Here is a 72,089-nt window from a genome sequence, read left to right as displayed (position 1 = left end):
TACTGTAAGGAAAGGGTTTACACAAATGTATGATTCTGAGTAAATAGGAATTATTAACTACAACTTCTCATTAGAATATTGGATGTAGAAGAAAACGGCATCAGGGAGCAAGTATCTTCCACTCATTTTTAGTGCTGAGGAAAGTACTTCACAGAAATTAAGTGAATTTCCCAAGGTCACAGAGCTAGGAGAAAAAAAAAAAAAACCACATCCTGTGATATCCAATCTAGACCTCTCAGTATTTGTCTTCTGGCTATTTAAAGATCAGTAATAAATACTAATGGTTATGATAGATTTGAAACCAGGACATTGATGTTTGATTCCCAACTCTGATACTTGCTAGATGTTCACTTAATCTTATCAGACCTTAGTTGCCTCATCTGTTAAAAAAAGAGAGAGAGAAAAGAAAAACAATTGATGATAATGACTGAACTTGAATGTGTCAGGAGAGTTGTGAGCAGGAGATGAGATGGGGTATGTGTAAGTGTATATTGATTTGGGAAGACTAGCTAGGTGGTACACTAAACCTGGAGTTGGGAAGACCCGAGTTGAAATCTAGCTACCAACACTTACTAACTGGCCATAAGCAATTCATTTAACCCTATTTTCCTCAGTTTCCTCCTCTGTAAAATGAGATGGGGAAGGAAATGGCAAACCACCCCAGTATCTTTGACAAGGAAACCCCAAAAGAGGTCCTGAAGAGTCAAACATGACTCAGAAATAACTGAACAATACTTTGGGAACATAATTCAAAGTGTAAGCTGACCCAGCAGATGTCCTTTAGACTTTACATTTCCAAAGGATTTCCCTACTAATGAATGTGTAAGGAAAATCATCATAGTATTTCAGTTGCATTTTGCTGATGAAAAAACTAAAGTTCATGAACACAACTGATTCATTTGCCCAAAGTCACACAGTAAGTGATGACATATGTATTCTTCTGATTATAACTTCAGCAATCTTGACTCTAACAATCCTCTGGTTGGACTTGAAAACTTCTTCATCTGACCCCTTCTGAGATTTCCTGCCTTTTTACATCCTATTTCCCTTTATTATAACAGTGGCACATGGCATGTCATCTCTGACCTCTTCCTCTTCCTTTCTGCCTCTTGGATCCTTGGGTAATATTTGGGTCTTCCCTAAAGTCTTGCCTTCTTCAAAAAGTATATTCTGATCTTCCTTAATGCTAAGGTCATCACATTGACCAATTCCTAACACTCTATACTGTAATGTCTGGGCTAGCTTTTTGGAGGTCCTCCAGACAGGCCTTGGTCTCAGCAGGATAGTCACCACGAGGATGGACAAGAATAGAGTCTAAAGTCTTTATTGTCTCCTTCACAGTCTGTGTCTGTCATGGTCTGACCCAGTCTCCTCCAGCAGTCTGCCAATCTCAACCAGTTTCAGTCTGGATCTGACTTTGTCCTCAGTTCTCTTAGCCCTTAAATACCCTATTACAATTACATCATTACAGTATATGCCACTCTAGAGTGATTATATCATTATAACAAACTAGAGTGATTATATCATTATATCATACTAGATATATGTGAACTAGAGAACCATTATCTCATCAATTCCACTGAGTTAACACCTTGTTTCAAGTATATTTCTCCAAAGTTCCAGCCCTCTACCCTATACCAAGATAAGTTTGAAATGGATTCATAATTTAGACATGAAGAGTGATACTTTAAGCAAATCACAAGAACAAAGGATAGCCTACCTCTCAGATCTGTGAAGAAGGAAGGAATTTATGGTTAAAGAAGAACTAGAGTACATTATGAAATGAAAAATGGGTAATTTTGATTATATTAAATTAAAAGATTTTGGCACCCAGAAAACAATGAAGACAAGATTAGAAGGAAAGCAGAAAACTGAGGAAAAATTTATATCCAAGGGTTCTGATAAAGACCCCATTTCTAAAATATTCCAATTCAAACTATGCATATCCTTTGTTCTAGCAATGGCTCTACTGAATGTATATCCCAAAGAAATCATAAAAAAGGGAAAGGAATCCACATGTGCAAAAATCAGCCCTTTGTGTAGTGGCAAGGAACTAGAAACTGAGTGGATGCCCATCAGTTGGGGAATGGATAAATAAGTTACGGGCTATAATTGTTATGAAATATTATTGTTCTGTAAGAAATTATCAGCAGGATGATTTCAGAGAGGCCTGGAGATACTTACATGAAGTGATGCTAAGTGAAGTGAGTAGAGTCAAGAAAACATTATACACAGCAACAACAAGATTATGTGAAGATCAATTTTGATGGACAGAGCTTTTTTCAATAATAAGCTTTTTCAGGTTGGCAAAGAGGGATCCCAAATATTCTAGACCAGTGCCATGACGTATCTCAAAAGAATTTGCAGGCTTGAACTTAGTCAAAGGACAAAATTTTATTGAAAGTAATGATATGATTGTATTTAACATATACTTTAACATATTTAACATGTATTGGTTTACCTGCCATCTAAGAGAGGAGTGAGGAGAAGGAGAGGAAAAGTTGCAACAGAAGCCTTTGCAAGGGTCAATGCTGAAAAATTACCTATGCTATATCTTGTAAATAAAAAGCTATAATAAAAAAAGAAGAAAGTAATGATATGCCATTGCAAAGCAGGCTGAATTCTAAGGGAATTCAGTAAAGAAACAGAAGCAAAGGAGATACTTTTATCCAGCTTTTACCATAGATATGTTAATTCTATTGCTCAAGAGTAGGGCTAGTGAGTAATCTCCAGATGATTTAAGGGTGGTCTCTAAAATTTGATTATCACTGACCAGATCATCAGTCAGCAATGAACTGAGAAAGAGTCTATTCAGAATCAGACAGACTGGGTTTCCTAAGGCAAACTTCACAACCAAAAATTTTAGGGTTTCATATTACCTCAAGATTATTCAAGCCAATTCTAATAGACTTATGATAGAAAGAGTCATCTGCATCCAGAAAGAGTGATGTGGGGACTGAACGTGGATCACAACATAGTATTTTTACATTTTTTTTGTTTGCTTGATTTTTTTTCTTTCTCATTTTTTCTCCTTTTTGATTTGATTTTTCTTGTGCTGCATGAGAAATGTGGAAATATGCATAAAATAACAGCATATATCGAATTACTTGCTGTCTAGGGTAGAGGGTGAGGTGAAGGGAAGGAGAACCATTTGGAACACAAGATTTTGTGAGGGTGAATGTTGAAAACTATCTTTCTGTATATTTTTAAAATAAAGAGCTATTTTTTTTTTAAATGCCAGTGCCTTCTCTGAGACTAGCCACAACTTATCTTGTTGATAACTTATTTGTATATAGTTGTGTATATGTTGTCTCCTTGTTAAACTATGAGCTCTGATCATCTTTGGTCTTTCTTTGCCAAGGCTTTGTATAATCCTTGACTCATATTGTTGTTTTGTAGTGTCTGACTTTTCATGACCCCGTTTGGAGGTTTCTTGACAGAGATTGGGATGGTTTCAATTTCCTTCTCTAGATTATTTTACAGATGAGGAAACTAGAAAAAAACAAAATTGTTTCTTGCCCAAGGTAATTCAGTTAATAAATATCTGAGGCCAGATTTGAACTCAGAAAGATGAATCTTCCTAACTCCAGACCTGGCACTCTATTCACTATACCACGTAGTTGTTCCATTTCATTAAGATCCACTCACAAAATCTTGGCAAAACAGAGCCATCTTCACAAAAGAACCAATTTTTTTTAAAGCTTAATGTGAGAAAACTGTATTGCATTGTTTGAATTTAGCTATGTATATCTGAGAAAACAGATCTATTACTTAGAGTTCAAATTTGTTTAATGCTTAACTCAGGACCTACATTACAATGATCAGAATCCCAGTCATGTTTAAAGACTGATACTAATGAGGTTCAGTGCAGGGCAGGGAGTTATGGCAACCCCCTTCTAGTCGACACAGGTCCTTTGTAAATGAATTTACAAACCTGAAAAGTTAGACTGGCAAAAAAAGTTTATTAGCCCTTGGCAATGGGAAGTTAGCCTTTGCAAGGAATACTGACTTCCAAGTGGCAAGGTCCCAACAGAGAAATAAAGGTCTAGCAGAAAAAGAAAATTTCTAGCAGAGAAATCCCAAAAGAGATGTAAAGAGGGATAAGGTAGGTAAGGTCCTGTTAGGGAAATGTGTGAGAGACACAAATAGAGGTTAACACTGAGAAGAGAATTTCTTTTCAGGGGGCAGAGAGTCCATTGCAGGCAGCTATGCCAAGGGAGGTCCCTTGTTCTCTCATGATTCCTGCTTTTGCCCTCTCTGCAAGGAATTGAACTTAAGGAAGTTTGCTGTATGAGTAGCTCTTGGTGAGGGCTGGGAGCAGTTTGAGTTGAAATCAGAATAGAGAATCTTTGAATCAAATGAGTGTCCTTGGACTACTCTCCAACTCAATACAGTTGTATAGAAATCTCCATCTGCAGCTTGGGCTAAGTAGGAGTGGTCCTGGACTCAACTAGCCCCACCCAGATAACAGAATGAAACCACTTTATCTTGATTCTCTGGGGTGGGTCTCTCAAGGGAGAGCTTCTCTGAGGGAGTTTCTCAAGTGTTTTCCCCAAAGTCCAAGAGAGAGTAAGAGAGTTTCAGGCTCCCCTCATCAATATAAAAAAAATGAAAGTTTTCTCCCATTTTGCATCTTAAACAAATTATATATCTTATACATATATACCTCTGTGCTGCTCAATCAGTTACTGATCCTTGTCCCTTTGTTTGAATCTTACATAATGTGCAGGTCTCTCCCATCAAGATGTCTACCCAAAGGATATGAAAATATTCCCCATAAGAATGGGTAAATGAGAACCATGTTTTGTGTCAGAGACTACACACTTTTTCTCATGAGAAAAAAATCAGCTGTTTCTTGCATTTGTACTGTTTATCCTGATTGCATGAGTGGTCTCTACTATCCCACACACTACGAGAGTGGCTAAAGCATGTTCTTTAAAATATTAGAAACTGGAGCTTGAAGACACCAGTTCATTCACTGCATTCCCTACCATCCCCAGTAGATGACTTTTGTCTTGCCAGAGGACTTCAATAACTCATGACAAAAATGAAACTGATAACTTTGTGCAACACTCCCTCTCTTTACCCCATCGTGAATGCACAAGTCAAGACATTAATCCCTGATGTCATTGATGCTCTTTGAAAAACAAAGGACAAATAACGATATAATGTGTAACTTACAGACACCACTCTCTTTTCAACTCTCTCCCTCTATTAAAAGACTTAATAGACTTCCTTCTAAATTATTTTAATCTCGAGTCTTGTTTTCCATATAACATTAACTGTAAACATTATTTTATATTTGGCAAAGTAAGAGCAAAAATGATAAAATGTTGTGTCATGAAATATTCACCATGTGTACTTTAGACTTAACTTACCAATCAGAGGGAAGACTTGGTTTACAACTTGCTTCATTTAGTTTTCCATAGCTATTCTTCCTATAAATGAGCAAAGGAATTATTATCCAGAAACTAATTGAAATTGGATTTAGGCCTTCAGTAAAGCAGATGGTTAGATAATGACTTAATGAAATACTACACACTTAGGAAAGAGACAAGAGTTCTTCTATAGATCAGCTGATTTAGGGGAAACAAAATCCACTTTAAAGATATTACTTTGTGTAGAAAGTAAATGCAGTTCCCTAAAGAGAATTGGAACTTGGGAATATCAAGTTATTTATGATCTGGGAGAATGAGGGCATTTGGTACTCCCCTAGCATTTTTGTACATTGGGATGGAGTCCTGATATTTAATCAGAAGGCAGTGCTGCAGGCCAAGAACCTGTTCATAATGAATCAAAAGGACCAGAATTAGAATTTTTGAGCTCACCCTATAAGTCAAATTCTAGGGAAGTACCATAACTGCCACTGGGAATATAGGATAACCATATTCCAGTGCCTCCTTTTGAAAATTACATACAAAAAAAAAAAAAAGAAAAATACTTATGCCATAACCCAGAAATCCAAAACTTATCTTAATACAGAGCAGTTTACTTCTTGACTCAACATATCTCTCCCTCATTCACAAGGTTCTTATGAAGACTAAATTTGATAATAAAGGTAAAGTGGTTTATAAACTCCAACATGCTGTGTAAATATTAATTATTTTAATAGGAAAGAGATTCTTTTTCAAGTGTAGTATAAAATAGATGGAGGGAAACAGAATGAGAGGAGTATTTATTTAACATTATGCACCAAGCATTGTGACAAGTAATTTAGGAGTATTACCTCATTTGATGAGATGATGAGATAGATGACCTCAGAAATCTTATATAGATCTGAATATTCTTTGATCTTTGATTCTATAATTTACATTTCTACTCATACCACTCCAATTAATCCTTTTTGTCACTGCTCAAGAGTCAACCAGGTTATATAGCAAATAGAGCACTGGGTCTGGAGTCAGGAAGATTTATCTTTATGAGTTCATATAAGGTCTCACACACTTATTATTTGCGTGACCTTAGGCAAGTCATCTAACCCTGTTTGTCTTGGTTTCTTCATCTGTAAAATTGGCTGGAGAAGGAATGAAAAATCACTCTAACATCCTTGCAAAGAGAAAAATGCCCAGATGGGGTCACAAAGAGTTAAACACAACTGAAATTATTTCTTGCCCAGAGATCCAGTACATCAGTCATCTTCTGTTCAAAATCCTTCAATGTCTCACTGTTTCCTGTGATGACTGTGTATTTAAAATCAGCCAGAGTCAGGAATTCAGGTTAGGGGAAAATCTTCTATCTTTATTCTCTGTGGAGGGTGAAGGATTGCGATCACAATGTGAGGAGCTGTGACAAGGCACCAGCCAGCAGTCTCTCCCCGCCTCTCTTCCTGCCCTTTTCCCTCCACCCACCAAAATTGTCATTTCCTATACAACACATCAGGACTTGCACAAACAGTAGGCGGGGGCCATTCTTTCTCCAAGCATATATATTAATAAAGTATGGTCCAATTACTATTTAGCCTCGTGTGCTTGGGACCTCAGTGCATCAACTCGAGCTTCAGCCCATTACATCTTCCGCTCTCTTTTGTTTTAGAACACAGGTGGTCATGCCATCCCTGACTACTCAGGGAGGTGAGAGCCCCCAAGGGGAGGTGATCACACCCTCCCTGACTTCTCAGGAAGGGAAGTGAAAGCACTAAAAAGGAGATGATCATGCCCTCCCCGATATCTCAGGAAGGGAGATGAAAAGCACCAAAGGGAAGTGGGGAGTTGCTAGCATGTTTCTGGGCTGAAGGGTCTTATTATGCGCAAACCCATCAACATGGGAGGTATTACACAAGCACATAGCAATAACACAGAGGCTATTAGTGATGACCCTCCCCTCAGTCCGTGCAGGCTTGATGTGGTGTAACAAACATGAATTGTACATGCAAGTAGCAGTATAACAAATAATATAAATCAACATGGTATTGTAAAAGATTGCCAGAAGTCCTAGAAGGAGGGTATGTAAACAACAGTCACACATACGCCTTTTTCAGCCGCCAAGAAATAGTCCAAAACCAATCTATTGTCCATTGCTTCACATGTCAGGGAATCCAATGATCCCCCCAAGTTTTTGAAGTCCTGCAAAAGTCTTTTTATGTGTTGGGGAATCCAATGATTCCAGCAGATTTTGAAGTCCTGTAACAGTCTTATCATTTCTCCGAAAATCCAATGATTCCTGAGGGCTTTCAAGTCTTATATCTCAGAGAATCCAATGATTCCTGAGGGTTTTCAAGTCCTACAACAATCTTATATCTCAGAGAATCCAATGATTCCTGAGGGTTTTCAAGTCCTACAACAATCTTATATCTCAGAGAATCCAATGATTCCTGAGGGTTTTCAAGTCCTACAATAATCTTATCATGTCTCAGAGAATCCAATGATTCCTGTGGGTTTTGAAGTCCAACAATTTTCAATGTCCATGAGTCAAACGCCATAACTTCCACGTTCTTTCAATGGTGAGCACAATCAGCAACAGAACCACCCGATATTTCTTGGGTCTTCTCCTTCATTTCAAGAGTCTGCTCCATCTCTCTGTGATGGACAAGGAGAATATGGCTTGTTGGCACCCATCTGATTTCTTCTCCACCTGTAGAGATACAAGCAAACCCTCTCCCCCAAGCAGTTAGCCTATCTGGTCCTTTCCATTCACCACTTTCTGGGTCTCTCCACATCACCTGGCGATTATCTAAAGATAGTGGAGCTGCTCGCACTGAACACTGCCCTTCCGGTGGGTTATAAAACCTGTCTGCCGGAGCCAGTGCATCTGTCAAAAATCAAGAAGTTAATAGTATAAAGGATTAGATTTAGAAGTTCTTTAGGGTTACCCGTGGCTCCCCCTTTCTTTTGTTTTTGGAGGAGCGTCTTAATGTCTCTGTTTCTCCTCTCTACTATTGCCTGTCCTTGAGGAGTAAAAGGTATGCCAGTGGTGTGTAAAATCTTATACTGTGCACAAAAGTGTGCAAAATGTTTGGAAGTATAAGCAGGACCATTGTCTGTTTTTATTGCTTGTGGCACACCCATAACTGCAAATGCTTGTGTGAGGAATTCAGTGACCACTCGGGCTGCCTCTTTTGCTGCTGGTATTGCAAAAGTGAATCCTGAAAAGGTGTCTACCACAACGTGGATAAAAGACAGATGACCAAAAGATTTATAATGGGTCACATCCTTAGATATCGCCTATCAATTTCAGTGTGGTAAAGTAGGGCATCTGAAAGCTCATTGTTGGTATAGAGACAAAGTGAGAAAAGAGGGTGGGAGAACAAGACCCAATACCCCATGTCCAAAATGCAACAGAGGCTTCCATTGGGCCTCAGAATGTAGACAGCTTCAGGGAAATGGGATGAGGGGCCCAGCCCCAGGGCCCCAGGCAAAGAACACTTGGGGCATGATGGGAGGCAATGGTGCACTCAGAGAGTGCCTAGAAGTCCAATACCCAGACATGACCAATTAGCCAGGAAGCATCCTGATGGGAGAAAGGGATTACAATTAGAGAGAATAGAGTTGTATGCAGCTGGGACAACTAAGATACCCCCTGGAGAGGTGAAATCTGTTCCTCTCCAGCCTATGGATCCCTTGCCTCCAGGCACAGTAGGCTTGACCATTTCACCTCCTTTTTGTACGTACAAAACAGTGTCCATTCATACACTGATGTGGGAAACTGGGGAATGTGTAGATAACATCCCAGTCACTAATACAGGTAGACAATGTGTGACTTATCACCCAGGAGAAGCAGTAGCAGCAGGTTTACTCATACAAAATCCTAATAAGCAGCCTGGTGATAGTCACCCAGATTCTGACTCCAGACCACAAAATCCAGCAATATACTGGACAGCAGCTGTAACAACTGACCGACCTATGCTCACAATCTATATAAATGGCCTACCATTAGAAGGATTGGTAGACACAGGTGCAGATCGTACAGTTATTAGAGGTGCCAATTGGCCCAATCACTGGCCAAAGATTAAAGCAGACACCTACATGTCTGGCATAGGAGGATCAATAGCAGCTGAAGTTAGTGCTGCCCCTATGAGATGGACTTTTGAAGGCAAAACAGGAGTTTTTACTCCTTTTATAGTTGAAAAAATTCCCATCAATCTGTGGGAAAGAGATGTTTTACAGCAATTAGGGTTAAAAATGAGTACTTTGGTTTTTTAAGCAGGGCTGCTGTTGAAGACCTGCCAACACTTTCACCTGTTCCTATCCAATGGAAAACTGATACACCAGTGTGGATAGAACAGTGGCCCTTAAGTAGCGATAAAATTCAGGCCTTCTTAGATATAGTACAGGAGCAACTTTACCAAGGATACTTACAACCTTCTCTAAGTCCTTGGAATTCCCCAGTGTTTGTTGTAAAAAAGAAATCTGGAAAATGGAGGATGTTGACTGATTTAAGAAAGGTGAATGAATAGATGGAAACTATGGAACTCTTCAGCCTGTACTTCCATCTCCTACTCAATTGCCTAGAGAATGGCCTCTTTGGGTCATAAATATTAAGGATTGTTTCTATTCTATCCTTCTGGATAAGGAGGATATGAAAAGATTTGCTTTTTCAGTGTCTAGCGTTAATTTAGCTGAGCCTTATAAAAGATATGCATGTACAGTTTTGCCATAGGGAATGAAAAACAGCCCCATGTTGGGCGCCAAATGTGATGACTATGTATTTAAAATCAGCGGGAGTCAGGAATTCAGGTTAGGGGAAAATCTTCTATCTTTATTCTTTGTGGAGGGTGAAGAAGGATTGCAATGGCAATGTGAGCAGCTGCGACAAGACACCAGCCAGCAGTCTCTCCCCTCCTCTCTTCCTGCCCCTTTGCCTCCACCCACCAAAATTGTCATTTCCTATACAACACATCAGGACTTACACAAAGAGTGGGTGGGGGCCATTCTTTCTCCAAGCATATATATTAATAGAGTATGGTCCAATTACTATTTAGCTTCACTTGCTTGGGACCTCAGTGTATCACCTCGAGCTTCAGCCCATTACAGTTTCCTGTGGAATAAATTTCTATTTTTTCTGCCAGGGTACAAGACCATAAAAATGATCAATCAATAAGTATGTATTGACTACTATGTACAAGACTCTGCCTTATTTAAATTGATTTAGAAGTTGTAGCTCTGGGAATATCAATTAAATACAAATTTAAAAGTTTTTACAGAAACAAAATCAATGCAACTAAAATCAAAAGGAAAGCAGGTAACTGGGGGAAATATTGTCAACAAGTTTCTTTACTAACAATCTCAATCTAACACATGCACACAGTATTTAGAAAAAATATCAAAGCTGCCATCCAGACAGCAGTCAACACATATTTGTAAGCACTTTTTACCAGTCGTGTAAAATTCTAGTCTACAAAGAAAGACAAAAGACAGTCTATTTCAAGGAACTTGTGATTTAATGGAGGAGATGCATTAAAAAAAACACTATGGTCAGATAAGGATATAGGCTAATGCAGGATGAATTGTAAGTAATCAACAGAGGGGTAAAAGAAGTAATAGGAACTCAGAAAGACTTCATGTAGAATGTAGGATTTTATCTGAGACTTGAAGGAATTCAGGGTATCCAGGAAGTAAACATAGAAGACGTTCAATAAAAATGTCTAGAGTTGGAGATAGAGGGTCTTCTCTGAGGAACAGCAAGGCAGCAATTGTCTCTCAAAATAAGGGGAGGTCTACAATATAGAATGATTAGAAAGATAGAAAGTAGTTAGGTCTTTTAATGCCAAACAGAATGGGTTAAGATTGGTGATAGGAAGAGCTAGGTATTTCTCTTTTTCCTTCCCTTCACTCATTTCTCAGAAAAAGAGATCAAAATAAGAGGAATAGGACTCATATGTATAAGAATAGTTATTATGCCAGTGAATGGGACCAGGTAAAGATTTCTCAAAAAGTTTATGAAATGGAGTGGGTCAGACCCTAGGTCTAAGTTTCAGGAAGTCCCATCATCCCTATTCTCAGAAGGCTGTAGGGCAGAAAAGGCCAGACCCTAGGTCTAAGCTTTAGGAAATTACATGTCCCACAGGAAGTAGACAGCATTGCTAACTATTGGTCAATGGTTACTTCCTTTTCAGTCCATCCAATGAACCCAAGTTTTTTGCTATTTAACCAATTCAACATTTCTGGCTCACCACCAGGCACACAATACTGGGGAAGTGAAAAGCTCTGCTTCTGCTCACCTGGTGTGTTTGGACCTCTCCTTACTGTTGAGGATCATGCTTAAGCATGGAAACTGAATGGATGCCCATCAGTTGGGGAATGGATAAATAAGTTATGGGCTATGATTGTTATGGAATATTATTGTTCTATAAGAAATTATCAGCAGGATGATTTCAGAGAGTGTTGGAGAGACTTACATGAAGTGATGCTAAGTGAAGTACGTAGAACCAAGAAAACGTTATACAAAGCAACAATAAGCTTATGTGAAGATCAATTTTGATGGACTGTTGTCCCGGTTCTACTGACTTCATCCATTCATTACTCTTTTCATACTCCTCTATTTTCATCATGTTTATTACTTCTTACAACACATTAATATTCATTATATTCATACGCCACAATTTGTTTAGCCTTTTTCCATTCAACAGCTCTATTCCTTATTCCTAGTGCTTTGCTACCATTAAAGGTGCTGCTGAAAATATTTTGAAGTTTATGCAACCTTTATTTTCTTTAAAATCAATGATCTCCTATGGAAATATGCCTCATGATAGTATCTGTGGGACAAAAGATATAGACATATGTCATTTTTTTGTACAATTCCAAATGGTTTCCAGAATGCTTTCATCTTGATGGCTCCACCAGCAAGTACATTACAGTGCCTATCCTTTCACCACCCCCTATGCATTGAATATTTTATGTGTTTTTTTCTTTTTTCCTCTTGCTTAGTTTGATGGTTGTGAGATGAAACCATAAAGTTGTTTTGATTTTGTTTTTTCATCATCACAGTCTTTTCTATGGTTATTATAGTTTGCAATTCTTCATTAAAAAATGGATTTTTCATATCCTTTGATATCTGCATTTTTTTTTCAACTAAAAAAATTCTATTTTTTTCTTTCCCACATTGGAGGGTGGAGAAGGAACAACAACAAAAAAAGAAAAAAAAAAAAAGAACACCCTACCAAATCTAATGAGCTCTTCTTAGAACTTGTGTCCACCAGCACTGTTTTCATTATGATACAGGCCTTTATCACCTGTGAAAAATTGTTAATTGAACCCCTTTTTTATCCCAATCATTTTGTTGTTCCAATTAGTATTATTATTTATGCCAATTAGTATAGTATGTGGTAATTAGAGTTGTTATAGTAGTCTACTAATAACGTTAACTTCACTCTTTTTCTATATTTCAACAGAATGTTAAGTTTTATGTTCTTTAAACACACACAGACACACACACAGACACACACACACAATATATATATATATATATATATATATATATATATATATATATTTGCTGAAGCAGTTGGGGTTAAGTGACTTGCCCGGAATCCCACAGCTAGGAAGTATTAAGTGTCTGAGGTCAGATTTGAACTCAGGTCCTTCAGGGCTGATGTTCTATCCACTGCACCACCTACCTGCCCATTAAACAGACATATTATAGTTTTATAATCCAACTTGCTAATCATTCCTGTTTTATCAGTGAATTTGTCACATTCACAATTTATATTTCTCATCATTTTAATTTAATTTTTCTTCATCATATTCTCTTACATTTTTCTTATCCAAAGCCTACAATTTCTACTTATTTCAAGCTGTTACTCCTTATTTCTTTCTTGGTCACCTTAGTTTCACTCTTTTTTTTTCCTAAGTTTAGGATTTATTTTGCCCTTTTATATTCTCCTTCTGCTCGCATTGTTTCTATTTGTATCTAGATTGAGTTTAATGTATTCATGCACCAAATTGTTTGTGGAAATGTATGTGTGTGTGTATGTATATATACATACATACATATATATACATATATATATATATACATACATACATATATATATATATATATATATATATATATATACATACATACATACACTACCCTCTTTTGACCATTTTGGGTAAAATTCAAAGTGTGACTTGTCCACTATCACATGGCTAGTGTCTAAGATCAGATTTGAATTCAGGAAAATGAAGCTTTCTCACATAAAGTCTGGCCCTCTATCATGAGTCACCTAGATGACCCATTTTCCTTCTATTTTCCTTAATACAAGAAAAGTGATCAAAATATCTGAACCCAGGAGATAAAGAAACTACATATTAGCTCCAAAACAACAACAATATTGCAATTTTGAAAACCCACAGTTATTAAATTTAACAATCCCATTAACAAACGATAAATTCTACAAGTGACCAAGCAAAAAGATTTTCAAATAGAGGACAGAAATTTTCTTTTTAAAAAATATGTTAAATCCAATATATGTATACATATTTATACAGTTATCTTGCACAAGAAAAATTGGATCAAACAGATAAAATAAAAATGGGAAAGAAAACAAAATGCAAGTAAACAACAGAGAGTGGGGCGGAGCCAAGATGGCGGAGAAGACACACGCGACTTTCTAAGCTCTTCTCTTACCCTCTTTATCAATATTATATCGAGCCTCAAAAATAGTCTTGACTGCTACAATTCGTAAAGATAAGAAGTAGAACAACTCACCGGCTGAAGAAAATCTGCAGTCTCGCCAAAAAAGGTTGGTTCCGGGGCCAGGGGGGAGATCGGCGCAGACGGGGAGAGAAATTAGGGTTCCGAGGAGAGTCTCAAACCGAGGGTGAAGGCACAGATCTCAGCACAAGCGCGCAGCCCCAGCCCGCAGTACAGGGCTTTTCCTTGGGGCAGTTGTGATCCTGCACCGCAGGAGGACGCAGCCCGGGTTAGCCTCCAATCTGCACAGTGGGGAGCTCGGCTTGGGGCCATAAGAGCTTTTCCAGGGCTGATTTGCATTGGGCAGAGACACTGGGGCAGAGTTCCGGGCGGTCTGCGGTCTGTGCTCAGCTGCTAATACTCACAGTCCCACAAGAGGCTCCGGCCTGGGCGGTGACACTTTCACCACTTAGTCTCTAGCCGAGGGCAATCGATAATCCACTCAGCCCTACTAAGCCGTTTGATAGCTCGGCCAGTGCTGAATCCACTTCCTGTTGGGGGAAGGGAAACTCCACTGGAGCACTCCCATACCTTGAGCCGGAAATCGGTTTACATCCTCCCTGCTCTGCAGAGGAAGCTGGTAACCCCTTGCCTAGGAGACACCACCCTAAAGGCTTTAAAACATGAATAAAAAGATGAAAAGAACGATCTGACAGCTTCTATGCAGAAAAAGAGCAGGTCAGCAAACCTGAAGAGACCTCAAACAGCAAAAATGCATCAGACTGTCCTCTTTTACATAATGCTCTCATAGAAGAGACCATTAAAAGTCTCAAAAGAGAGTTAGAAGATAAATGGGGAAAGGAAAGAGAAGCTCTTAAGAGAGCAACAACTTCCTGAAATACGAATTGAAAAAGTTAAAAATTCCCAGGAAGTGCAGGGAAACAAAATTGGTGAATTGGAAAAATAAAAAATCTCAGGAAAGTAAGAATTGTGAATTGAAAAAATAAAGAATCACTAGAAAGTAGGATCTGTGAATTGAAAAGACAAAGAACTGCAAAGAAAGTAGGATCCGTGAATTGAAAAGACAAAGAACTCTCAAAGAAAGTAGGATCTGTGAATTGAAAAAGAAAATAATTCACTAAAAAAAAATTAGTGAAATGGAAAAAAATTCCACAGACCAAAACAATACATTCAAAACTCAATTGGACATATACAGAAAGAAGTAAAAAAAAGCTAATGAAGAAAATAATTCTTTAAAAAATTAGAACTGAACAAATTGAAACTAATGATGCATTGAGACAGCAAGAATCAGTCAAGCAAAACCAAAAAAATGACAAACTGGAAAAAACCATGAATTATCTACTTGCTAAAATGACAGACTTGGAAAATAGATCTAGGAGAGATAATCTGAGGATTATTGGACTTCCGAAAACTATGATGAAAAAAGAGCCTAGATACTATTTTACAAGAAATCATCAAAGAGAACTGCCCAGATGTAATAGAATCAGAAGGTAAAATAGGCATTGAAAGAATTCATCGAACACCTTCTGAAAGAAACCCTAAAATAAAAACCCCTAAGAATATTGTGGCAAAATTTCAGAACCATCAGATTAAGGAAAAAATTTTACAAGCAGCCAAAACCATTTAAATACCGAGGGTGCCACAATAAGGATCACCCAAGATCTGGCTGCCTCTACATTAAAGGAAAGAAGGGCCTGGAATATGATATCTGAAAGGCACAAGAACTTGGGATGCAGCCAAGAATAAACTACCCAGCTAAGCTGAGCATTTTCTTCCAGGGAAGAAGATGGATATTTAATGAAACAAATGAATTCCATTTGTTTCTGAAGAAAAACCAGAACTAAACAAAAATTTGATCTCCAAGAATAGAACCAAGAGATGCAGAAAAAGGTAAAAATAACTCTTGAGAATTGTATTTCTGTGTGGATATACAAAAAATACATGTAAAATTTGATAGTATGATATAACATAAAAAGGGAAGTAGATATGGAAAAGGATGATGGCAGAATCAAGGTGGGAAGGAGGGATAAAAAGAGGGAAACCACATCCCACAAAGAGGCAAGGAAACTTATCATATCTGAGGGAATTTAGAGAGGGGAGGAACATTGTGTGAATCTTACTCTCATCAGAGTTGGCTCAAAGGAAAAATAATTGACATTTGTTTTAGAGAAAATTCTCTCAGCCCCATTAAAAACGGGGAGAGGAAAGGGAAAAGAAAAAGAGAATAAGGGAAGGAAGGGGAAAAGACTCAAAGGGGGGAAGGGGGATTATAAAGAGGATAGATCGTGATCACAAGAGGGGCACATAAGTTTAAAGGGGAAAGAGGGTTGGGGAGGCAAGAATAAGTAAAGCACAATCTGGGGTTATTAGGATGGCAGGAAATACAGATTTAGTAATTCTAACCATAAATGTGAATGGGATGAACTCCCCATAAAGAGGAGGCAGATAGCAGACTGGATCAAAAGTCAGAACCTACAACATGTTGTTTACAAGAAACACATTTAAAGCAGGGGATACATATAGAGTAAAGGTAAAGGCTGGAGCAAAATCTATTATGCTTCAGGTGAAGTCAAAAAGAGGGGTAGCTCATCCTTATCTCAGATCAAGCAAAAGTAAAATTGATCTAATTAAAAGAGATAAGGAAGGAAACTACATCCTGCTAAAGGGTAGAATAAACAACGAAGCAATATCAATATTAAACATATATGCACCAAGTGGTATGGCACTCAGCTTCCTAAAGGAGAAGTTAGAGAGTTGCAAGAAGAAATAGACAACAAAACTGTAATAGTAGGAGATCTCAACCTTGCACCTCAGAATTAGACAAATCAAACCACAAAACAAATAAGAAAGAAATTAAAGAAGTAAACAGAATATTAGAAAATTAGGGTATGTTGGATCTTTGGAGAAAATTGAATGGAGATAGAAGGGAATATACTTTCTTTCTCAGCAGTTCATGGAACCTATTCAAAATTGACCATATATTAGGACATAAAGACCTCAAAATTAAATGCAAGAAAGCAGAAATAGTAAATGCTTTCTTTTCAGATCATGATGCAATAAAAACTACATTCAACAAAAAGTTAGGGGGAAATAGACCAAAAAGTAATTGAAACTAAACAATCTCATCTTAAAGAATGATTGGTGAAGCAGCAAATTATAGATACAATTAATAATTTCACTCAAGATAATGACAATGATGAGACATCATACCAAAATTTGTGGGATGCAGCCAAAGCGGTAATAAGAGGGAATTTTATATCCTTAGAGGCTTACTTGAATAAAACAGAGAAAGAAAAGATTAATGAATTGGCTTGCAACTAAAAAACTAAAAAGACCAAATTAAAAACCCCAATCAAATACTAAATTGGAAATTCTAAAATTAAAAGGAGAAATTAAAAATATTGAAAGTAAAAAATCTATTGAACTAATTAATAAAACTAAGAGTTGGTTCTATGAAAAAGCCAATAAAATAGATAAGCCTTTGGTAAATCTGATTAGAAAAGGAGGGAGGAAAATGAAATTAGTAGTCTTAAAAATGAAAAGGAGAACTTTCCACCAAGGAAGAGGAAATTAGAGAAATAATAAGGAGTTATTTTGCTCAACTTTATGCCAATAAATTTGATAACCTAAGTGAAATGGATGACTACCCAAAAATATAGACTTCCCAGATTAACAGAGGAGGAAGTAAATTGTTTGAATAGTCCTATTTCAGAAAAAGAAATAGAACAGGCAATTAAACAACTCCTAAGAAAAATCCCCAGGACCAGATGGATTTACATGTGAATTTTACCAAACATTTAAAGAACAATTGGCCTAATGCTATATAAATTATTTGATAAAATAGGGAATGAAGGAGTCCTACCAAATTCCTTCTATGACACAGACATGGTAATTGATACCTAAACCAGGTAGGCTGAAAACAGAGAAAGAAAATTATAGACCAATCTCCCTAATGAATATTGATGCTAAAATCTTAAATAAGATATTAGCAAAAAAGACTACAGAAAATCATCTCCAAGATAATACACTATGATCAAGTAGGATTTATACCAGGAATGAGGGCTGGTCTAATATTAGGAAACTATCAATATAATTGGCCATGTTAATAACCAAATTAACAAAAAAACTATATGATCATATCAATAGATGCAGAAAAAGCATTTGATAAAATCCAACATCCATTCCTATTAAAACACTTGGAAGTATAGGAATAAATGGACTTTTCCTTAAAATAATCAGCAGCATCTATTTAAAACCATCAGTAAGCATCATATGTAATGGAGACAAACTGCAACCATTCCCAATAAGATCTGAGGAAACAAGGTTGCCCACTATCACTGTTACATATTTAATATTGTATTAGAAACGCTAGCTATAGCAATAAGAGCTGAGAAAGAGATTAAAGGAATAAGAATAGGCAAATGAGGAAGCCAAATTATCACTCTTTTGCCGATGACATGATGGTATACTTAGAGAACCCCAGAGATTCTGCTAAAAAGTTATTAGAAATAATCCACAACTTTAGCAAAGTTGTGGTTATAAAATAAACCCACATAAGTCATCAGCATTCTTATATATCACTAACAAAATCCAACAGTCAGAGTTACAAAGAGAAATTCCATTTAAAGTAACTACTGATAATATAAAATATTTAGGAATCTATCTGCCAAGGGAAAATCAGAAACTTTATGAGCAAAATTACAGACCACTTTTAACACAAATTAAGTCTGATCTAACCAATTGAAAAATATTAAATGCTCTTGGATAGGGCGAGCAAATATAATAAAGATGACAATATTACCTAAACTAATCTATTTATTTAGCGCTATACCAATCAGACTCCCAAAAACTATTTTAATGACCTAGAAAAAATAACAACAAAGTTCATATGGAAAAACAAAAGGTCAAGAATTTCAAGGGAATTAATGAAAAAAAAAAAAATGATGGTGGCTTAGCTGTACCAGATCTAAAACTATACTATAGAGCAGCAGTTACCAAAACTATTTGGTATTGGCTAAGGAATAGATTAGTTGATCAGTGGAATAGATTAGGTTCAAGGGATAAAACAGTCAACAAATATAGCAACCTAGTCTTTGACAAACCCAAAGATCCCAGCTTTTGGGATAAGAACTTACTGTTTGATAAAAATTGCTGGGAAAATTGAAACTAATATGGCAGAAACTAGGCATTGATCCATACTTAACGCCGTACCAAAGATAAGGTCAAAATGGGTTCATGACCTAGGCATAAAGAATGAAATTATTAATAAATTAGAGGAACATAGGATAGTTTACCTCTCAGACCTGTGGAAGGGAAGGTTTTATGACTAAAGCAGAACTAGAGATCATTACTGATCACAAAATAGAAAAATTTGATTATACCTAAACTGAAAAGTTTTGTACAAACAAAACTAATGCAGACAAGATTAGAAGGGAAGCACTAAACTGGGAAAAATTTTACAGTCAAAGGTTCTGATAAAGGCCTCATTTCCAAAATATATAGAGAATTAACTCTAATTTATAAAAATCAAGCCATTCTCCAATTGAAAATGGTCGATGATATGAACAGACAATTCTCAGATGAAGAAATTGAAAATATTTCTAGTCATATGAAAAGATGCTCCAAGTCATTATTAATCAGAGAAATGCAAATTAAGACAACTCTAAGATACCACTACACACCTGTCAGATTGGCTAAGATGACAGGAAAAATAATGATGATTGTTGAGGGGATGGGAAAACTGGGACATTGATTCATTGTTGGTGGAGTTGTGAACGAATCCAACCATTTTGGAGAGTAGTTTGAACTATGCTCAAAAGTTATCAAACTGTGCATACCCTTTGATCCAGCAGTGTTACTACTGGGATTATATCCCAAAGAGATTATAAAGAAGGGAAAGGGACCTGTATGTGCACGAATGTTTGTGGCAGCCCTTTGTAGTGGCTAGAAACTGGAAACTGAATGGATGTCCATCAGTTGGAGAATGGCTGAATAAATTGTGGTATATGAAAATTATGGAATATTACTGTTCTGTAAGAAATGACCAACAGGATGATTTCAGAAAGGCCTGGAGAAACTTACACGAACTGATGCTAAGTGAAATGAGCAGGACCAGGAGATCATATATACTTCAACAACAATACTAGATGATGACCAGTCCTAATGGATCAGGCCATCCTCAGCAACGAGATCAACCAAATCATTTCTAATGGAGCAGTAATGAACTGAACTAGCTATACCCAGAAACAGAACTCTGGGAGATGACTAAAAACCACTACATTGAATTCCAGTCCTATATTTATGCACACACCTGCATCTTTGATTTCCTTCACAAGCTTAATTGTACAATAATTCAGAGTCTGATTCTTTTGTACAGCAAAATAATGTTGTGGTCATGTATACTTATTGTGTATCTAAGTTATATTTTAATATATTTAACATCTACTGGTCATCCTGCCATTTAGGGGAGGGGGGGGGGTGGGGTAAGAGGTGAAAAATTGGAACAAGAGGTTTGGCAATTGTTAATGCTGTAAAGTTACCCATGTATATATATCCTGTAAATTAAATTAAAGGCTATTAAATAAAAAAAAAAATAAATAAAAAAAAAAAAAAAAAAAAAAAAAACAACAGAGAGTGAGAATTCTATGCTGTAGTCCATACTCAGTTCCCATACCTCTCTTTGTGTGTAGATGGCTCTCTTCATCACTGAACAATTGGAATTGATTTGAATCATCTCATTGTTGGAGAGAGCCATGTCCATCAAAATTGATCATCATATAATATTGCTGTTGCCATGTACAATGATCTCCTGGTTCTGCTCATTTCATTTAGCATCAGTTCATATAAGTCTCTCCAGACCTTTCTGAAATCATCCTGTTGGTCGTTTTTTACAGAACAATAATATTCCATAGCATTCACATACCATAATTTATTCAGCCATTTTCCAACTGATGGGCATCCATTCAATTTCCAGTTTCTAGCCACTATAAAAAGGGTTGCCACAAACATTTTGGCACATGTGGGTCCCTTTCCCTCCTTTAAGATCTCTTTGGGATATAAGCTCAGTAGAAACACTGCTGCGTCAAAGGGTATGCACAGTTTGATAACTTTTTGAGCATAGTTCCAAATTGCTCTCCAGAATGGTTGGATCCATTCACAGTTCCACCAACAATGTATCAGTGTCCCAGTGTTCCCACATCCCCTCCAACATCGTCATTATCTTTTTCTGTCATCTTAGCCAATCTGACAGGTGTGTAGTGCATTTCTCTGATCAATAAAAATTTGGAACACCTTTTCATAGGGGTAAAAATAGTTTCAATTTCTTCATCTGAAAATTGTCTGTTCATATCCTTTAACTATTTATCAATTGGAGAATGGCTTGAATTCTTATAAATTTGAGTCAATTCTCTATATATTTTAGAAATGAGGCCTTTATCAGAATCTTTGAATGTAAAAATACTTTCCCATGTTTATTGCTTCTCTTCAAATCTTGACCGCAGGATGGAAATTCTCATAAGTGAAGATTATTCTGCACTGACAAGAATCCACAGAAGGGAATGGGCTAATATCTTCCAAATGATATAATTAAAATGCAACCCAAGGTGACTTATTTTCCAAGTCTGAGCCTATTTCTAGAAAGAAAACTAGACCAAAGAAGTATGTGCTTCTTAGATTCTTCAGCCAACAGAAATAAAAAAAAAAGGGTAAACAAATTTAGAAGAAAAAAATTAAAATATCCCCCAAAAAACTATTAAAAGATTTCTATCTATATCCAAGTGGGAAGACAAAAGTGAAAGAAAAATTCAAATAGAATTTGATGGTGACAAGAGATAATGAACTAAACTGATAAACCCCGCTAATACTTCAGCCAAGAAAACCCCCCAAAAAGATCATGAAGACCCAAACATAATAGAAACAACAACAACAACAACTATACAATGCCTACTTAAGCTGAATCATCTATTTTTTTGGGGTGGGGTGGATAAATTAAGTACACAAAAAGTACACTTAAATAGGAGGAAGAGAGAAAGAAAAAAAAAGGAATTGATAATGTACACAAATAAAGACAAAAGTTAACAATGAAGGGAAAAATAATTTTTGTAGTCTTCTAATAAAAGAGTTTATAAAATAGATGAAGAGACAAAGTGAGGAACTGAAAATGGAACTTTGATGGTAGAATTAGATACCAATAATGAATATTCATACCATGGAATATAGTATATAAAGGGAGATGAGAACCTTACAATGAGCATGATCTTTGGGAATTTGATGCTTATAAGGAAAGCCCATTCTTCCAGCTTCAGGAGAAAAAGAATAAAAATTCCTGCAACCAATTGACACCCAGAAGAATGTGGACCTAGGGAAGTGGGGGAAGAGGAGTGACCAAAGGAAAGGAAAAGGTAATAATGCATTGTAAAATCTGAGACATAGGAAGATTCCTACCATAGAGTATCATCCTCACTCCCACCTCTAGGAATTGGTATTTTTAGGAGTAAGGCACACAGAAAAAGGGAAAAGGAAGGGACTGAGATATGAAAAGTAATAACAGGAACTCTTTAGAAGAGGAAACACAACATAAGTGTTTTGGAAGTTTTAAGTTCATGAGCAATGCAGAGAATAAAGGGAAAAAAATAAAAGATTAAGAAGAAATTAAAAAAAATATAAAGATGATCAATCAAAGAATAAAAGTACAACAGAAAGGGAAGACAAACATTAAAGGGATTTAGGAAATAAAATCCAATTTTTTTAAAAGCCCAGAAAAGTGATTTTAAAAAAAATAAACAAAAGAAGTTGAAGAGAGGGAAAGATAGAGGAATTTGATTCAACTATTTAATTGAGTGGGAAAGGGGAGGAAAATTAGATAATTTTGTAAAAGCAAGAAAGAAAAAGGACTAATTGCCAAAATTTCAAAACCAAGAAACATTTAGAAAACAGGAAGATGGCTTGAGGATAAGAAGGAAAGAGACAATGGTAATAGAGATAAATTAAAACAGATTATGCTAAAATAGCTGAACAGACAGTGTATTGTATATACAGAGGAAAGAATAAGCCCTAATGGGAAAAAGAGAGACAAATAGAGAAAAATGCAAACTTAACTCTCATAATATTAAATAAAAATGGCTTAAATAATCCTATAAAATGAAAAAGAGTGGTAGATTGGATAAGAAAGTAAAATCAATCTCATGTGTTTTTTGTTTTGCTTATAAGAAAGACATTCGGGGGCAGCTAGGGGGCGCAGTGGATACAGCCCCAGCCCTGAAGTAAGGAGGACCTAAGTTCAAATATGGTCTCAGACATTTAACATTTCCTAGCTGCGTGACCCTGGGCAAGTCACGTAACCCCAATTGCCTCAGCAAAAAGAAAGAAAGAAAGAAAGAAAGAAAGAAAGAAAGAAAGAAAGAAAGAAAGAAAGAAAGAAAGAAAAACATTGTTTAAAAAGACATATGTAGGATAAAAGGAAGAAGGTATACATAAATTACTACACATCAAATAGTACATGAAAGCAAGAGCTAAAATCACAAAGCAAAAATAAAGCAAAACATAAAAAGGGATAAACAAGGAAATTATATTGATCAGAAAGCAACCATAGACCAAAAAATAATAATTTTCTAAAGGCCTCAGTTTCTAAATTCATAAAGCATACAGTAGTATAACTACAAGAAAATTTAGACAATAATAATAATAATATTGATAAATGATTCCAAGGCTTCCCTCCAAGTTTTGTCTATCTGTTTGTCTGTCTGACACATAGATAAACAAAGAGGAAAATATAAAATTGAGCAAATTTTTGGAGAAACTAGAACTGAGGCTTATGGCATCTTCTAAGTGGCACAACACAATAATATCCATGTAGTTCAGCAATATTGAGAACTTTTACCCAAAATGATATATATTAGGGCACAATGAAATTGAAAAGAAATATAGAAAGTCAAAAATTGCAAATACATGCCTTACAAATCATAATGTAACAAAAATAATTATTGCATCAGTTGACTGAAAACAAAAGATATATACCCAAGTGGAAACAACAATAGGATCTTAAGTAATTATGGAGTCAAAGAACAAATCATAAAAATAATAGTAAATAGATGGAAAAAAAAGAATAGCAATATGCTAAAATTCCTAGGTTGCAGCTAAAATAGTCCTTAGAGGAATCTTTCCTACATTCTTTAACAAAATTTTTAAAAAGAGAGAGAATTAATGAACTGAAAATATTTTTAAAAATAATAAGTAAATCTAAAATGATAGCAAAAGAGGAATTACTACAAATTAGAAAAGAAATAGATTACCTGGAAGTCAAAAAATAGAAATAATTAAAATAAAAAATGGTTGCTTGAAAAGACTAACTCAATTGATAAACTTTTAGCAAACAACATTTTATTTTTATGTTTTTCAAAATATTTTTAGATCCCCCAGATTCATATAAAACATTTTTTTAATTAAAAAAAAAACTGAGTTCTGGATTCTCTCTCTTCTACTCCACCCTCCGCCATTGAGAAAGTACATGTGAAGTTAAGCAAATCATTTCCAGAAAATTCATGTTGCAAAAGAAAACATAAATCGCCACCCCCCTCAAAAAAAAACCTTCAAGAAAAATAAAGTTTAAAAAAAGTATGATTTACTCTGTCTTCAGAGAGGATCATTCTTTTTCTGGGTATGGATAATATTTTTCGTCATAAGTCCTTAAGAGTAATCTTAGATCATTGTATTTCTGACAATAGCAAAATCATTTATAGCTTATCATCTCACAATATTTCCATTCCATTGTACGCAGTATATTTCAAATTGTTTGAGTTTGTGGAAAACTTTCCAGGTTTTTCTGTGAGCATTCTATTCATCATTTTTACAGAACAATAATATCCCATCATAATCAAATACCACAATTCATTCAGCCATTCCACAATAAATAGGCATCCCCTAAATTTCTAATTCTTTGCCTGAATTCTTTCCCTAAGAAAAGAATTTTGTAGTTTTTTTTTTTTACATTTTTCTGTACAGAATATTTTTGTATATTTGATCCTTTCCCTTTTTAAAAAATTTCTTTTGGGATTCTTGCCCAGCAGTGGTTTGGTTCTATTGCTCATTTTTGAAGAAGACCAAATGACAACCCTATGTTAAAGTCAAGTTATTGTGTCCAACTGTGGCTGATCAAACCAATACAAACTTGGAATGCTTTGTTACAGGTCAGACCCAAATAATTCCTGGAAACATTGGTATTGTTAGGTAAAAGGATATGCATGATTTTTATAGCTCTTTCAGAACAGTTCATATCTTTTAATCATCTATCAATTAGGGAATGGCTCTTATGTTTTGTAAAGTTGACTCAGTTCCCTATACATTTGACAAATGAGGCCTTCATCAGAGACACTTGCTTCAAAAATTGTTTGTACAATTACTATTGCTAACTAGATTTCCCTGTTTATTTTATTATCTCAGAAAATCTGTTCAGAATATTGTTTTAGGAATGACTTTGAGTGAATAAGCTATATTTATTATAAATATGCAGATTAATTATAAAGGACATATGATAAAAGACATTATTTGTATCTAGAGAAAGAAGTTACATACATATGCAGGCACACACACACATCTGTTTGTGTGTATATGTCTAATAGTAGCCAGCTCTGGGATGGAGGGGAAATAGAAGACAAAAAGAAAGTTGCATGATAGTTGCATTGCATATTTGAAAGAAATAGCAAGTTCTACATAGTAGATTTGCAGTTTCATATGCAATCATTTTTTATTGTACTGTTATGGAAATGTTTGTTTTATTTCATAAATTAAAATAAAACACATTTTAAAAATAGTTTTGAAAGAAAGAGTTCAGAAAAATCAAATAAAATGTGGCAAACAAGCAAAATGAAATCCCAACAATATCAGAAATAATATAAAAATATGATCTTATTCTATTTTATATAGTTATATACTAAGGAAACTGAGAAATATTTTTAAAAAGAGAGATAATATCTTAAAAAATACAAAATACCCAAGTTGTCAGAAGAAAAGAGAAAGCTCTTCAATAACTACTTTCAGAAAAGAAAATAGAACTACTTGTAAAAGAAATATCTAAGTGGAGAAAGGGGAATAGGAAACTTCCAATCTAATGGATTCAAAGTATTTTTTCCAAACTTTAAGAGAATAAGCAATATTTGAACACCAAAAATTACTTTCAAAAAATTAAAAAGAAAGGACTCTATCGCAATCTTTTTATGAGACAAATGTCATCCCAAATCAGGAAAGACAAATGGGAAAACTATAGAAATAGCATTAATGAATAATAATTCAACAATTTGAAAATAAATCCTGTCAATACTGTAGTGATTTCTCCAAGAAAGCCTTCATCATGGATAAATTGGATTTATAAAAGAACTAGAAGAATGGTTTTAGGAAAACAATCAGCATCATTAATCATATTAAAAATGAAAACACCATTTAAAACCACTATGCTCAATATCTGTTTAAAAAACCTTTAACAAGGTACAACTCTCTTAATTATGTATTAAAGAAAAGTAGATGTCAATCAGTTAAGGAATGACTAAACAAATTGTGCTATATTAATGTAATAAATGATTATTGTGCTGTAAGAAATGATAAGACTGATTAATGAAAGGATCGACTTGAACATATAGACTGGAATAAATAGGATCAAGAAAACTATACAAAATGATGACAACAATAGAAAGAACACATATATGATTAAAAATAAATATAAAATTGTTAAGAACAAATATGGTTTAAAAGAAGAGATCTAGAAAGAGATTAGGGTCACAGGGGTACAAAGATAGTGGAGAGGTGCCAAAGTTACATGAGTCTTCCTAGTTTCCCTCAGTAGCTACAGTAAAGTCTCTAAAACAGATTCTGGGGCAACAGAAATCCCCAAAAGATGGAATGAAACAATTCTCCAGCTTAAGACAACTTAGAAAGACTTCAGAAAAATTATATCTCATTTGGGTAAAAGAAAATTGTAGCCTGATACAGATGATGTCCTGACAAGCCAATGAGAGCTATTAGTGATAGGAAAGTTCAGCAGCCAAAGCTCCTTAGTGCTAGTTCAGCAGGCTAGTCATCTGTGAGGCCTCCAGCTCCAACACAGAAAAGATGAAAAGAAGAAAGAGGAGAAAGAATAGGGTAAATCAGATCAAATGTAAAGGCATAACAGATATATTACAAAGAAAGAAAGGGGTAAGAAGTGTTTGAACCTTAATCTCATTAGATTTGGCTCAAAGAAGAAATAACATACACACTTAGTTGGGTATAGAAATTTATCTTACACTATAGGGAAATAGAAGGGGAAATAGGAGAGAAAGATATAAAATGGAAGAGAATGGTAGTGGTGAGAAGCAAAATATTGGTAAGGAACAGGGTGGAAGAAGAAAGAAAAATATTAAATGGAAGTATACAAAATAGGACAGGAGGAAATAAACAATTATTCATCATAATTGTGAATGTGAATGGAATAACTCTCCCCTAAAACAAAAGCAGATAGTAGAGTGGATTAAAAACCAGAATCTTACGATATGTTGTTTACCAAAAAAACATACATTTGAAGCAGAAAAATACATACAAACTAAAGGTTAAAGGCTGGAGTAGAATGTATTATGGTTTAGCTGAAGTAATAAAAACTAGATATAGCAAATATGATCTCAGACAAAACAAAATAAAAAATCAATGTGATTAAAATAGACAAGAAAGGAAACTAAATTATGAAAAAGGTACCATAGATAATGAAATCATATCCATACTAAACATATGTATACCAAATGGTATAACATCCAGGTTCTTAGAGAAGATGTTAAGAGAATTATTGGAAGAAATAGAAAAACTACAAGTGAGGAATCTCAACATTCCCCTCTCAAAACTAGAAAAATCAAATCACAAATTAAAGAAGAAAAAAGTTAAGGAAATAAATAAAATATTAGAAAAATTAGATAAAAAAGACCTCTGGAGAAAACTGAAAAGAATATCTATTTTCTCAATGGTACTTGGCACCTACAAAGGAATTGACCATGTACTAAGGCATAAAACCTCACAATCAAATGCAAAAAAGGAAAATTTTAAACATAATTTTTGGATAATGAAGTAATCATAATCACTGTAGCATGGAAAGATAAACTAAAAATTAATAGAAAACTAAATAGTTTAATTCTTTTTTAAAAATTAATAAACATTTTTTAAAAGGAATATATTTTTTTTTATTTCATAGCTTTCTATTTACAAGTTATATGTATGGTTAATTTTACATTGACAACTGCCAAACCTTTTGTTCTAATTTTTCCCCTCTTTCCCCATACCCCCTCCCCTAGATGGCAGGATGACCAGTACATGTTAAATATATTGAAGTATAAATTAGATACACAATAAGTATACATGACCAAACTGTTATTTTGCTGTACAAAAAGAATTAGGCTCTGAAATATTGTACAATTGGCCTGTGAAGGAAATCCAAAATGCAGGTGGGCAAAAATATAGGGATTGGGAATTCAATGTAATAGTTCTTAGTCATCTCCCAGAGTTCTTTCGCTTGATGTAGCTGGTTTAGTTCATTACTGCTCCATTGGAACTGATTTGGTTCATCTCATTGCTGAAGATGGCCAGGTCCATCAGAATTGATCATCATATAGTATTGTTGTTGAAGTATATAAGGATCTCCTGGCCCTGCTCGTTTCACTCAGCATCAGTTCATGTAAGTCTCTACAAGCCTTTCTGAAATCATCCTGTTGGTCATTTCTTACTGAACAATAATATTCCATAATATTCATATACCACAATTTATTCAGCCATTCTCCAATTGATGGGCATCTATTCAGTTTCCAGTTTCTGGCCACTACAAAGAGGGCTGCCATAAACATTCATGCACATATAGATCCCTTTCCCTTCTTTATGATCCCTTTGGGACATAAGCCCAGTAGTAACACTGCCAGATCAAAGGGTATGCACAGTTTGATAACTTTTTGAGCATAGTTCCAAATTGTTCTCCAGAATGGTTGGATGTATTCACAATCCCACCAACAATGTATTAGCGTCCCTATTTTCCCATAAATAGTTTAATTCTAAAGAATACTTTGGTCAAACAACATATCATAGAATTGATCCAAAATTTCTTCAGAGAGAATGACATTAGTGACACAGCATACCTAATTTTATGGGATACAACCAAAGCAGTCATCAGGGAAAATTTTATATTTCTAAATAATTACAGGGATAAAATAGAAAAAGAAGAGATCAATGAATTGGACATACAACTTAAAAAGCTAGAAAAAGAACAAATTAAAAATCCTCAATGAAACACCATTCTGAATTCTCAGAGATTAATAAAATTTAAAGAAAACTATTCAACTAATAAATAAAACTGGTTTTATTTTAAAAAAAGAGAGAAAGGTAAACCTTGGTAAATTTATTTTTTTAAAGAGAGAAAACCAAATTACCAATATAAAAAAGTGAATTTATCATCAATGAAAAGAAAATTAAAACAATAGTCATTTTCCCAATTTTCCCAACTAATCTGACAATCTAAGTGAAATGGATGAATATTTACAAAAACATAAATTGGTCCAATCAACAGATAGCAAAATAAAATATTTAAATAACCCCATTTTAGAAAAAGAAATTGAACAAGGAACTCTCTAAGAAAAAATCTCCAGGGCCAGATGGATTTACAAGTGAGTTCTACCAAATGTTTCCAGAATTCCAAAACTATTTAAACCATTGGGAAAAAAATAAGTGGAGTTCTACCAAATTCTTTTTATGATTAAAAAATGATGATGATACATAAACTAAGAAGAGTTAAAAAAAGGAAATTAATAGATCAATTTCTCTAATCAATATTGATACTTAAATTTTAAACAAAATATTAACAAAGAGATTATATTGATTTATCATGAGGATAATACACTATCATCAGGTGAGATTGGAATCCATGACTGGTTCAATATCAGTATGAAAACTATTAACATAAAAGATAACATCAATAACAAAACTAATAGAAACCATATGATTATCTCAATAGATGCTGAAAAATCTTTTGACAAAATACAGTACCATTCCTATTAAAAACACTAGAGAGCATAGGAATGAATGGATTTTTTCTTAAAATGACAAGCTGTATTTATTCAAAACCCTAAATAAGCAGTATATGTAAAGGGGATAAGCTAGAAGGTTTTCCAATAAGATTAGGAGTAAAAAAAAAAAAGGGGGGGGAGGAGAATGCCCATTATCACCACTATTATTCAATATTGTACTAGAAAATTTAGCTATAACAATAAGAGGAGAAAATGAAATTAAAGAAATTTGAATAGGCATGAAGGAAATAAAACTAATATCCTTTGCAGAGGATATGATGATGTTCTTAGAGAATTTTAGAGACTCAACTAAAACACTCTTTGAAACAATTAACAATTTTAACAAAGTTGCAGGATATAAAACAAGCTCACATAAATCATCAGCATTTCTGTATATTACCCACAAAATTCAGCAGCAAGAAATGGAAAAAGTAATTCCCTTAAAAATAATTATAGGCAATATAAAATATTTATGAGACTGCCTGCCAAGACAAACCCAGGAACTACATTGAGCACAAGTACAAAACATTTTTCACACAAATAAAGTGAGATCTAAAGAATTGGAAAAAGATAAATTGCTCACAGGTGGGCTGAGCTAATATAATAAAAATGATAATTCTACCTAAATTAATTTACTTATTCAATACCATATCAAACTGTAATATCTATCTATCTATATCTATATCACACACATATATATATTATATAGATGGAAAAGATAATAATAATACAATTAATCTGAAAGAACAAAAGTCAAGAATATCAAAGGAATTAATAATAATAAAAAAAAAGGCCTAACCATACTGGATCTAAAACTATAGTAGTAAATAGCAACTATCAGAACTATTTGTTACTGGCTAAGGAATAGAATGGTGGATCAGTGGAATAGGTGGGGTACACAAAACACAATAATCAATGACTATAAAAATCTACTGTTTTATAAATCCAAAGACTCCAGTTTCTGGGAAAAGAACTTACTATTTCACAAAAACTGGTGGGAAAATGGGCAAACATGGTAGACACTAGTCATAGACCAATATCTCATCCTCTATCCCAAGATGAATTGAAATGGATACATGATTTAGACATTAAAGGTGATAACATAAGCAAATTAGGAGAACAAGGAGAGCAGATCTATGGAGAAGGTAAGAATTTATGACCAATTAAGAGATAGAGAACATTATGAAATGCAGAATGGATAATTTTGATTACATTAAATCAAAAATGTTTTGCATAAACAAAACTAATACAACCAGAATTAAAGGGAAAGCAGAAAGCTTGGAAACAAATTTTACAGCCAGTGTTTCTGATAATGACCGCATGTCTCAAATATGTAGAGAGCTGAGTCAAACTTATAAGAATACAAATCATTCCCCAATGGATAAATGATCAAAGAATACAAATAGGGAGTTTTCAGATGAAGAAATTAAAGCTATCTGTCCTTTTCTTCTTTTTTATAACTTTGGGTTACAAATCTGGTACTGTATTGCTGGATCAAAGGGTATGCACAGTTTTATAGCCTTAGGTCCAAAGGACTGACATATACAAAAATGTTTATGGCAACTCTTTGGCAAAGATTTGGAAACTGAGGGAATGTCCATCAATTAAGGAATGATTGAACAAGGTGTGGTATATGAATGTAAGGGAATAATATTGGTCATTAAGAAACTATGAGTAGGCCAATTTCAGAAAAGCCTGGACGTATATGAACTGATGCGAGTGAACTTAACAGAATTAGGAGAACATTCTACACACTAACAGCAACATTGTGTGATGATCAATTATGATACACTTAGCTCTTATTATCAGTATAATGATTCAAGTCAATTTCAAAAGACTCATGATGGAAAATGTTATCTACACTCAGAAAAACAACTTGAGTCTGAATATAGATCAAAGAATACTATTTTCACTTTTTTGTCTGTTTTCTTTTTTGTGTTTTTTTAATTCTTTTTTCAGAAAATGATTCATGGAAATCTGTTTAGCATGATTGTACTAATGTAACCTATACCAGATTAATTGCTGTTTGGGGGAAGGTAAAAGAAAGAAAGGGAGGAAGGTAAATTTGGAACACAAATTTTATAAAAGTGAAAGTTGAAATTACATGTAATTGGAAAAAATTAAATTATTATTAAGTGCAAAAAATAGGGTCACAAAGAATCAGATAGGATTGAATAAACTGAACAACAATAATCTCTAGAGAAGGTAGGAGGAAGAATAATGGGGGAAACTACATTAATGCAAAAAATCAAAGACAGCAATACAATTTTATTTTTCTTATGTAAAAAAAGTTGCAATAATAGTCTAGATAAGAAGAGATGAAGGCTTAAGCTTATTTGCATGATCCATTCTTGAAGAAGTCATATTTGATCTTCATGGTATCAAATTATTTTTATTGGTATTCACCAAGAATTTCTAAGGTCATTCTCAGTTATCTTGAATTATGTCTGTCACTCAGGAGACTCTGGAGAAGAGAGTGAGATTGATGATTTTTCACACTCCTACGTTGAATCCAATACACTTACAAATCAAGACATAGCCTTCATGATACAGTTATTGCTCTTCAAAAATGAAGAATAAACAACACTACAACAAACAACAACAATGAATCTCTCATCTCCCTGCTTCATAAAGCTTGAAAAATCCATTCTCTTTCTAGGAAAAAAAATTCCCACACATTCCCTTCTCCAATCATGTAGTGCGTTTCCCATTCTACACAATTTTTCTAAAATTACTGACAGTGAATTGGAAATTAAATTTGTCTACTGATTATGACAAATAAGTGCTTTTCCAATTAAATCATGGGTCTCAAGTATTAAGTTTTCTCTTTTCAAATCTCAGAATAAGCAATGGAAAAAAAAGGTTTTGGAAACCCTAAGTTTTCCAGTCCCCAAGGGCTTCACAGTAGCCTCTGAGGTTGGCAAATTTAAGGTTCCTTGTTCATCGACTGTTGGATATGGAAGCTGTGAAATTTCAGCATTTTTTCAGAGTGAAGAAAGCAATCAGTTCCTTCAAGTCAGCAGACCTAGATTGGAGCTCCAGTGCAATTTCCTAGTTCTGTGACATTGGGAATGAGACTTAACATGTGTGGACGTCAGTTTTCTTGCCTGTAAATTAGAAGCCTGAGCTAGATGACCTTTGAAGTCCTTCCCTGCTCTAAATCCTCTGAGCTTGTTATCCACGCATCATGTTTCCTCTGACTTTATTTCTTTGAGACTTATTTTCCTTGGAAAAAGAACAAAACTTGATCATTGCTAAGAGCTGTTCCAGCTCTAACATCTTAGAGTCTGTGATCTTTTCAGACCATTAGAAATGTCAGACATTTCTAATAAATGAGTATTCAAGGAGAAGGCTGGCACTGACTCCTCAAGGAGTCTTAACAAGGAATCTGGAGATGATGGCTCTGATTTCCACTTGGATTTCGTGACCTGAGAGTTCATTGTGCATCACCTGCTTTTCAATTCTTAAGATTCTACAACCTGGTTGTCCATCCAGGACTATACCGGTTTGCCTGATTTTTCTTAAGGACAAGATTCTGGGAAGCGATCCAGAAGAGACAAGGGAGACTCAGGCTTAATTCAGACTTACCACACTAAGGTAAGTCAGCCAAATTGGGAAGTATAGTTAAAAGAGCTATGGACTTAGATCTGAGTGACTTGATATCAACTTTAATACATTTTACTAATTGTACAACATGGGAAATGTAGACTCAACAAAATTTATGTGTTGGGTGGGGAGGGAGAGAACATATTTAAAAAAAAAACCTAAAGCAACAAACCTGGAAGAAGGATAATGCTGCAAACTATATGGAAAAACTCAGAGCACAGGTAAGTTTGGGAAGGATGATAATAATGGGATGAAGTTGCCTTTTAATTGCTGATGGAAACATAACCGGGGCAGTTAGTTTCAGCAGACAACTGCAAAATCCCAACTAAAGCATTACAAAGAATTTTTTGAGATGATGGATGATCATAGATTTATGACTTTGTAAATATAAAGAATGCTCATGTTTGAAAGCATTTTAAGTCATAAATTGACAATCCATCTGTGTCTTGTAATTGCCTTCATTGAGATGAAGTTACTTGTCTGTCATTAGTATGAATCAGAGTATTGAATCCAGGTCATTCCAATATTGGATCAGTCCTCTATTCTTTAGGAAAATCAGGCAACTGGGGCTGGATGGAGAGATTTGAGTCACCTGAAAAACATTATATAAACCCAAACTTGGAAGAAAGTCCAATAATCCTCTATTCTAAAAGGAGCAGAAAGCCCAACTACAAAATAGTCAAAATATAGTTATCCCATATTTCATTTAAGAACTTCAGGGATGGAGAGTCATCACTAAGTGATCAGGTTGCCCAAAGAGAAACTCCAGAAACAGATCGATAGAGATTTTAGAATAAGAAACTTTCTTATACCCCCATTTAAGAAGCAGAATAAGGAAAAGAAATCTAAGAAAATGATAGAGAAGGAACAATTCAAGAGGTAGATAAATGACCAGAGATCAGTATTATGAAAGACACAGGAAAATATGGTATCCAGGAGGAGGTTTGTGGAAAAAGCTCACTAATGATTTTGGAAGGAATGGGAAGAATTCTCTGAGGACATGAAGGAGATGTCAAGTCGCGATGACTTTAATGTGTCCTTTTGTTCTTTCAGTGAGAGAATAGAGCCAACCTAAGGAGAATAAAATCTATAAGACTCCCAGAAAGACCTGGGGTAACTGGACTTTGCAAAGCTGATCACAGAACAATCTATGGAGGAGGTAAGTCTCATAAAGGAGCTGTGAAGGAAGAGGTGACTGAACCATCCTAGTAGGGACATACTTATTTGCTTCTCATTGACAATAAGACAGGATGAAGAAAGCACTGAAGCAGGAGAGGGAAATACATAGGAAGGACTGAATAATATCATAAAGAATACTTTGCCCTTTTATTGTGGTAGATGGAAGTTACAAAATACTGCTCTCACCAACTCTCTGTGTAAGGACATATGAGAATTATTTTAGTGAGAAAATAAGCTTAGAAGGAGCAGAAGTTGCACCATTGACACTTCGTAGATTGAGAGAAGTCAACACAGGAGAAGTATCTTTTGTAGGCTTTTTCATATGTGTGTATGTGTGTGTGTGTGTGTAAATGTTTATATAAAAGGAGCTTAGAATGACCCTGTAATGAAAATCTCCCAACAGGAAAGATCACTTGCATTGTAATAATATGTCCCTATCTCTGAACTTCCCTTTGTCATTCTATTCCATCTGTGCACTTCCTATCCACTGTCCCCAGGACCTAGCATCATTGTATTTCAACAAACACATGATATTGAATATGATATTGGGACTAGCTTTCTTGAAATCCTCATTCCCCTAACCATTCTTTGACTAATTAACCTGAATAAATGTTTTTGGCTGTAAAGGGATATGAGATCAGTCCAAAAGTACAAGGTACTGGCCCTTAGGGCCACTAAGAGCAGAATTTGGATAACTATCTCTTTTAAAGTGGATTTTTGTGCCTCCCAATAGCAAGATTTGAGATATCTATTTTCTCCTTGGTTTAAATTTGAAACTTTACTTGCTTAGTAAAATACGCATGCACACATACATGCAGACACAAATATATAAGCCCATAATAATAACCATCAGAATCGTAAGACTGGCTAGACTGGCTCGGACTGATTTAATGAAGACTAGTTCATACTACCCTCTGACTGGGGGATTCCAGTCAGTATAAAAAGCAGGATTTCAGTGATTTGAGAGTTTACCTCAGAATCAAGATCACCTGGGTTCATGTTCCACCTCTTACATTTACCATCTATGTCATTCTGGCTGTCCACTTAACTTTACGCCACAAGACAGTTCTCTAAGTTTATAAGTTGTAGAGAAAGTGTTACACTCATTGTCAGGGATATATTGGTGTTTCCTGTACCAGTGAAATCACAAGTTCAATCTTTATCTCCAGATAATTTCCTTAGAAGTTTTTAAGTATTTATAAGAAATAAAATATAGTCTCCTCTCCTGGTCTTCTTCCTGATTGATCCTTCTCAGTCTTATTCACTGATTTTTTTTTTCTTTCTGCCTCCTATATTTGTGTTTATCCCAATGTTCTCATCTTTAACTCCATTCTTCTATCACAGCAGATATAAACTTATCAAGCCATGAAGTGCTTGATTTTATTGTTGCTTTTGCTTTCACACCCTCACAGCCTTGCACCATGACTGGCATGTAGTTAATGCTTAATAAATACTTTCTCAATTGCTCATATATCATAAGATCATAGACCCAGAACTGAAAAGGATTTTGAGGCCATTTAGTCCAACTCCCTTTACAGATGGGAGAACTGAGATCCACACAGAGATAGTAACTTCCCAAGGTCACATGGACAAGTAGTAGAATTAGGATTAGTACCTAGGACCCCAGATTTGAAATCTATTACTTTTTCCAGTGAACTATGATGCTTCCCAAATTGATTAGAACTTCCCCTTTCTTCTTCACCACTTCTACAGGAAAAGATAGAGCAGAAAAAAGTCTTCTTAACATTCCCAGGAGGAAGAAATATTTGAAAGTAATAATAGCATTTATACTGTACTTTAAGGTGTATAATGCATTTTATTCAAAGTATATCTCATTTGAATCTCATGAGATTCAATAAACCATGAGGCAGATGCTACATTTTCTTTTTGCAGATGAGAAAACTGAGGAAAAATAAGAGTTGAAGTGTCACAGCCAGCTAGGAAATGTCTGAGGCTGGATTTCAACTCTGGTCTTTCAACTCAGATTCCGTGTACTATACCACCGGGGGGCCTCTAATGGCATGGGCAAGTTCCTGAGTGATCTGTTAGAAAGAAGTGAAACTTGAACACAGGTATTCCAGACCCCCAGACCAATTTTCTGTCTATTACATCTTTTAACAAATTTAAAATCATATTTTATTTTTAATAACAATAGTTTTATTTTTTTAGTTTTCAAAATACATACAAAGATAGTTTTCAATATCCACTCTTGCAAAACCTTGGGTTCCAAATTTTTCTCCATCCCTCTCCACTTCCTCTCTCCCCCAGACAGCAAGTAATCTAATATAGGTTAAACATGTGCAGTTCTTCTAAATATATTTTGAAATATGGTATACTTGCAAGAAAAATCAGATTAAAAGGAAAATCTTGAAAGAGAAAAAAGCAAGCAAACAATGACAACAAGAACAAAGGTGAAAATACTATGAACCATATTTAATTTCCATAGTCCTCCCTCTGAGTGTGAATAGCTCTTTCTATCACAAGTCTATTGCAACTGCCTTGAAATCACCTCTCAACAGTATTTTAATTTCCAAATACATGTAAATGTTTTTGACATAAACTTTTGTAAGACATTTTGTTCAAAATTTTTCTCCCTGCCTCCACTATCTCCCTCCTCCCGTAGATAGCACATAATTTGATATTGGTTAAATATGTGTAATTCTTTTAAATATAATTCCATATCTTTCATGCAAGACAAAAAATATCTGACCAAAAGGGGAAAAAACATGAGAAAGGAAACAAATAAATAAAAAGTGAAAACTATTATTCTATTCATATTCAGTCTCTATAGTTCTCTCTCTCTCTTTCTCTGAATGAAGATAATATTTTCCATCCCAATTCCATTAGAATGTCCTTGATTCACTCTCTTATTGAGACAAGTCACGTCCATCATAGTATGTCATGACATAACCTTGTTGTTACTTTGTGCAATATTCTCTTGCTTCTGCTCACTTCACTCAGCATCAGTTCTTGTAAATAGTTCCAGAATTTTCTGAAATCAGCCTTCTGATCATTTTTTTATTGAACAATAATATTCCACTACATTTCTATACCATAATTTATGCAGCCGTATCCCAACTGATGGGCATCCACTCAATTTCCAATTGAACTTCTAATGACTTCTAATGATGGAGAACCTTCTCCTTGGGCAGATTATTACATTTTTAAGTACTGGAGGACAATTTTCCCATATATGCAGCTGGAATTTCCCTCTCTATAAACTCTGTGTATGGTTGTTATGATATTAGCTTCGTTTTCCATAACTGAAGGGAATTAATGACAATAATCTTGGGTAGCTGACATTAATGTAATGTTTTAGAGCTTGCAAAACACTTAGCAAATATTACCTAATTTTATCTTCAGAACAACTATGGAAGGTAGATGTTTTGATATTCGATAGATGAAGAAAGATCATTTCAATGAACTTGCTCAGATTCATAGGACTAGTATGTTTCTGAGGTAGTATTTGAACTCGTCTTCCTAATGCCAGGTTAATTAATTCCAGGTTCCTTGTCCTTTAGCTGTCTGACCCTCTTTCATATGATGGTTCTTCAGATATTTGAAGAGAGCTACCATGTTCTGCACCCAACAACTCACCTACTCAAGTGCCTTATTCTCTATGTTAATTATCACCAGCTTTTTTTTTTTTTAATTAATAGCCATCTGAGGCCAGAAGGGGAGAATCCAAAGATGAGGTATATCGTCACCACAAAGACCCATTTTAATGGGTCTGCTTCCATTCCCATAAGGCTCTTATATGCTCATTCAATCTTTTCATACTATAATATTTCTATTCATATTGCCATACAAATGTGAATTGTCATTCTCTTCCAGTGGTAATAACCATAATAAAAATAATATATTAAGTTTATTGTTACAGAAAAAGCAATAATTTATAACACATAAAATATTAATGTTGCACATAATATACTAATATATAAAATAATAAAAGGCACTGAACGCAGATTTACAGGACTTGAATTTAAATCCTTGGCTCCAGTACTTCAAAATTACAAAAATCTAGCCAAATCTAAGCTTTAAATTCCCTCCAGTAAAATAGAAACATTCATATTTACACTCCCATCCTGTAAGGATCTTGTCCATAAAATTTTCCTAATTTAATAGGGCTAGAAAAATGGCAGCTATTGCTATTTCGGTAGCATTCAAAATGCATGTTATTTTTCCTACTCAGCAATCTCCAATGGGTCCCTTTTATTGCCTGCTTCTAATATAACCTCCTCTAAATATGTAAAGCTCTTTCCCACCTGGCCAATAACTACCTATCTTTCTAGACCCCTTCCTTCTTATTCCATCCCATGCACTCTAGGGTTCAGCTGCATTTTTGTACTTTCCATTCATTTCACACAATGACCCATGTCCCAAGTCTCTGCCTTTGAATTGGTCTGCTGTGTTTGGGATATACTAACTTCATCTCCAGTTCTTTAAATCTTGCTTTTTTCAAGACTCAACTCAAACACTATTTTTTTCAAAGGGCATCCCCCATCCCACCCACCCCCACCTTTCCCTTTATATGTATTTTGAAGGTTCCTGTTTATGGACCAAGGGATCTCCCCCTTTAGAATGTAATCACCTGGAGAGCAAGGACCTATTTTTACTTTTTCTTTGTATTCCCAGACCTTAGTATAGTTCTTGATGCAAAGGATGCACTTAATAAAGGCTTGCTGTTAGCTTGATAAGTCCCATTCCAATCTTCCTCCAAATTAGCCATGTAGCATTCTGACGATATGTAATGTCATGAAGACTTTGCTCTTTGTTTCTAGCCTGGAAGACACTGGGGGGAGACCAATGTGACCCGGGTCCAGGAGTTCATCCTGCTGGGCTTGTCCACAAGGCCAGGTCTACGAGGAGTCCTCTTTGCAGTGTTCCTCACCCTCTACCTGCTGACTCTCTTGGAGAACACCATCATTATCTTGCTCATCTGGAGCCACACAGAACTCCACAAGCCCATGTACTTCTTCCTGGGGAACCTGAGCTGCTTGGAGATGTGCTATGTCTCAGTCACGGTGCCCACCCTGCTGCTTGGCCTGTGGTCAGGGCCTTGCCACGTCCCATTCACATCCTGTATGACTCAACTCTTCTTCTTCATCACCCTTATCTGTGCCGAGTGCACTCTCCTGGCCTCCATGGCCTATGACCGCTACGTGGCCATCTGTCGTCCTCTCCACTACTCAATACTCATGAGACCCCAGATCTGTCTCATTTTGGCCATAGCCTCCTGGATGGGCAGTCTCAGTGTCTCTGTGATCAAAACATTCTTTATTGCTGGACTTTCCTATTGTGGCCCCAATGTCCTTAACCACTTCTTTTGTGATGTTTCCCCTCTGCTTAATCTCTCTTGTACCCATGTAGCACTAACTGAGCTGGTCGACTTCATTTCAGCCATTGTCATTTTCTATGGCTCCCTGATGGTTGCCCTGGTCTCCTATGTGGCCATTGGGGCAGCTGTGGCACGAATGCCCTCAGCTGCTGCCCGGCTCAAGGCCTTCTCTACCTGTGCTTCTCACCTCATTGTGGTGGGCATTTTCTACTCAGCTGCCATCTTCATCTATGCCCGGCCCAAGCGTATGGAAAACATGGACCTCAGCAAATTGTTGTCTGTCATCTACACTGTGCTCACACCCATGTGCAACCCAATCATCTACTGCCTGAGGAACAAGGAGGTCCAAGGGGCTCTTCACAAGACCCTTTACAAAATTAGGATCAGTCAGAGTTCTGCCAGCTAGAGATGCAGCTAACTACTGTGTACCCTAAGCATATTTCAGTAACCATCCCCTCCTTCTTGACTTTCCCATTCTGTTCATACAGTCAGCCAGGCTCAGGATAACACTAGCATGCTGGATACCTCTATCTCTCTTGCTTCCCACATCCAGCCATTGGTTAAGCCTTCTCAGTTCCTTGATCCTAAAAATGAGATATGATCTCACTGTAGCAAAAAGAACTCTAGTTGTGAGGTCAAAAAAATGTATCTTCTAATCCTGATTCTGCCACATCATATTTGGGTAAGTTATTTTTTTTGAGGGCTTCATTATCTCTCATTTATAAAATTAGGAGGTAAAACTAGAAGATCTTTCAGCTTTATATTTGTGATCCTATGAGTTCTTCAATACATAAATTCTCTCTCCCTGCACAAAATAAAATTATTACATGCTCTCTTTCTTTCACATTCTTGTCCGGTTGTCTTTTTGTTTTTATATGTTCAGTTCCAGGATTGTCAAACATAAATAGAAATAGATCCCTACAGAACACATAGTATCTTAGAAAAACATAAATTATTATATCCTTAGAGGCTTACTTGAATAAAATAGAGAAAGAGAAGATCAATGAATTGGGCTTGCAATTTAAAAAGCTAGAAAAAGATGAAATTAAAAACTCCCAATAAATTACTAAACTTGAAATTCTAAAATTAAAAGGAGAAATTAATAATATTGAAAGCAAAAAAACTATTGAACTAATAAATAAAACTAAGAGTTGGTTTTATGAAAAAAACAATAAGATTGATAAACCTTTAATAAATCTGATTAGAAAAAGGAGAGAGGAAAATCAAATTAGTAGTCTTAAAAATGAAAAGGGAGAACTTTCCACCAATGAAGAGGAAATTAAAAAAATAATAAGGGGTTACTTTGCCCAACTTTATGACAATAAATTTGATAACCTAAGAAAATGGATGACCACCTCCAAAAATATAGAGTTCCCAGATTAACAGAGGAGGAAGTAAATTTCTTGAATAGTCCCATTTCAGAAAAAGAACTAGAACAAGCTATTAATCAACTCCCTAAAAAAAAAATCCCCAAGACCAGATGGATTTACATGTGAATTCTACCAAACATTCAAAGAATAATTAGCCCCAATGCTTTATAAACTATTTGAAAAAATAGGGAATGAAGGAGTCCTACCAAATTCCTTTTATGACACAGACATGGTACTGATACTAAAACCAGGTAGATTGAAAACAGAGAAAGAAAATTATAAACCAATCTCCCTAATGAATATTGATGATAAAATCTTAAATAAGATATTAGCAAAAAGACTACAGAAAATCATTCCCAGGATAATACACCACAATCAAATAGGATTTATACCGGGAATGCAGGGCTGGTTCAATATTAGAAAAACTATCCATATATTTGGCCATATTAATAACCAAATTAACAAAAACCATATGATCATCTCAATAGATGCAGAAAAAGCATTTGATAAAATCCAATATCCATTCCTATTAAAAACACTTGAGAGTATAAGAATAAATGGACTTTTCCTTAAAATAATCATTAGCATCTATTTTAAACTATCAATAAGCATCATATGTAATGGGGACAAACTGCAACCATTCCCAATAAGATCAGGAGTGAAACAAGGATGCCCACTATCACCGTTACTATTTAATATTGTATTAGAAATGCTAGCTTTGGCAATAAGAGTTGAGAAAGAGATTAAAGGAATAAGAATAGGCAATGAGGAAACAAAATTATCACTCTTTGCTGATGATATGATGACATACTTAGAGAACCCCAGAGACTCTACTAAAAAGTTATTAGAAACAATCCACACCTTAACCAAAGTTGCAGGATACAAAATAAACCCGCATAAGTCATCAGCATTCTTATATGTCACTAACAAAATCCAACAATTATAGTTACAAAGAGAAATTCCATTTAAAGTAACTACTGATTATATAAAATATTTAGGAATCTATCTGCCAAGGGAAAATCAGAAACTTTATGAGAAAAACTACAAAACACTTTTCATGCAAATTAAGTCTGATCTAACCAACTGGAAAAATATTGAATGCTCTTGGATTGGGCAAGCAAATATAATAAAGATGACAATACTACCTAAACTAATCTATTTATCTAGCGCTATACCAATCAGACTCCCAAAAACTATTTTAATGACCTAGAAAAAATAATAACAAAGTTCATATAGAAAAATAAAAGGTCAAGAATTTCAAGGGAATTAATAAAAAAAATCAAATGAAGGTGGCCTAGCTGTGCCAGATCTAAAAGTATATTATAAAGCAGTGGTTACCAAAACCATCTGGTATTGGCTAAGAAATAGACTAGTTGATCAATGGAATAGGTTAGGTTCAAAGGACAAAACAGCCAATAACTTTAATAATCTAGTATTTGACAAATCCAAAGATCCCAGTTTTGGGGATAAGAACGCATTATTTGACAAAAATTGCTGGGAAAATTGGAAATTAGTATGGCAGAAATTAGGCATTGACCCACACTTAACACCATACACCAAGATAAGGTCAAAATGGGTTCATGAGCCAGACATAAAAAATGAGATTATAAATAAATTGGAAGAGCATAGGATAGTTTACCTCTCAGACCAGTGGAAGAGGAAGGAATTTATGACCAAAGAAGAACTAGAGAGCACTATTGACTACAAAATAGAAAATTTTGATTATATCAAATTGAAAATTTTTTTGTACAAACAAAACTAATGGAGACAAGATTAGAAGGGAAACAATAAACTGGGAAAACATTTTTACAGTCAAAGGGTCTGATAAAGGCCTCATTTCCAAAATATATAGAGAATTGACTCTAATTTATAAGAAATCAAGCCATCCTCCAATTGATAAATGGTCCAATGATATGAACAGACAATTCTCAGATGAAGAAATTGAAACTCTTTCTAGCCATATGAAAATATGCTCCAAATCATTATTAATCAGAGAAATGCAAATTAAGACAACTCTGAGATACCACTACACACCTGTCAGATTGGCTAGAATGACAGGGAAAGAGATTGCAGAATGTTAGAGGGGATGTGGGAAAACAGCGACACTGATACATTGTTGGTGGAATTGTGAATACATCCAGCCATTCTGGAGAGCAGAAATTTGTGACTAAAGATGAACTAGAGACCATTATTGATCACAAAATAGAAAATTTTGATTACATCAAATTAAAAAGCTTCTGTACAAACAAAATTAATGTAAACAAGATTAGAAGGGAAGCAACAAACTGGGAAAACATCTTCACAGTTAAAGGTTCTGATAAAGGCCTCATTTCCAAAATATATAGAGAACTGACTCTAATTTATAAGAAACCAAGCCATTCTCTAATTGACAAATGGTCAAAACAGACAATTTTCAGATGATGAAATTAAAATTATTACCACTCATATGAAAGAGTGTTCCTAATCATTATTAATCAGAGAAATGCAAATTAAGACAACTCTGAGATACCACTACATACCTGTCAGATTGGCTAAGATGACAGGAAAAAATAATAATTGTTGGAGGGGATCCGGTAAAACTGGGACACTGATACATTGTTGGTGGAGTTGTGAACAAATCCATCCATTCTGGAGAGCAATCTGGAATTATGCCCAAAAATTTATCAAACTGTGCATACCCTTTGATCCAGCAGTGATACTACTGGACTTATACCCCAAGGAGATACTAAAGAAGGGAAAGGGATCTGTATGTGCCAAAATGTTTGTGGCAGCCCTGTTTGTAGTGGCTAGAAACTGGAAAATGAATGGATTCCCATCAATTGGAGAATGGTGAAGTAAACTGTGGTATATGAATGTTATGGAATATTATTGTTCTGTAAGAAATGACCAGCAAGATGAATACAGAGAGGATTGGCGAGACTTACATGAACTGATGCTAAGTGAAAGGAATAGAACCAGGAGATCATTATATACCTCAACAACGATACTGTATGAGGATGTATTCTGATGGAAGTGGATTCCTTCGACAAAGAGATCTAACTCAGTTTCAATAGATCAAGGATGGACAGAAGCAGCTACACCCAAAAAAAGAACATCTCGCCCTCAAATCCTTGTCTACTATTATCTTAACACCAACCATTCAGTAAGCACAAACAGTGAGAAGAGCCATTTATCCAGAGCATATGCTAATAGGGTCATTGTCTCACATCGAATCAATAATTAGCCTTAAGTGCTCAGATGTCTGATTCAAGCACACTTTTTTCAGAGTTTCAGCCCTTTACATATCTCAACCAATTTCTTCATATTTTAGATTAGTCTCTTGGCTATATTAAGAAAATCCTAGTGAACATTCTATATTTCAACCAGATCATCATCATCAATCATCATCATCATCATCATCTATATTTTTACATCATAATAGGGTCTACAAAGTCCCCTTCACTCGACAATGATTGGTTTCAAATCCTAGTTTTGTCCTTTGCTAAGTGTTTGGAAATGTTTTAGTTTCTCAAGGTCTTATTTTTCTCATCTACAAAATGTGTATCTAACCCCTAAAGTTCCTTGTATCACTAAATGTATGAGTCTATGAGTCCACATTCCCATTTCATATTGGGGAGCAGGAGGCAAAAAGTTCAGTTGTGAATAAGTGACATTCAGAGCAAATGAAAAAGAGTCAAGGTGCAAGCACAGACTCTAAGTCCCATGTTCTTTATAAATAAAAAGTTTACCTTCAAACAGCATAGTGAAATGGGAAAGGAGTTGGAATTAGGGGTTGAGTCTCAGCTTCTTACATGATTAGCTATGTGTCTGATCTTAAGGAATAATCAATAACTTTTAACAAGCATTCATTAAATAACTATGATGTGCCAGTCACTGTGCTAGGTTTGGGGGTAGGGGAGGTATAAGATTGTAAAGATATATAATGGCATAGATACTAGCAGGGACTGAGGGAATTAAGAGGATTAGGATAGCAAGAATGAAGAATTAACAACAACAACAAACAACAACAATGAATCTCTCATCTTCCTGCTTCATAAAGCTTGAAAAATCCATTCTCTTTCTAGGAAAAAAAATTTCCACATATTCCCTTCTCCAATCATGTAGTACATTTCCCATTCTACACAAAATTTTCTAAAATTATTGACAGTGAATTGGAAATTAAATTTGTCTATTGATTATGACAAATACGTGCTTTTCCAATTAAATCATGGGTCTCAAGTACTAAGTTTTCTCTTTTCAAATCTCAGAATAAGCAATGGAAAAAAAAAAAGGTTTTGGTAACCACAAGTTTGCCAATTCCCAAGGGTTTCACAGTAGCTCTGAGGTTGGCAAATTTAAAGTTCCTTGTTCATCACCTCTTGGATATGGAAACTGTGACATTTCAGCATTTTGTCAGAGTGAAGAAAGCAATCAGTTCCTTCAAGCCAGCAGACCTAGGTTGAAGCTCCAGTGCAATTTCCTAGTTCTGTGACATTGGGAATGAGACTTAACACAGGTGGACTTCAGTTTTCTTGCCTGTAAATTAGGAACCTGAACTAGATGATCTTTGAAGTCCTTCCCTGCTCTAAATCCTTTGAGCTTGTTTGCCAATCATGTTTCCTCTAACTTTATTTCTTTGAGACTTATTTTCCTTGGAAAAAGGACAAAACTTGATCATTGCTTAGAGCCCTTCCAGCTCTAACATCCTAGAGTCTGTGATCTTTTCAGACCATTAGAAATGTCAGATATTTTTAATGAATGAGTATGCAAGGGAAGGCTGGCACTGACTTCCCCATTTAACAAGGAAACTAAAGATGATGGCTCTGATTTTCACTTGGATTTTGTGACCTGAGAACTCATTGTGCCTCTCCTGCTTTTCAATTCTTAAGATTCTACAACCTGGTTGTCCATCCAGTACTACAGCTCTTTAGCTGATTTCCCTTAAGGATAAGATACTGAGAAGTGATCCAGAAGAGACAAAGGAGACTTAGGCTTAATTCATATTTACTACACCAAGGTAAATCAGCCAAATTGGGAAGCATATGGACTTGGATCTGAGTGACCCGATATCAAGTTTAATACATTTTACTAATTGTAGAACATGGGAAATGTAGACTCAACAAAATTTATCAACTTCCTGGACTAGCGTGGGGAGGGAGAGAGTATATTAAAAAAAACCTGAAGGAGCAAACCTGGGAGAAGGGTAATGCTGCAAACTATATAAAAAAACTCAGAGCACAGGTAAGTTTGGGGAGGATGGTGATAATGGGATGACGTTGCCTTTTAATTGCTGATGAAAACACAACAGGGGCAGTTAGTTTTAGCAGACAACTGCAAAATCCCAATTAAAGTATTACAAAGAATTTTTTGAGATGGTGGATGGTCATAGTTCTATATCTTTATAAGTATAAAGAATGGCCATGTTTGAAAGCATTTTAACTCATATAAACTGACAATCCATCTGTGTCTTGTAATTGCCTTTACTGAGATTAAGTTACTTGTCTGTCGTTGATGTGACTCAGATTACTTGAATCCAGGTTTTTACAATTTCCAGATCAGCCCTCTATTCTTTAGCAAAATCAGGCAATTGGGACTGGATGGAGAGATTTAAGAGTCACCTGAAAAACATTATATAAGCCCAGACTTGGAAGAAAATACAATAATCCTCTATTTTAAAAAAAATTAGAAAGCCCAACTACAAAATAGTCAAAATGTGGTTATCCCATATTTGATTTAAGAACTTCGGGGATGGAGAGTCATCACTAAGTGATCAGGGAGAGCTATGTTGCTCAAAGAGAAACTCCAGAAACAGATGGATAGAGATTTTAGAATGAGAAACTTTCTTATACCCCCATTTAAGAAGCAGAATGAGGAAAAGAAATCTAAGAAAATGATAGAGAAGGAACAATTCAAGAGGTAGATAAATGACCAGGAGATATCAGTGTTATGAAAGACACAGGAAAATATGGTATCCAGGAGGAGGTTTGTGGAAAAAGCTCACTAATGATTTTGGAAGGAATGGGAAGAATTCTCTGAGGAGATCAAGGAGATGTCAAGTCGTGATGACTTTAATGTGTCCTTTTGTTCTTTCAGTGAGAGAATAGAGGCAACCTAAGGAGAATAAAATCTATAAGACTCCCAGAAAGACCTGGGGTAACTGGACTTTGCAAAGCTGATCCCAGAACACTCAATGGAGGAGGTAAGTCTCATAAAGGAGCTGTGAAGGAAGAGGTTTCTGAACCAGCCTGGCAAGGACATAGTTTCTTGCTTCTCATGAACAATAGGACAGGATGAAGAAAGGGCTGAAGCAGGAGAGGGAAATGCATAAGAAGGACTAAATAATATCATAAAGAATACTTTGCCCTTTTATTGTGGTAGATGGGAGTTACAAAATACTGTTCTCAGCAACTCTCGGTGTGAGGTCACATGAGAATTATTTTAGTGAGAAAACAAGCTTAGAAGGAGCAGAAATTGCACTATTGACATTTGGTAGATTGAGAGAAGTCTTAACACAGGAGTAATAACTTCTGTAGACTTTTTCACATGTATGTATATATGTGTATATGTGTGTATATATAAATACATATAGGTGTGTATATGTGTGTGTATAAATGTTTATATAAAAGGAGCTTAGAAACCCTTAATAACCCTGTAATGAAAATCTCCCAACAGGAAAGATCACTTGAATTATAATGATATTTCCCTGTCTCTGAATTTCCCTTTGTCATTCTATTCCATCTGTCCACTTCCTATCCACTGTCCCCAGGACCTAGCATCATTGTATTTCAACAAACACATGATATTGAATATGATATTGGGACTGGCTTTCTTGGAATCCTCATTCCCCTAATCATTCTTTGACTAATTAGCCTGAATAAATATTTTTGGCTGTAAAGGGATATGAGATCAGTCCAAAAGTACAAGGTACTGGCTCTTAAGGCCAGTCTAGGAGCAGAGTTTGGATAAGTCTCTTGTAAAGGGGATTTTTGCCCCTCCCAGTAGCAATATTTGAGATATCTATTTTCCCCTTGGTTTAAATTTGAAACTTTACTTGCTTAATAAAATACACATGCACACATATATGTACACACAAATATATAAGCCAGCAATAACAACTATCAGGGTCTTAAGACTGATTAGATTGGCTCGAATTGGTTTAACGAAGACTAGTTCATACTACCCTCTGACTGGGGGACTCCAGTCAGTATAAAAAGCAGGAATTCAGTGATTTGAGGACTTACCTCAGAATCAAGATCACCTAGGTTCATGTTCCACCTCTGACACTTACCATGTGTGTCATTCTGGCTGTCCATTTAACTTTACCCCTCAGGACAGTTTTCTAAGTTTACAAGTTGTAGAGAAAGTATTACTTTCATTGTCAGAGATATATGGGTGTTTCCTGTACCAGTGAAATCACAGGTTCAATCTTTATCTCCAGATAATTTCCTTAGAAGTTCTTAAGTATTTATAAGAAATAAAATATAGTCTCCTCTCCTGGTCTTCTTCCTGATTGATCCTTCTCAGTCTTATTCACTGATTTTTTTTTCTTTCTGCCTCCTATATTTGTATTTATCCCAATGTTCTCATTTTTAACTCCATTCTTCTATCACAGCAGATATAAACTTATCAAGCCATGAACTGCTTGACTTTATTGTTGCTGTTGCTTTCACACCCTCACAGTCTTGCACCATGACTGGCACATAGTTAATGCTTAATAAATACTTTCTCAATTGCTCATATATCATAAGATCATAGAACCAGAACTGAAAAGGATTTTGAGGCCATTTAGTCCAACTCACTTTACAGATGGGAAAACTGAGATCCACACAGAGGTAGTAACTTCCCAAGGTCACATGGACAAGTAGTAGAATTAGGATTAGTACCTAGGACCCCAGATTTGAAATCTATTACTTTTTCCAGTGAACTATGATATTTACCAAATTAATTAGAATTTCCCCTTTCTTCTTCACCACTTCTACAGGAAAGGACAGAACAGAAAAAAAGTCTTCTTAACATTACCACGAGGAAGAAATATTTGAAAATAATAATACCTTTTACACTGTAAGGTATATAATGCATTTTATTCATAGGATATCTCATTTAAATCACATGAGATTCAATAAACCATGAGGCAGATAGTATATTCTCTTTTTACAGATGAGGAAACTGAAGTAAAATGACAAGTGAAGTGTCACAGCTAGCTAGGAAATATCTGAGGCTGGATTTCAACTCTGGTCTTTCTAACTCCAAACTCAGATTCTGTGTACTATACCACTGGCGTGCCTCTAATGGCGTAGGCAAGTTCCTGAGTGATCTGTTAGAAAGAAGTGAAACTTGAACACAGGTATTCCAGACCCCCAGACCAATTTTCTGTCTATTACATCTTTTAACAAATTTTAAATCGTATTTTATTTTTAATAATAATAGTTTCATTTTTTTAGTTTTCGATAGTTTTAGTTTTCAAAATACATGCAAAGATAGTTTTCAATATCCACTCTTGCAAAACCTTGGGTTTTAAATCTTTCTCCTTCCCTCTCCATTTCCTCTCTCCCCTAGACAGCAAGTGCAGTTCATCTAAATATATTTCGACATTATCATTAGTTCCCTTCAGTTATGGAAAACAGAGCTAATATCATAACATTGCAAGAAAAATCAGATTAAAAAGAAAAATCTTGAAAGAGAAAAAAGCAAGCAAACAATGACAACAACAACAAAGGTGAAAATATTATGAACCACATTTGATTTCCATAGTCCTCCCTCTGAGTGTGAATAACTCTTTCTATCACAAGTCTATTGCAACTGCCTTGAAATCACCTCTCAATAGTATTTTAATTTCCAAATACATGTAAATGTTTTCAACATAAACTTTTGTGAGACATTTTGTTCCAAATTTTTCTCCCTGTCTCCATTATCTCCCTCCTCCCCTAGATAGCACATAATTTGATATTGGTTAAATATGTGTAATGCTTTTAATTCTTTTAAATTCCATATCTTTCATGCAGTGCAAAAAAAATCTCACCAAAAGGGGAAAAAACATGAGAAAGAAAACAAATAAATAAAAAGTGAAAACAATTATTCTGTTCATATTCAGTCTCTATAGTTCTCTCTCTCTGGATGAAAATAATATTTTCCATCCCAATTCCATTAGAATTTCTTTGATTCCCTGCCTTATTGAGATGAGTCACATTCATCACAGTATGTCATCACATAATCTTGTGCAGTATTCTCTTAGTTCTGCTCACTTCACTCAGCATCAGTTTATGTAGATAGTTGCAAGCTTTTCTGAAATCAGCCTGCTCATCAATTTTTTTATTGAACAATAATATTCCACTACATTTCTATACCATAACTCATGCAGCCGTATCCCAACTAATGGGTATCCATTCAATTTCCAATTGAACCTCTAATGACTTCTAATAATGGAGAACCTTCTCCTTGGGCAGATTATTATATTTTTAAGTATTGGAGGACAATTTTCCCATATATGCAGCTGGAGTTTCCCTCTCTATAAACTCTGTGTATGGATGTTATGATATTAGCTTCGTTTTCCATAACTGAAGGGAACTAATGACAATAATCTTGGGTAGCTGACATTAATGTAATGTTTTAGATCTTGCAAAATACTTAGCAAATATTACCTAATTTTATCTTCAGAACAACTATGGAAGGTAGATGTTTTGATATTCGATAGATGAAGAAAGATCATTTCAATGAACTTGCTCAGGTTCACAGGACTAGTATGTTTCTGAGGTAGTATTTGAACTCAAGTCTTCCTAATGTCAGGTTACTGCCAGGTTCTTTGTCCCTTAGCTGTCTGAGCCTGTTCCATATGACAGTTCTTCAGATATTTGAAGAGAGCTACCATGTTCTGCACCCAACAACTTACCTACTCAAGTGCCTTCTTTTCTAGGTTAATTATCACCAGCATTTTTTTTAATTAATAGCCATCTGAGGCCACAAGGGGAGAAGCCAATGATGATGCATGTCTTCACCACAAAGACCCATTCTAATGGGTCTGCTCCCATTCTTATAAGGTTCCTATATGCTCATTCAGTCTGTTCATTCTTTCCTCTAATATTTCTATTTGTATTGCCATGCAAATGGCAAAAAATCATTGTCTTCCAATGGCAATAACTATAGTAAAAATAACATATTAAGTTTATTGTTACAGAAAAAGCAGTAATTTATAGCATATAAAATATTAATGTTACACATAATATACTAATATATAAAATAATAAAAGGACATTGAACTTAGATTTACAGGACTTAAATTTAAATACTGGGTTCTAGTACTTCAAAATTACAAAAATCTAGCCAAATTTAAGCTTTAACTTCCCTCCAGTCAAATAGAAACAATCATATTTACACTCCCACCTGTACACTACACACCCACCTTGTCAACAAAATTTTCCTAATCTAATAGGGCTAGAAAAATGGTAGCTATTACTATTTCGGTAGCATTCAAAATGCATGTTATTTTTCCTACTCAGCAATCTCCAATGGGTCCCTTTTATTGCCTGCTTCTAATATAACCTCCTCTAAATATGTAAAGCTCTTCCCCAGCTGGCCAATAACTAATCTATCTTTCTAGACCCCTTCCTTCTTATTCCATCCCATGCACTCTAGGGTTCAGCTGCATTTTTGTACTTTCTATTCATTTCTCACAATGATCCATGTCCCAAGTCTCTGCCTTTGAATTGGTCTGTTGTGTTTGGGATATACTAACTTCATCTCCAGTTCTTTAAACCCTGCTTTTTTCAAAACTCAACTCAAACACTATTTTTTGCAAAGGGCATCCCCCATCCCACCCACCCCCACCTTTCCCTTTATATGTATTTTGAAGGTTCCTGGTTATGGACCAAGGGATCTCCCCCTTTAGAATGTAATCTCCTGGAGAGCAAGGACATATTTTTACTTTTTCTTTGTATTCCCAGACCTTGGTATAGTTCTTGATGCAAAGGATGCACTTAATGAAGGCTTGATTAAGTCCCATTCTAATCTTCCTCCAAATTAGCCATGCAGCATTGTGACAATATGTAATGTCATGAAGACTTTGCTCTTTGTCTCTAGCTTGGAAGACACTGGGGGGAGGCCAACGTGACCCGGGTCCAGGAGTTCATCCTGCTGGGCTTGTCCACAAGGCCAGGTCTACGGGGAGTCCTCTTTGCAGTGTTCCTCACCCTCTACCTGCTGACTCTCTTGGAGAACACCATCATTATCTTGCTCATCTGGAGCCACACAGAACTCCACAAGCCCATGTACTTCTTCCTGGGGAACCTGAGCTGCTTGGAGATGTGCTATGTCTCAGTCACGGTGCCCACCCTGCTGCTCGGGCTGTGGTCAGGGCCTTGCCACGTCCCATTCACATCCTGTATGACTCAGCTCTTCTTCTTCGTCTCCCTTATCTGTGTTGAGTGCACTCTCCTGGCCTCCATGGCCTATGACCGCTACGTGGCCATCTGTCATCCTCTCCATTATCCAATACTTATGAGGCCCCAGGTCTGCCTCACGTTGGCCGTGGCCTCCTGGATGGGCAGCCTTACTGTCTCTGTGATCAAAACATCCTTTATTGCTGGACTTTCCTATTGTGGCCCCAATATCCTTAACCACTTCTTTTGTGATGTTTCCCCTCTGCTTAATCTCTCTTGTACCCACGTAGAACTAACTGAGCTGGTCGACTTCATTTCAGCCATTGTCATTTTCTATGGTTCCCTGATGGTTGCCCTGGTCTCCTATGTGGCCATTGGGGCAGCTGTGACACGAATGCCCTCAGCTGCTGCCCAGCTCAAGGCCTTTTCTACCTGTGCTTCTCATCTCATTGTGGTGGGCATCTTCTACTCAGCTGCCATCTTCATCTATGCCCGGCCCAAGCGCATGGAAAACATGGACCTCAGCAAATTGTTGTCTGTCATCTACACTGTGCTCACACCCATGTGCAACCCAATCATCTATTGCCTGAGGAACAAGGAAGTCCAAGGGGCTCTTCACAAGACCCTTTACAAAATTAGGAGCAGTCAGAGTTCTGCCAGCTAGAGGTACAGCTAACCACTGTGTGCCCTAAGCATATTTCAGTAGCCATCCCCTCCTTCCTGACTTTCCCATTCTGTTCATACAGTCATCCAGGCTCAGGACAACACTAGCATGCTGGATACCTCTATCTCTCTTGCTTCCCACACCCAGCCATTGGCTAAGCCTTCTCAGTTCCTTGATCCTAAAAATGAGATATGATTTCACTGTAGCAAAAAGAACTCTAGTTGTGAGGTCAAAAAAATATATCTTCTAGTCCTGGTTCTGCCACATCATGTTTGGGTAAGTTAATTTTTTTGAGGGCTTCATTCTCCCTTATTTACAAAATAAGGAGGTAAAACTAGAAGATCTTTCAGCTTTATAGCTATGATCCTATGAGTTCTTCAAAACATAAATTCTCTCTCCCTGCACAAAATAAAATTATTACATGCTCTCTTTCTTTCATATTCTTGTCCAGTTTTCTTTCTGTTTTTATATGTTCAGTTCCAGGATTGTCAAATTTAAATAGAAATAGATCCCTTCAGAACATATAGTGTCTTAGAAAAACACAAATTAACATCACTTATGTTTTATTTTATTTTATTTTTTTAATGTTTCCCAATTACTTCTGCCTGTAGCCAGGAATTTTGTGGCTACTTGTGTCTATTGTAGGCTGCAAATCAGGACCCATTTGCCATATTCTTACTATGGTCTCAGCATCCTCAACACTGAGGATACTAAATAGGACTAAACTGTGTCTGACCATCTATTCTAAAAGATACAACTCTGTGTGTGTGTCAATGTCTCTGTCTCTCTCTGTCCCCACTCTCCCTCTTTTTCTCTCTCTCTGTCCTCACTCTCCCTCTTTTTCTTTTTTTTTATTTCTCCCTTCCTTCTATCTGACTTATTTTTATGAAGACTCTTAGTCTTTGTAGCTACCTAGTACATGGATAACCAATGTGGGAATTTGCTTTGACTAATATTTGATACAAGGGACTTCTTTCCATTTATTTTTATTTTTCCATTGAAGAAATGAAAGGGAAAGAAACCAAATACTTGTTAATTGAAAAGAAACAAAATTTAATAAAAAGATAAACTGTGTGATGAAAACATCTTGAAGTTATGTTTTTATGCATGCAACTTTTAAGAGAATAGAGGATATTGAGTGAGTGGTTTTAAGACACAATAACAGCTGAAATTTTTATGTTTGAAGGATTTGGCAGAAGGGGCTTTCCACGTCTTGTCAGAACAACTTTTGAAAATAATTACTGCAGGCATTATCATCCCCATCTTAGGGATTCCTTTTTGAATTATTATTTTGCTATATGAAAGCTTGGGAGAAAGTTCTTCTAATGGTGGAGTATATGTGTGTGTGTGTGTGTGTGGGTGCCTCAAGCTTTGATTCAGCTTTCCACTCTGACCAGAAACTGTAAACCAAGAACTCTATGCTTCTACAAGTGTCCACAGTCAGCAATGCCCATTCTGGGACCATTGCTCCTAATCAGTTAAGGTTTGCAAAGACCAAGCTTTAGAGCTTGATGGTGAAAATAACTCTTTGAAAATTAGAATTGGGCAAAAAATAAAGAAAAGAAAATTAGAATTGGGCAAAAGGAATCTAGTGAAACTATGAGAGACCAAGAAATAACAAAACAGATTATAAAAAATAAGAAAATAGAACAGATGTGAAACATCTAATAAGAAAAATGAGAGATCTGGAGAACAGATCAAGAAGAGAAAATATAAGAATAATTAGATGCCCAGAAAATTCTGACCAAAAAGAGAAGCTTGACATAATAAGGCAGGAAATTATCTAAGAAAATTGTCCTGGAATGATAGAACATGAGGGTAAAATAGAAATACAAAAAATTCACCTATCACCACCTCAAAGAATTCTATATGGAAAACACACAGGAATATTATTGCCAAATTTCAAAAAACCCCAGATCAAAAAGAAAATTTTGCAAGAAATAAGAAAAAAAATTCCCTTTGGTAAAGCTGCAATTAGAATTATACAAGATTTATCAGCAGCTACAATAAAAGACCACAGATCCTGGAATCATATCTACTGACAATCAAAAGAACTGTGGCCAAAAATATCATATCCAGCAAAATTATCTATAATTCTGAATGAGAAAAAAATGGTCATTCAATGAACTTGCAAATTTTCAGGACTTTCTATCAACCAAACCTGAACTTAACAAAAATTTTAACATAAAAGAGCCAATATGAATGATCAGTTTTAAGAAACTTAACATGGACAAATTGTTTAAACATGGAAAAATTATTTATTTTACATGTATGTATGTCTATGTGTGTGTATATACATGTATGTATATATGTATATGTGTGTGTGTGTATATATATATATATATATATACACACACACACACACATAAGATTCACATCAATAGAAAGATAGCTCAAAAGAAAGTTTGGCAGAGTTAAGGTAAAATTTACAATCATGTTATACAAATGAGGTACAGAAGAAGAATAGATACAAAGGCATTAGAGGGGGGAAGGAGGGCTTATAGTTCTGAAAATCTACTCACATCAAGAATGGGTTTTAAGACACAATAACAGTTGACATTTTTCTGTGTTTGAGGATAACACCACATATATACATTAAAGGATATAGCACCATTCAAAATCTCTAAAGAAATAAGGGATGAAAGAATAAGCAAATGGGGAAGCAAAGGATGAGAGGAGAAGACAAGGGAGGGATCCTAGGGTGGAGGGAAATTAAGTAATAGCAAGGCAAGTTATGGAGCATAATTTAATTAAAGAGTCAGCAAGGATAGGAAAGACGTGTGTGTATGTGGGGTGGGTGTGAGTGTGTGTATTTGCACGTATCTGTATATCTATATCTGTATACATAAATATATCTTTTCTTAAATATAGGTTGCTTGGGGGGGGGAGAATAAAGTAAATAAGGTGAACAGCAGAGAACCAAAAAATAATTTATTAGGAAGTAAAGAAAAAATGGTCATTCATGAATATATATATAAGCATATACATGTATGTCTCTTCCAATATGTGGGATCCAGTGTTTGTGGATCAATTGACATGCATTACCTAATAAACAAAACTGCTCAGAAGTTCAAATCTTTATTTTTTTCAGTCACTTCATTTTTCAGCATCTACACTAGATCAATAATTTTTGTTCTTCCAAGAGAGAGAACTTTTACAGATTCACCTTCTCTGCAAATTGTAATCTTAAAGAGGTTCCTAAGTTATTTGATCAGGATCACCCAATCAATATGTGTTTGAGATGAACCTTGAACCTAGATCTGGTTTCAGGATCATATCTCTATCCCTTAGATCATGTACCAGAAGTGAAATAGGTCTCCAATCTTAAGAGGCTTTCAGCCTATTGGAGCAAAATGACACAGTAAATTCAAATTCAAACTCAAAATGCTCTGTTTGTCATTCAAATACCTCATTACCTAGCCCCTTGTCCCACCTTTCCATCTTCTTGTATCTTAATCCCCACCACACTCTTTGATCTAGTGACCCTGTCCTCCTGGCTATTCCAAGCACAAGACACACCATTTCTCAGATCTGGGCATTTCTATGTCTCCTAAGTCTGGATACTCTCCCTCCTCACTTCTAACTACTGACTTCCTTGGCTTCCTTTAAGTCTCAACTAAAGTCCTGTCTTTTATAGGAAGCCTATCCCAACCCCTCTTAATTTTAGTGCTTTTCCTCTGTTATTTCCTATTTATCCTGTACATAGCTTGTTTGTACATATTTGTTTGCTTGCTGTATCCCCATTAGTCTGTGAGCTCCTTAAAGGCAGGACCTGTCTTTTGCCTCTTTTTGTATCCCCAGTGCTTAGCTAAGCTCCTGACATTACTGGTCCTTAATAAATATTTTTGATTAATTAGCTGACTGACCAGAGAGTGATCAGAATACTCCTGGAACATCAGTTTTGCAGGTGTATGAAGAATGAATTCAATAAAGGGAAGTCTGGATTCAAGAACACCAATTAAAAGGTGATATAATAGTGCAAGTGATAGATGATGAGCCAGAGTAATGGTCATGTGAAATGATTAATCAAACTTGGGCTTTTTCTTATTATTTGACAATCATATTTCAACATTCTTGGTTTCTGTTGCAATCTTATATATTTGATTTTAAGCATTTAACAATTATTCTCTCTCTCACTCTCTGTGTATCTGTCTATTTCTCTCTTTCTATTTATCTATCTATCTAAAGTACTTGAAGGTTTGCTAAGTTCTTTAAAAAAAAACCCTTTTATTCTCCCTGTGCAACAAGAAAACTGTTTGGTTCTGCACACATATATTGTACCTAGGATATACTACGACATATTCAACATATATACGACTGCTTGCCATTTAGGGGAAGGGGTGGAGGGTGGGAGGGAAAAATCGGAACAGAAGTGAGTGCAAGGGATAATGTTGTAAAAAAAAATTACCCTGGCATGGGTTCTGTCAATAAAAAGTTATTTAAAAAAATGTATGTGATCATGAAAAAATAAATAAATAAAAAATAAAAAAAACCTTTTAATAGTATCTTTTTCTTATAAATACATGCAAAGGTAGATTTGAACATTCACTTTTGCAAAACCTGTTACAATTTTTCTCTCTCTCCTCCCCTCTGTTCCCTCCCCAAGGCAGCAAGCAAACTGATGTAGTTTAAACAAGTACAATTCTTGGAAATATATTTCCATATTCATCATGCTGCACAAGAAAAGGCAGATCACAAGGGAAAATACGAGAAAGGAAAAAAAAACAAGCAAACAACAAAAAAGGTGAAAATACTATATTTTGATCCAAATCCAGTCACCATAGTTCTTTCTCTGAATGTGGATCATGTTTTCCCTCACAAGTCTATTGGAATTGTTTTGTATCACTTTGTTGTTGAAAAGAGTAAGTCCATCATAGTTGAACGTCACATAATCTTGTTGTTAATGTATACAATGGTTCTGCTCATTTCCCTTAGCATCAGTTCATATAAATCTTTCCAGGCTTTTCTGAAATCAGCCTGCTCATCTCAATAAAGTTATTTTAAGGAAAGAGTCCATAGAATTCACCAGATTGTTAAAACAGTGTGTGACAGCTTAAAATTTATGTAGTTCAATGGTTGTTGCATTCATTTCAAATTTTGAAATTCTAGAATTTCATGTGTATCCAATACCAAGAATATTCTTTCTTCTCTCTTCCATCCCAGTTCTGGAGAAAGAGAACACCCAGTTTCCCTTACTCATTCCCTCTTTATATGTAACTGAATACATTCTATTTTTATTAAAAATATGGCAACTATATGCTTCAGAAAGTCCTTGGAATCTGAGAGATAATTAATAAGTGTTTTGTCGATTCAAAATTAAATGAGGCATGGAGCACAGATCTCCTGGGAGCTTGAGAGAGAAACAATATTAAATTTTTTGACTATTATATCTGAACTTTGTTGGAATCTTTACAAACTATTAAGTCATTAGAGTTGATAGACAATAATTATCTAATTCAGCATGGGTCAGTATGATTGATCTGATCCTACAAGGAGATGTTATGGACCAGAAGAAACAAGGTACTAAGTGGAACCAAGAAACAATGCTTATGTTCACGTTTCCCATTCTGGAAAATCTTGAAGATTTTGTCTTGTAAATGTCACCAAGCCAGTAGGTTTTTCCTTGTGACTTTTCTAAAATAGCAGAAGAGAGTTTTAAACTTCTCAGGCTTCCTCGTTGATCTTCCTTCAAACAATCTTTGATGATAAAACATTCATTGTGATCCAGTACCTCAGTGATGAGTTGTGATACAATCAATTCAGGGTTGATTAAAAATCTGATTTCTTCCTGTACCAGTCCTGCACTGGTTACACCCCCTCCAACAAAGCGATTAGCAAAATCTACCTGGAGCATGCCTTGTCCATTTCCTTCTATGGTACCTTCATAAGTTACATGTAACCGAGTTAAAAAACCTACTGGTTTGGTGACATTTACAAGACAAAGTCTTCAAGATTTTCCAGAATGGGAAAGGTGTGAACACAAGTATTGTTCTCGGTTCCACTTAGTACCTTGTTTCTTCTGGCCCATAACATTTCCTTGTAGGACCAGATCAATCATACTGAACCATGTTAAATTACATAATTATTGTTTCTATCAACTCTAATGACTTAACAATTTGTAAAGATTCCAATAGAACTTAATGTTAGTAGATGGGTCTTTTTTGAGAGTAGTGGGAATCTTGCTTAGTGGGCAATTATGTGAAGCAATATGTGTAGGAGAAAAATCTGAGAAGGAAAGAAAGCAACTGGGCCAATATGACTACATAAAATGTTTCAGTAGAAGGAATGCTCATATGGAAGATGTGATGTGAATTTTTGTTCATCAACCTTTCTTTTTTGGGGGGATGAGGAAATTGGGAATAAGTGACTTGTTAAGAGTCACTCAGCTAGTAAGCTTCAAGTGCCTGAGACTAAATTTGAACTGAGATCCTCCTGACTCCAGAACTGGTATCAGTATTAACTTTTCAATAAAAGTTGCCTGTGCTAATTTTTGTGGCCTGTGTGCTTTCAAGGTTAATGGACATCTGCACAAGCACATTCTCCATAGTTGGCAATTATACTTCCACTAGAAATTACTTTGATGGGAAGTTTCAAATAATGAGTTCTCCAAACTTTCTAGGTTTGAAATGAAATATCTTTCAAGATGACCCTGGACCCTTCATGTTGGGAAGGTCTCTGATACTAGGATTAGGTCTAATATTGTATTCAAGGAATAATGAGCTCCAAATCACAAGAAATCTTCCACTGGAAAATATGTGACCTATTCTTATTTTAGGCTGGAGTTGGACTAGATTCTCCTTGTTCCATTTTGCTTTAGAAGTCTCTGATTCAATGATGATCCTGGAAAGAAATCCCATTGCCAATGGTCTTTGATGTTGATTATTGGTAGTTCCACTTCCCTTCATCTTACTTATAATCAGTAACAGATAGGGATTTCAAGTCATCTGGGCAGCCCTTTTTTCCTATCCAACACCCTCCATAGGGCAGCTTTTACCTCTTTGTTCCGCAGACTGTAAATGATGGGGTTGAGCATGGGAGTGACGAGTGTATAGGACAAGGACACAACTTGCTTGCTCTCAGGAGAGTAGCTGGACTTGGGCTGGAGGTGGATGACACAAGCTGTGCCGTAAAATAGGGTCACAACCACAAAATGGGAGGCGCAGGTGGAGAGGGCCTTCTGGCGTCCAGTGGCTGAGGGCATTCGCACAACAGCAACCAGCACACGACCATAGGATACAGTGATGAGAAAGAAGGGGACCATGAGCACAAGCACTGTAGCTACCCGGATGTAAGCCTCAAAGACAGATGTGTCAGCACACACCAGCCTCAGGAGTGGTGCTACGTCACAGAGGAAGTGGCGAACTCCTCGGGGTCCACAAAATGGGAAGCGGAAGAGCCAAACAGTGAACAGCAGAGAGACCGGGATGCCTGCCACCCAGCATGCTACTGCCAGAAGAAGACAAAGTCTCTGGTTCATGAGCATCCCATAGTGCAAGGGGTGACAGATGGCCACATAACGGTCATAGGCCATCACTGTCAGGAGGAAGCACTCTGATGTGACACAGGACAGAATGAGAAAGAGCTGGAGGGCACAGCCCAAAAAAGAGATGTCCCTTCCAGCCACTAGGCTTTCTAGCATTCTGGGCACAATGTCCAATGAGAAGCAGATCTCCACCAGGGCCAGGCTGCGGAGGAAAAAATACATGGGTGTGTGGAGGGCAGCGTCAACCACAGTCAAGAGTACAATGAGGCCATTTCCCAGCATCGTGATTAGAAACATCCCTAGAAACAGCACAAAGAGAAGTGGTTCCAACCTGGGAACATGGGAAAAACCTAGAAGGACAAACTCAATGACAGACGTCTGGTTCCTCCCAGTCATACTCTCAGTGGGGTCCTTGATATGCACTGATGCCCAGAGTCCAGACATGTTTGAGGAGTCACCACCTGAAAGGGAAATAATGAGCTCAAAAATACAAAAGGAGCCCACAAGCAAAAAAATACATACATATATGCACATATGCATGCATGCATGTGATGTGCACTTGCACATTAAAAAAAACAGCAGAAAGAAAGAATCAGATATTTGTCCCTCAATATTGACAAAATCCAAAGCAGAAAAAGCATTTCAACCCTGCTTCTGAGAGTTGTTATATGGACGATCATGGAAAAATTATATAACATTCCCAAGACTCAGTTTCCTTATTTGTAAAATGGGCAGTATGGTAGGGAGAATCAAGCAATGGGGTCAGGAAGTCAATGCTGGGTTCAAATCCCACATCACACACAGGCTAACTCTAAACCAGTCATTTAACCTCCCTGAACCTCAGTTTACTCTTTTTTAAAATGAGGGGATTGAATTTAATGATCTCTAGGATTCCTTCTGATCCTATTTCTATGAGCCAATTCTCTGACTTACCTCACAGGGTTATCAAAAAGATCAAATGACATGTTGGGTTTTTGTTTGACATGTTGAATTTAAAGTACTTTGCAAATCTTAGAGACCTGTACAAATGTCAGCTAATGATACTATTTACTATATATCCTTCTCAGAAATCATTCAATATATAGAGGCAACTAATTGGCAAAATGGAGTCAAAACTGACCTGAGGTACTTAGTAGTTATATACCTTGGGCAAGTCACTTCACTCTGTTTGCCTTACTTTCCTCGTTTGTAAAATGAACTGGTAAAGAAAATGAAAAACTGCTCCAGTACTTTTGCCAAGAAAAATCCACATGGAGTTAAGAAGAATCGGACATGACTGGACAGTAACAACAGTATACCATATCCCCAATCCCAATAGAATATAAGCTTTTCGAGGGGATTATTATTTCATGGCCATTTTTTGTAATTCCAGTCGCAAGCATAGTGCCTTACACACAAAATATCTCAAGATACCCTTGTGGAACAGCATGAAATTATTAATATTTTTCATGACTTTCCCCCATTCCCAGTGATCTTCTTGATCCCAACATCTAAAAGTTCTCTCTTGCCCATGTTCTATGTATCTCTACCTCTGGATTATTTCATGGCGTTTCACTATGAGAATTTTCTAATCTCATCATACTTTGATTCCCCAAGAGCTCTGATTTCTTCAGTATCACTCCTTTCTTCACTGATGTAAATTCAACATCATTGACATATCGATCGTGTCACAAGATTCTTAGCTAAGTACAAAGGAATGTTTTTTTTTTTTACAGCATATGATGAAATGTAAACAGGGAAGATGGAAGCAGATGAAGGTTCATCTAGCAGCTCTGAGTCTTGTGCAGTCTGTCTCAGCTTCCCCAGGGATCACAGAGGAACAATACACAGTTTCTGAAAAATCTCATAAATCATGGAACCTGAAGGGGTGCTTAGAGGTCATCTAATTCAACTTCTACCTTGAAGCAAGAGTCCTCTCTATTGTCATCCATTAGGGGATGACTGAGGGTGCAATAACCTAGAAAACTAGATTAGGAAGAAAGATCTGAGTTCAAATCTATCTCAGACCATGACCAGCTATGTGACCCTGAGAAAATCATTTCAACTTTGTCTGCCTCAGTTTCCTCAATTCTAAAGTGGGAATGTTAATAATAATCAATTAACATAAAAGAATTGACAGGGAGTCAAGAATACCTTAATTCAAACCCAACCTTAGACATTTGCTAGCTGTATGATCTGAGGCACATCATTTAACTTGTCTTTCCTCAACTATAAAAATGGGAATAATAACAGCTTCTTCTTACCAGTGTTGCTGTGAAAATCAAATGAGATAATAATTGTAAAGTTCTTAATCACAATGTTTAACACATTGTGGTAGCTATATAAATGTTAGCTATTACTGTTGCTAAGTAATATATTTTCAAAGCATTTAGCACGGTGCCCAGAATATAGTAGGTGCTTAATAAATGCCTAAATGCCTTCTTTCTTTCTTGCCTTCTTTCATGCTTGCCTGTCTGTACTGCTTCCTATTTAACTTTTGTCTGCCTCAGTTTCCTCAACAGTAAAATAGGAATTATAATTATACCTGCCTTATATTTGATGTGATGATCAAATGAGATGATAATACTTGTAAAGTATTTAGCACAATGTCTGGAACATTTGCCATTGAATTATTTTCTTTCTGTTCAAATCTTTATAATCTCATTTGGGGTTTTCTTGGCAAAGATATTAGAGTGACTTTCCATGTCCTTCTCCAACTCATTTTACAGATGAAGAAACTGAGGCAAACAATAAATGACTTGCCCAGTGTCATAGAGCCAGTAAGTGTCAGAGGCCAAATTTGAATTAAGAGCTTTCTGATTTCAGTACCAATGCTCTATCTACCATACCACCTAGCTGCCTCATAGTCATTTAATAAATACATGCTTCATTCCTTTCTGCTTGAATATTTTCAATAACATGGAACTCACTCCCTGTGGAATTCTTTCCATTGATGGAAAATTCTCATTGTTAGGAATCTTTCCCTTACACAAAATGAAAATATGCTTCTTTATCATATAGGACTGTATAATATAAATCAGGAAAGCATGCTAAAAACTTTCTCTTCTAGTCCATTAATAAGGATAAAGAATCATTAGAGATGTCAGAGAAAGCACAACTAATTTTTGACCACCCAGTATCTGCCTCTAGCTCTGTGGCTCTTTGCATGTAATCCGCTGCTACCATCCTTATTATTTCTCCCCCCTCCACCCCCCCTAGAGGCCATGCAGAATGAACCTAATCCATCTTCTAAGTGTTGACCAACTTACCAGATTCCAGAAACAGTGATCATGGTCTCCCAAGACTTCTCTCTCTCTCTTTTTTTTTAATTTTTGCCAAATATGTGCCATTGCTCTAAGCCACACACTTTCTTACATATTCAGCACACTCTTCCTTACATGCTCACCATTCCTTTTGTACACACTCACCACACCCTTTCTACACACTTACCACTCGTGACCAAAAACAGTTAGTAAGGCACTTGGTGAATGGCAGAGCTAATGAAGAGAGAAAGCATAACCCTTATCTACAGGCACTGAGTTTTGACCATGGAACAACAGTTGGCTAAATGAATAACAATGCCATGTCTATCCCTATGAATGTGATTGCTCTGCTCCTGGCTTCCCCCAACTGTGAAAGGGAAGTCTTTTGTCTTCCCTGACTAGGAACCAGTACTCCATCCCACTTCTAGCTTTCTCCCCATCATCCATCTCCTTACTCTCAATGCAGGTTGCCATTTGGTGGAGCAGTGGTTAGAGTATGGGACTTAGAATTAGCAAGATCTGAGTTCAAATCATACCTTAGACACTTACTACCTATGGGACCCACAAGTCACTCCTACTCTTGATTTCCTGATTTGTAAAATGAAGAGAAAGTACATACCTTACAAGGTTGTTGTGAGGATCAAATAAGATAAAACATGTAAAACTCTTTGCAAACCTTAAAATTCTATGTAAGTATTAATTGTTCTTCCCTTTCCCATCACCTCACAAGAAATGTTTAGTTTCCTTTTTTATACACATCCCCAACACTTAGCATAGGATCCAAAACATTCTAAATCCTTAATACAGTAAATGTTCTACTGATCTATCTTTCTTTATCCATCTATCTATTCATACATGCACTTGTCAGTTATTCATCTATCTATTTATCCATCTATCTGCCTACCCATCCATCCCTTCATCTATCATTTTGAATCCATCTCTCAAATGATAATGGCATGTGCCATTTCCACTACCCAACCAATGAGAAAATATTAAAATATGTAACATTTCTAAGGCTTTTAAAGTTTTACCAAGTTTTGCCTCAAAAGAGTAAGGTGAGATGGATTTATTCCCATTTGACAAATAAGAAACTGAGGTTCAGAAGAAATCAGATGATTTTTCCCAAGGTCTGACAAACACTAAGGATTCAGGACTTACTCCTGAAATCCCATTCATACTCAGTTGACCGCAAGATATAGCTTTCCAATGGACAAATTGGTCTAAACTTTTCCAAGTCTAATAGTGAGGTAGGAGACAGTTAAGTATCCTTATGTGCAAAATGACAATCAGTCTATTTCATTTTCCTGTCTTCCTGAATAGTAACTCATATACTCCCCATACCCACTTAATACTCAAAATTTAAAAGGTAGGGGTCTCCTCACAAGTCCATGAACCAGGTAGTATAGTAATTATTATTTCTGATTTGTTTAAGTAGAAAGAAAGACACTTGGAGTTTAAGTAGAAAGACACTTGGCCATGTAACCATGTCAGATCCATGATGTGAATCCAAGTTTCTCAAGTCTAGTTTTAGTAATCTTTCTCTGCACTACACTGCTTGAAAAGAAATATTTTCATTCTAATTATCCCACCAAAGGAGGAAGAATCAGACTTACCTTAAGTTTCACCTAGACTTGGAACTGCCTGGATGCATAAGAGAAAGAAATTTCAATATGTGGCTGTGGCTATTAGGACTGAGATGCCAGGGGTTCTCCCCATAGGACACAACCAAGAGGGAAATGAGATCATTACCCTTTCCTCTCTTTGGTTCCCAAGTGAAAATAGTGTAGGAAGATGGACAACTAAGATTCATTCATTTCTGCTCAATTCTTTGGTTTAAAGTGTGAGATCTTCACACTTCACTCATAATGACCACCATCTAAATTCAGGCCCTTATCACCTCTCATTTGGATTATCAATCAATCATTTAATCAACAAATATTTATTAAAAGCCTACTATGTGACAATTACTTTATTATATATTATATTAGTGCACATAGATATATTATACATATAGAAATTATATAATTATTTTATTATATATAATTATAATGTATACTACATATAGTATATAAATATAATAAATATTGTATCATATATAAACATAATAAATAAATAATATATAATATAATTTGTATAAATTATTACAATTACATAGTAATTAATATTACACATATAGTAAAGTAACTATCATGTAGGAAGCTTTTAATAAATATTTGTTGAGATAGGTGCAAGCATATGGTATTTAAGAGCTCAAATAAATTCTTGATCTCATTAATTCAATTTTCTCATTTGATATGAAGAAAACAAGGTCCATATAGAAATGATTAGTGTAAGATCTGTCAATGAATTTGTTAATCAACAATCCTTTATTAAGTGTCTGCTATATGTCATGCACTGGGGATATATATATATATATATATATACATGCATATTTTTCTACATACTTACATTGTTTATACATTTTATAATAGACTTTTAATAAATATTTGTGGGTTGAATGATTGATTGATAATCCAAGTAAGAGGTGATGACAATTGTTGTGAGTAGGTGTGATCTATTCTAATCCATCAGATAGATAGTTATTGTTAGATGGATAGATAGATATATTAGATATAAAATTGAGAAGATATCTGGGGACAATAAATAAATAAAAAGCATTGGTTAAAAATTTATATAGTTAATTAATCCTTAATCCCTGTGTTATGTGCTAGGGATACAAATAGAAAAAGTGAGATAGTCCCTGCTCTCAAGGAAATTATGTTCTAAGAGTTTAAAAAAATAAGTCCACCACAACATAGCATTTTCCGTCTTTATGTTGATGTTTGCTTGCATTTTGTTTTCTTTCTCAGGTCTTTTTTTTTCCTTCTTAATCTGATTTTTTTTTGTGCAGCAAGATAACTGTATAAATATGTATATATATATATTGGATTTAGCATATATTTTAACATATTTAACATGTATTGGACTACTTGGCATCTAGGGAAGGGAATGGGGGGAAAGAGAGGGAAATTTGGAACAGAAGGTTTTGCAAGGTTCAATGGTTCAAAATTACCCATGCATATGTCTTGCATATAAAAAACTTTAATTTAAAAAAAAGTCCACATAGGATGAATGGAAACCCTCAGAAGCCCCAATATGGTGTAGTGATTGGCAGAAGGCTAGTCAGAAATCAGAAGGTAATGACAGTACTATGGACCTGAATAGTGTAAAGGCAATGTGAATGGTAATGTCTGGTGGACATTAGGAAGCAGTGGCAGGATTGATGGTAAGGACTTTCTGTATCTCATGGGAAGGAATGAAATTCATGCTTCCCATCATATCTAAGCTATTTGTGAATAATTGAAGGAGGATGAAAGGAAAAAGGAGGAAATAAAGTCACTCCTCTCATGGTAGCAGCAGGTATTCATGTAAGAAGGTAGCATTTGCACTGATATTCGAAGAAAATTAGGGATTTGAGCAGAATAGCAGAGATGGAAGTAAATTTTAGGGATAGTGCAAAGAAAATGCAAAGACATTTTCTGAAAGATAGAAGATGTGGTACCTTTTATGAGGAATAGGAAGAAGACCACTTTAATCTGGCTACAATCCATGAAGGAAAATAATGTGCCTGGATAAATAGTGGAAGTCATATTTGAAAGGGTCTTAAATGTCAACTACAGTGATTTATATGTTAAAATTAGAGTAACAGATCTACGCTTGAAGTAAATCACTTTGGCAGCTGTGCAAAGGATGGATGGGATTAGAGGGAGATTTGAAGCAAGGAGATCAATTAAGAGGACATTTCAAGAGTCTAGGTGAGAGGTGATGACTGCCTCAAATGATGGAGGGACTGTGTAGAGGGAGAGAAAAAGACACATGCAAGACTTAGCAACTTACTGGACCTGGGGGATAAGAGCAAGGAGTCACGTCTCATACTAATACATGATATTCCCAAAACACAAGTCTGATCTCTGCTCTGTCTTCTTCACAAATTCTCCCTTCTGCCTCTGGGATCAAACACGAACGGTTTAGCATGTAATACCATTTGTAAATAGACTTCATTTTAGCTTTTGAACCTCAATACACATTATTTCCCTCCACACACTCTTTGGTTGTACAGAATTCATTATATTGATCTTCCTTTTACACTCAATGTTCCATCTCTATTTCCATGAAATCAATACATTTGATTTGACATCTTAGAATTCCTTATTTTGTTCAAAACAAAGCTTGTCCATTACTTCCTCCATGAGATTTTTCTTGATCCTGCAGCCCTTAGTCCAAATTACCTATTACTTACTTTGCATATATTTAATAGACTTGTGTATGTGTGTGTAGGTGCACATGTGTGTGTGTGTGTGTGTGTGTGTGTGTGTGTGTGTGTGTATGAGAGGCAACCAGCTTCAGAGCGTAGAGATTTAGCTTTGAAACCAGGATGATCTGGGTTCAGATTTCATCTTTTAACCCACTCTAACTGTGTGATCCTATGCAACTCACCAAACTTATAATTAAAGAGAATAAGTAGATCTGCTATGAAAGAAACTCTTTCTATCTAGAGTTCCTTACATAAATTAAATTACAAATCTACATTTGTGTTCCTATAACTACATCTATAGAAAATACCTCCTTGAGGTCTGGGATTCTCATTTTAATCTTTCTGTTCCTAGTGCCTGGCACATAGTAGGGTACTAGATAAAGGAGTGATGATTTATTAATTAATGGGTTATTTTATACTAGTCATTATTTGCTTCTGTGTCTTATTTTCTGTGTATCAAATGAGGGAACTGAACTAAATAATTTCAAGAACTTATGACCTCTGAAATAATGTCAAAATTAAAAAAAACTACAGTTAAAGATATACCAAATCAGTTATTCTTAATCTTTTTGCATCAAGGACACATTTAGCAAAAGTCTGGTAAAGCATATATATCCCTTTTTAGAATATTGTTTTAAAATAAAAAACACAGAATTTCAAGAAAAACATATAGTTCTTTGCCATATACATACTTCAAAAATTTAGAATTTCATCTTGTATCTAAAATATTTCTCCATTAGTAGATCTTCACCTTAGAAGAGAAGTCTCAGATTAAGAGTTACAAGAAGAAATCTCTAGATAACCAAATTACCCATCCTTAGTTAAGCTTGCCTCAGCCACCAATATACAACTCTTCTCAAGTAATGGACTCAAAACCTTTCCAGCTTCTTACAGACTGCCAGAGTTTGATTTTTAGAGGCCTTGAAGAGCCTAAGGTCGCTTTGATACCAGGATGAGTCATATTTTAATCTGGACACCATGTTCTTGAAAGGACATTGATAATATCTTCTAATTCTCACTGTCTGATGATGTAATTCTGAGTCATTCGTCATATTATTTTTCAGTGAAGAAAAAAAATCAGTCATTATAAATAACTCACATTTATTAATTTTTAATATATATAATATGCATATCACATTGTCACCTGACTTTTTGGTGAGGAAGTGACAAATATTCAAAAATCCATATGTAGTTAAAATTTAAGTTGATATGACTATTTTGGAAAACTATTTGTAATAACACATGGAAAGAATGAAGACTATATTTTTAAAAAGCAAAATATAGATCCAATTAAATGGTCATGTTTTATAATAAATGGTTAAAATTAAGGCATATGTTTCCTTCCCTTTAAGCAAAGTGAATTTTTTTATGTAAAGTTTCATTATCATCCATTACAATCTCTCTTTCATGCTGTATGAATCATCCTAATTGTTATTATTGATATTATTATTGTTATTATTATGCCATTTCTGAACACAATTTAAATGAAATAACTAGGTTGCAAATGGGTATAATGCTATACCATATGAATTTTGCATCAGAATAAACAAAAGATAGACCACAGACTAATCAAGCTAAACATATGACAGAGCCCTTCTCTTGCAAGGCGGTAGATTCAGGGAAGTATTAATTATGAACAAATAAATTCCAACCTAATAAGATAGACTGTGAAGAGCAATTTAAAAGGAAAGGCAGAAAGAGAAAGAATATGAGATATGAATCTGGGTAAAGGGAATAGAGGGGGAGAGGGAAGCTGAAAGAGACTGCATCAAGCATATAGCACAAATGATGAACATATTATTTTCTTCCTGCTACTCTCTTCCTTGTAAAAAGAGATGATCAAGCAAAGAGAAGAAACATTTTTAAAAATAGGAATAAGAGGAATACAGAATTAATGGTCATAATAATGAGTTTGAATAAAATAAACTCTTTCCTAAAATGAAAAGCATGCCAGGCAATTAGGAAGCAGATTCCAGTATGTTGCTTATAAGAAACATACTTGAAGCATAAATGTTAACACAATTATATAATAAAATGGGCAGCTAGATGCCCAATAAATAATGTACTTGGCTGGAATTAGGAGGATCTGAGTTCAAATCTAGTTTGGACATTTACTAGTTGACTGACCCAGGGCAAATCACTTAATTCTGTTTGCCTCAGTTTCCATATCTGTAAAATAGGCCATAGTAGGAAATGGCAAATAAAGCCTTTAATCATAAGTCATTATCTTTTTTTTCCTCAGAGAATTGATACCAAAACAAACTTTATAAATGTAACATTCATGGAAAAGTCTTTAGGTGGAGGTCAGAATTTGTTTAATATTGTTCAGCTCATGCTGAGGAGAAGTAAAATAAAGGTAAGGAACAAAGCAGAATTTTTCATGACAGATTTAATATTTGTCACCAGGAAATCCACACTGAAAAGAAATCTTATGCATTCATGAATGTGGCAAAGCTTTCATTCCAAAGAGAATTCATTTTGATCATCAGAGAATTCACGAGTAGAACCCTCATTGTGCAGTCAATGTGAGAAAGCCTTCAGTTGTAAGCCATATCTTTGGGTACATGAAAGGACTTATAACTTTAAAGTTCATCAGAAAAAAATTACATGACAAAGAATTACTATGAATATAATCAATGTGGGAACATCTTTTCTCAAAAGTTATTATTTATTAAATATTAGAAATTTCACACTGAAAATAGCCTTATGACCATAGAGTCAGTGGGAGAGCCTTCAGGTGGAAGTCAAAGTTTACTCAACATCAGAGAAGTCACAATGGGATGAAACATAAATGTCAAGAATGTGACAAAGTCTTCTGCAGAAAAGACAGACTAATTGATCACCAGATTCAGATCAGATCACCAGATTCAGAGTGGGGAGAAACTCTTTAAAGACCAACAGGGTGGCAAAACTTTTGATAGGAATACCAGACATCCATTATCAACAAAGTCATAATTGAGAAAAATGTTATAAATGTAATAAATGTGGATAGTCCTTCAGCTGAGCCTTGGTCTTTTTTATTGAAGCTTTTTATTTTCCACCATATGCAAGGATAATTTTTCACTATTGACCCCTGCAAAACCTTGTGTTCCAATGTCCCCCCTTCCCCCACCCACTCTTCTAGATGGCAAGCAATCCAATATATGTTAAACATAGTAAAAATATATGTAAATCCAATATAGGCATATGTATTTATACAATTATCTTGCTGCACAAAAAGAATCAAATCAAAAAGGAAAAAAATTAGAAAAAAAATAAAATTCAAACAACAAAAGAAGTGAGAATGCTGTGATGTGATCCACACTCAGTTCCCACAGTCCTCTTTCTGGGTGCAGATGGTTCTCTTCATCACAAGATCATTGGAACTGGTCTGAATTATCTCATTATTGAGAAGATCCACATCCATCAGAATTGATTGTTATATAGTCTTCT

The 72,089-nt window shown here is 35.5% G+C and overlaps 3 protein-coding genes across 3 annotated transcripts; 2 read left to right on the top strand and 1 right to left on the bottom strand.

The window, feature by feature from the left end:
• Positions 1-39,313: 39,313 nt before the first annotated feature.
• On the top strand, positions 39,314-40,660 carry LOC100914812 (olfactory receptor 5-like; the record flags this gene model as incomplete). Its single annotated transcript, XM_031961695.1, has 2 exons — positions 39,314-39,367; positions 39,719-40,660. Coding segments are annotated over 2 exons (996 nt in total), but the record flags the coding sequence as incomplete, so codon positions are not given.
• A 7,133-nt stretch (positions 40,661-47,793) lies between these two features.
• On the top strand, positions 47,794-53,638 carry LOC116422674 (olfactory receptor 5-like). Its single transcript, XM_031961693.1, has 2 exons — positions 47,794-47,802; positions 52,676-53,638. Exons 1-2 carry the CDS (start codon positions 47,794-47,796, stop codon positions 53,636-53,638), a joined length of 972 nt encoding a protein of 323 aa, XP_031817553.1.
• A 6,871-nt stretch (positions 53,639-60,509) lies between these two features.
• LOC116422142 (olfactory receptor 10A7-like) lies at positions 60,510-61,558 on the bottom strand. Its single transcript, XM_031957300.1, has one exon. The coding sequence runs from the start codon at positions 61,515-61,517 to the stop codon at positions 60,579-60,581; it is 939 nt and encodes a 312-aa protein (XP_031813160.1). The 5' UTR covers positions 61,518-61,558; the 3' UTR covers positions 60,510-60,578.
• Positions 61,559-72,089: the final 10,531 nt, after the last annotated feature.

Source organism: Sarcophilus harrisii, chromosome 3, assembly GCF_902635505.1.
Source record: "Sarcophilus harrisii chromosome 3, mSarHar1.11, whole genome shotgun sequence".
NCBI classification, from domain to species: Eukaryota; Metazoa; Chordata; class Mammalia; order Dasyuromorphia; family Dasyuridae; genus Sarcophilus; species Sarcophilus harrisii.
The sequence above is the reverse complement of the archived record's forward strand: the minus strand, read 5'-3'. Positions and strand labels throughout refer to the sequence as shown.

Bases quoted from the DNA above. Each gene is read 5' to 3' on its own strand.
- LOC116422142 (XM_031957300.1), bottom strand. From the start codon at position 61,517: ATGACTGGGAGGAACCAGACGTCTGTCATTGAGTTTGTCCTTCTAGGT.